Source organism: Alligator mississippiensis, chromosome 3 (assembly GCF_030867095.1).
Source record: "Alligator mississippiensis isolate rAllMis1 chromosome 3, rAllMis1, whole genome shotgun sequence".
In the NCBI taxonomy this organism is placed as follows: Eukaryota; Metazoa; Chordata; order Crocodylia; family Alligatoridae; genus Alligator; species Alligator mississippiensis.
Window position 1 is genome coordinate 112,077,228 of NC_081826.1, and position 72,089 is coordinate 112,149,316.

The 72,089-nt window shown below is 43.5% G+C and overlaps 1 long non-coding RNA gene across 1 annotated transcript; it reads left to right on the forward strand.

The window, feature by feature from the left end:
- Window positions 1–28,685: 28,685 nt before the first annotated feature.
- Window positions 28,686–55,591, forward strand: LOC109283897 (uncharacterized). The gene is made up of 3 exons (XR_002091219.2): window positions 28,686–28,736; window positions 28,899–28,972; window positions 54,675–55,591. It is a non-coding gene; the product is annotated as an uncharacterized LOC109283897 (long non-coding RNA).
- Window positions 55,592–72,089: the final 16,498 nt, after the last annotated feature.

Genomic DNA, 72,089 nt, shown 5'->3' on the forward strand with positions numbered 1-72,089 from the left:
TGCACATAAAAGGTTCTAAGTTGGCATCCTCTGGATGTGCAGTGCCTTGTTGTGTCATCTTTCAGATAATCAGTTCTTCGTAGCAGGAACCATAATGTACTTTATGTCTGATATGTATTGTCAGTTTATGGTTAACAAATACAAATGTATGAAATCTAATGCTGGTCAAAATTCATTGCTGTTTGGCAGCCTGCATGAAACTGATTGGTGTATCTGGTCCAATTCGTAGTTGAAAAATATCCAAGTTACAGAGACCACTATCACAAACGTCGAGTGAGTAAGGTAACTAGTAGGGTGAAAGTGCTAGACTTTAGGAAAGCTGACTTCAATGAACTCAGACGATTAGTCAAAGCCGCACTGCAGAGTAGGAGTTTTGAAGTGATGGGAGCCCAAGAAGGGTGGCTGTGCCTTAAGGAAGTGATCCTTCAGGCACAAAGCAAGACGATCCCAATGAGAGGGAAAAGAGGGAAAGGGGCCAGGAGGCTTCCTTGGCTGACCAGAGAAATCCAGGGCAGCCTAAGGGCCAAAAGGGGAGCACATAAAAAGTGGAAACAGGGTGAGATCACTAAACATGAATATACCTCCTCTGCTCGCACTTGTAGGTAGGCAGTTAGACAGACCAAAGCTACCATGGAGCTGAGGATGGCATCCCAAGTAAAGGACAACAAGAAATTGTTTTTTAGATATATAGGGAGTAAAAGGAAGGCCCAGGGACGAATAGGACCCCTGCTAAATGGGCAGAAACAATTGGTGATGGACAGGGGGAACAAGGCTGAACTCCTCAACGAGTTCTTTGCCTCAGTGTTCCTAAGCGAGGGGCACGACAAATCTCACACTGGGGTTGTAGAGAGGCAGCAGCAAGGTGCCAGACTTCCATGCGTAGACCCTGAGATGGTGCAGAGTCACTTGGAAGAACTGGATGCCTTTAAGTCAGCAGGCCCGGATGAGCTCCATCCAAGGGTGCTGAAGGCACTGGCCGACATCATAGCAGAGCCACTGGTGGGAATATTTGAACACTCGTGGCGCATGGGCCAAGTCCCGGAGGACTGGACAAGGGCCAATGTGGTCCCCATTTTCAAGAAGGGGAGGAAGGAGGACCCGGGCAACTATAGGCCAGTCAGTCTCACCTCCATCCTCGGCAAAATCTTTGAAAAAATTATCAAGGCTCGCATTTGCGAGAGCCCGGCAGGACAAATTATGCTGAGAGGAAACCAGCACGGGTTCGTAGCAGGCAGCTCGTGCCTGACTAATCTGGTCTCTTTTTATGACCAGGTTACAAAATGCCTGGACACAGGAGGAGGGGTGGATGTCGTATACTTAGACTTCAGGAAGGCCTTCGATACGGTATCCCACCCCATACTGGTGAACAAGTTAAGAGGCTGTGACTTGGATGACTACACAGTCCGGTGGGTGGCGAATTGGCTAGAGGGTCGCACCCAGAGAGTTGTGGTGGATGGGTCGGTTTCGACCTGGAAGGGTGTGGGCAGTGGGGTCCCGCAGGGCTCAGTCCTTGGACCGATACTCTTTAATGTCTTCATCAGCAACTTGGACAAAGGAGTGAAATGTACTCTGTCCAAGTTTGCAGATGACACAAAGCTATGGGGAGAAGTGGACACGCCGGAGGGCAGGGAACAGCTGCAAGCAGACCTGGACAGGTTGGACAAGTGGGCAGAAAACAACAGAATGCAGTTCAACAAGGAGAAATGCAAAGTGCTGCACCTAGGGAGGAAAAATGTCCGGCACACCTACAGCCTAGGGAATGACCTGCTGGGTGGCACGGAAGTGGAAAGGGATCTTGGAGTCCTAGTGGACTCCAAGATGAACATGAGCCGGCAGTGTGACGAAGCCATCAGAAAAGCTAATGGCACTTTATCGTGCATCAGCAGATGCATGATGAATAGATCCAAGGAGGCAATACTTCCCCTCTATCGGGCGCTGGTCAGACCGCAGTTGGAGTACTGCGTGCAATTCTGGGTGCCGCACTTCAAGAGGGATGCAGATAACCTGGAGAGGGTCCAGAGAAGGGCCACTTGTATGGTTAAGGGCCTGCAGACCAAGCCCTACGAGGAGAGACTAGAGAAACTGGACCTTTTCAGCCTCCGCAAGAGAAGGTTGAGAGGCGACCTTGTGGCTGCCTATAAGTTCATCACGGGGGCACAGAAGGGAATTGGCGAGGTTGTATTCACCAAGGTGCCCCCAGGGGTTACAAGAAATAATGGCCACAAGCTAGCAGAGAGCAGATTTAGATTGGACATTAGGAAGAACTTCTTCACAGTTAGAGTGGCCAAAGTCTGGAACGGGCTCCCAAGGCGGGTGGTGCTCTCCCCTACCCTGGGGGTCTTCAAAAGGAGGTTGGATAGGCATCTAGCTGGGGTCATCTGAACCCAGCACTCTTTCCTGCCTATGCAGGGGGTCGGACTCGATGATCTATTGAGGTCCCTTCTGACCCTAACATCTATGAATCTATGAATCTATGAATTAGAACCTCTGTTCAACAGAGAAGACAACAAGGTTCCTAGGACAGAATGGACCTTAAAAATGAACCACTCCTCACCACCATAAACCATCTTTTGAGGTCAGCATTGTGGGACCGCACACGTTGCCTATGGGTGCATAAAAATGTTTGCCGCACCTGACCTATGATCACATTACCTACTTTAAGCCACATAATCATAGATAGGGGCAGCATGAACAGGTGCTTGCCAGTTCTGGGACCCATGCCAGGAACATAGTATAAGAAAACTGAGGTGAGAGGATTGGCAGGTGGGATTGGAAAGGGCTAGTGTGTTCGGGGGGAGGGGGTGGTGGGGTTGGTTGGATTGGGATGGGTGCTGGCTGGCTGCCTGAGAGTAAGAGGATCAGGGGCTACAAATAGTCTGGTAGGGGTTGTGGGGGGAGGAGGGGTAGGAAGAATGCAGGCCTGGGCTGGAGCATGTGACTGGGCTTTCCCAACCCTGAGCCTGCACTCCAAAAGCACACAGACATTTCGTAGATTGAGTTAACCCCTTCCTAATCTAAGTTGGTTCACCTACTTGAATGAACTAACTGAGACCAGGACTTCCATTTTGGCCACGCTTAAAGCCCCCAAACATCTACACAGATCAGTATTTAGATCGACCTAACTCTAGCTAGGTCAATCTAAATGTAATGGGCATACATACCACATGTTATGTATGTTTCAAAAGAAGACGAAGGATAGTGTCTATGTTGTTTTCAATCTGGAATTATCCATTAAAAATAAATTCAAGTTAAACAAATGTTTGAACCACAGCAAAATGACATTAACCAGGAATAGGTGGTTAGGGTAGGAAGAGACATTGACTAGCAAGAATGGTCAGGACAAGACAAACTCTGCAGGAAGGCTATTCAATGATGCCTACCACAGATTTCCTGCTCCTACTTCTGATATGTTTGGTGTTAAACAATGTCAGAGAAAAGAAACAAGTAAATGAACCCCTGGCCTGAACCAGTACAGCAGTTCCTGTCTGCCTAATGCCATATAATGCCAAAGAGTACACACTATTTCTGCAATAGCATTGTTGAAGAAGATGTAAGTAAATTGAATAATTACATCTCTCATCTACCCCCCTTCATAACCAAGTAATTAAATATATGACCTACCATAATCCTCAGAACATCCTCTCTATAAACCTTTCTATACTTAGACTGAATCCATTCAAGAAATACCCATCTATAATGTATGGTTAATAATTGATTAATATATGTGTATATAACACACCTATTTTAAGGTTCACCTTGGTGACAGTGATACAAAAAAAATCCTTATTAGGTTGTCTCTCTTACCCAGAATTGATTTGTACTGTACCTAATGAACAAAATACAATTTTGTTTACAGACTGTGTCCTCTGTAAGTAGGACATTCTTGAGAACAACCTGTCTATTAAATGACATTGAGTCTAACTATTTATTTAAGATGCAAGATAAACTAAAAAATAATTTGATATAAGAGTAATGGTTTAGGACAATCACTCTCAAATTATCAATCACAGAACACTTGTGGCTGCTCTGAGCAAGGAAATCTGTACCCACAGTTTTGGCTCCTCCTCATTTTCTCTATCTTCTGCATGCATTCAGGCCGTTCATAGCAAATACATGGATAGCTGGATGCCAACATGCCTGCCATTGCTGTGGGCATGTAAGAGTGACAAGGGAGGAGGAGGAAAAATCAGAACAGATGGAGTCGAAGAGAACAGTAAAGAACAAAGATTCATTCAAACAGGATTAACACATTCAAAAAGGACAGAGCATGTAGTATGTTGCTGGACAGTTAAATCGACACGTGTTCCTAAAAGCGCCCTTCTTTGTTACCCACAGAAATTGCTGCCACAAGTATAATGGGAATGGCACGGAAGGTGGCACTGTGACTTATAATTGAAGAACAGTGACCCACAAAACTATAACTTCTGATATAGAATTCTTGTTTCTTGTTTTGTTTTGTTTTGTTTTGTTTTGAAGTTTGGCAAGCTCTGACAAATTAGTTGATGAAAATGCACTTGGCATAAGCTATATAGTTTATATACATATATATATAGTTTTATAATCCCTTTACATGTAGACTGTCTACCTCTTTCTATATCCCTTTAAGATCTTCCAAGTAACTATTATCAACACAGTCCCTGAATATCAGTGTGAATCTGCAAACTCAAGAAAAACAAAGGAAAACTCCATAATAGAACAACCTCATTGCATGCAGTTTTTTAAACCAGTGTTGCCTACAAAGCACCTACATCAAATACTGTTTCTGAGAACCATCATGTATTATGTCAGATTATGATCTGAAAGGAATGTACCTACAAAAATGTGGTTGCACCGCCACTAGTTGTCCCCAGGAAACGCCTGTGCCGCACATGTGCTGGTGCACAGCATGTAACCCCCTGGTAGTGTCCTAGGGGCCCCCCAGGGCTACTACTTTGATCCTGGCTAGCAGTGGAGTGCAGCTCCAGCCAGACAGGCTTCAGCTTCAGGCAGTGCATGCATGTCACGCATACACCGTGTGCACCACTCCGCATTTTTTCTCCATGGGTTTTTTTGCCCCCTGGATATCCTTGCAGCATGGAGAACAATGGAACATGCAGTATGTGCATCACAGTTGTGCCTGCAGCACCACATGCCACAGCTGTGCTCATCTGGACACAGCCAATGGCTCATCCAGACAAGCATGAACATATGCTTTGAGGCACCTCAGAGGCTTTTAGGCACTGCAAAATGCATGTGGTGCATGGGGGAAGGTTCTCCATGCTGTGCAGAGCCAAATTAGATACTGGAAAATCCTGCTATCTAAAAAAAAATATGTGTAAGAAAAAAGCAGCCTGGCCAGCCAGAGTCAGGCTCTGGCTGCCGGCCAGGCTCCGCGTGCCCAGATTGCTGCTGCTGCAGCCCTGGGAGGCCCCCAAAACTCCAGGTAAGGCTGCTGGGACCCCAGCCTCCCCTACCTCACCTGGAACAATTTGCCACTGCTACCTGTCCCTGAGGAAATGCATGTGCTTACTCATCTGGACATGCCCAATGTGTTTTTTCATTGTGGACATGCCCATAATTTCATTGTGAGTGCAATTGTGACACTGCCTACATCTCTTGCTGATTAGTGCCCACCATCCAAGTTAATTAGTGGTAATTATTCTCAGATTTCAGCATGTAATTCATTTTACAGACACCAAAAAGCAGGTGTAAAATCTGCTTGCAACTTATAACCTGACAAAAGGATCCAGGTCTCAATCTAAATGAAATGATGCTCCTGACCATTTGTCTTAGGCTAAAGAAATAAGCAGAAAATGTTAGCAAAATATAGCATAAGGAAAGTTATATCAAAGTTCTTCAGAAAAGCAAAAGAAAATCTAAAAATCTTTCTCCTGCTATGTAACATTAAATTCTGTTAACCTATTTGTCTGTGAAATTATCAGGAAAGTAGAAGCACACAAGCAGGTGTCACAAAAGAAACAAGGCACATTAGAAAGGACTATTTTGCTTTTGAATGGACACAGAAACAACTGATGGAAACAAACAAGCCCACAAACAAAGCAATAATTAGGGAAACAAAGAATACAAAGATGAACCTAGGAATCAGGGATCATCCTAAACAATAAATTAAGAAGTCCTTCACAACCATAAAAATAACCAGAGGTTCATTTGGTTTGGTAAAAAAAAATGTGTACAACCTCTGACTCCTATCTTGGAAGACACTGATTGGGTGTATGACTGCATGAAGTGCATTCTTCCCCTAGATAGTTATAGCCTTATCAGAGGCTACACATGGATGAAAACAAACAGAAAGCTGAAGGAACAAAAGCTCAATTAAGTAACAATCAAGGAAAAACTGTGTGCTGATATTACTAGTTTATGGGATTGGTAATCAAAATTTTACTAATTTCCCTTTATCAGAGGATGGAAAACCAGAAGATGTTTTCATCTATATAAGATCCATATAAAGCTCATTCACTGGCCCAGCACTGACTTTGACTTTAGTGTCTGCAGGTTTCAGTGGTAACACCTATCTCTAAAAAAAAAAAAGGCATTGCAGCAATGTGTTCCTTTTATTGGTTCATTGGTGTAAGTCCAGAAACACACACAGCTTTTATGATTATCCTTGTACTTGCTGTGTCTGATCTGGGGTGAGAGCAAAGGGGAGAAAACAAGAAGAAAGATTACAGGGGAAACATGATGGGAAGGTGGGAGTCTACAAAGAGGAAAAGGAACTCAAGGAGATACCATGTATAGGAGAAAGTTATCCTGTGTTACAAAAAGAGATAAAAAGCAGGGCAGGGCTCTACCTTACAGACTAATTCACTCAGAGGTGTGGGCTTCTGCCAGGCAACATTCTACTTAGTTGGTCCATCTACACGTGCCCCTGACTGCACACCTGGTACTAGCTTTACCAAATACTAAATGAAAAACAACAAGGATTGGACAGTTAAAGAAAGCAATACAACAAAACAGAAGTAGACACGATTGGAAAAAGATGGGTGAGCGGAAATATATGTCAAAACTAACAAGCCATATGCTAGGCTGAGATGCCACCAGCCAGGTGTCTTCTGAAATATCACGGTATTTCTCACCTGCACCTGATTTATGAGGAAGATTAGGGGAAAAGGCTCCCTTGAAAGATCCATTCCCTATCAAATTTAGACATGAGATAGTACCCGAAAGGAAACATCCATACTAAAAATAATAGCCCAAACTGAAATGGACAGTGGCAGAAAACCTCCACTGGTTTGGAGCTGGCTCTATGTCTGCCACTTTTCACTCAAGTGTAGAGTGTTACTAAGCACGTCTACATGAGACATTCACTGTAGAGCTGCTTAATTAGCTGTGCAGTACACATTAGAGGTGTGCAAAATGGGCCATATTTGATTCAGATTCGGATTAGGCCTGAATTGGGGACAATGATTTGATTCGTTGATTCAGATCACTGTCCTAATTCAATTTGGATAAATCCAAATCTGAAGATTCAATGCTGATTCAGAGAATCAGCAATTTGGCCACAGACACAGCTTTAAATGTTTTTTTCTACATACCTCAAGGTACCAGGCACGGCTTGTGAACACTGCGATGGTGGGGTAGATGAAGCGTCCCACAGGAGCGCACGGGGGGGCTTCCCCCCCATGCCCCTCTGGCTTGGCGATCAGCCATGGGGGGACCCCGGGTGCCCCCCCAGATCCAGGAGGCACCCATTGCTGAGCTGGGGGGGTAGGGGTGGGGTCCCCCACATGCTCTGCTGCAAACCTGGAAGTGGACCAGAAGTGCTTCTGGTCCACTTCCAGGTCTGCCACCCAGCACACTGGGGACCCCCCCCCCCACAGTCCCATGGGATGCTCCATCCGCCCCACCATCTCAGTGTTCACGAGCTGCCTGGTACCTTGAGGTATGTAGAAAAAAACATTTAAAGCTGTGTCCATGTCCAAACCATTGAATCTCTCCGAATCGATTCAGATTAGTTCCGATTCAATTTGGAGAGATTAAAGGGTCTACTGATCCAATTCAGATTCAGAGATTCAGCCGCCAAATCAGACTGAATCTCTGCCAGATCATATCAGTGACCAGTGCTTTTCACAGCCCCAGTACACATCTATACACATGCCCCTATTAGGGATCACAAAGCTAATGAATTCTGGAGCAGGCTAGTATATGTACATGTAAATAAAAGTACTAGCCTGCTACAGAGTTGTTTCATGTGCAGCAGCACACATGTAGGCACTGCCTGGCTGGCTGGCTGCGCATTGATTGCACGTGTAGATGTGCCCACTGAGGTGTGAAAGTGTGGGGTCTGCCTGCAATCTATTATAAACCAGCAAACCCTACTAGAGCACTGTAACCTGGCTCAAGTCAGAGAAGTCTTTACATTGCTCTAACGTGCTCTAGCCTCCAAGGTAGAAAAGGAAGAAAAGATGTCTTAGAGCCAACTGCACCTCTCCCTGACCGAGCTCAGGATTTAGCCCAGTGTCTAAAAATAGCGGTCATGAGGCGGTACATGTACTGGTTTCTATTTCCCTTTAAAAGACACAGGTTGAAAGTGTTTTATGAGCCAGGTGTATTAGTGGTCATATTTGTATGGGTCTGTTGAGTTTTAATCAATCAGGCTCATTTCAGAAGACTTTAATTTTGCTCTCATTAAGTATGTGTGAGTTCTGTGTGTGTGCAGGCGCATATATTTATCCCTGTCAGCATTCAGAAAATTACATGCCCCTAGTTAACATGTAGTACAGTACTATAAATTCTCATGAATATCACTTACCACAGAGGAAGGAGCCTATAATCCCCTACAATATAATGGATGTTTTCCCCTTTTCCAAAAAAATGACCTCTGCTAAATACAAGGGTGTTTCAGAAAGTAATAGCAATTTCAAAATAAAGCCATTTTGTGTGAAGTAATCATTTACTGGATCATATCGCTCCTCTGCATAGTCATAAGCGATGGGTGTATTTGACAATGCTGCCTGCCATCAGTGTTTCCCCATTGCTGCATAGTTTCTCACTCATTGCACATAGTGGTTTTATTCTGAAACTGCTGTAACCTTCTGAAATACCCTTGTGTATATATGTGTATAAATACATAAATATAGATATATATTTGGTTATCATCATAGATCATGCTTATAAAGCACATTTGACAAAAAGTAACCACCTTTCCTTTATATCAAAGAGGAACTAATGACATTAGATCTACCATTTCATACTATGTAGGGTCTTAAAACAACCCTAAAACATATTAGGACTGAGACACACCATGGCATGGCAGCATTCCAACATAAATCTCACATGATGTCATAACACAACAGCTCTGTCCCAGAGAACAATATTAGTGCATCTGGAGAATGTCAACTAATCATTTCATTAAAGGAAAAATACGGTGGCACTGAAAATAAGGCAGATTTCATGGCTTGTTTAATTTCTCTAAGTTTTCAAATTTTTTTTTTTCCTTTAGCAAACTGGGTTGCAGTAACTATACAGTAAGTAACTTATTTCACTACACAAAAAAACCATCCCAAGCAACTGTCTTTCCTTCCTTCCTTCTTCAGTACCACTTTGTAACCTTTAGTCCTTTCATTCCTACTTTGGGCTACAAGGGTATAAAACCTGTAATTAACAACTTCTTTATTGCCTCCGCAGTAGTAATTGCCATGTATAGCCTTGAGGTACTAAGAATAAAAAATCGTTTTCCTCCCCCCGCCCCCCATATTTAACTAGCACTCTGCAGTTATTATTAGGATCTTGCCAGCACTTCACCTTTCACAAGAACCTTGTGATAAAAGTGTAATCCCCACACAGTGACCTCTGCATGCAGCAATCAATACTTATGCTGTAATATTTCCCCTTCTTGCTGTTTCAGAGCAGCCTTTAAAAAAAAAACCCACCACACAAACACAGGCTGGGAAGAGATTAGATTATCAATTATCATGAAACTGTCTGCAACTTCAAAGGGCTGCAGAGCAGGGGAAACCATAGTTTATCAGGACTGTAAGCGTCCTGCAATTATCTCTCATGTCACCCAGATGTAGAGCAGTAGTTGGGGGAATAAACTCAGGTCTGTGGTGAGAGACTGGATTAGTGGAAAAATATAAAAGCAGCATTTTCTTTGGAACATGAATCATTAGTTTTGGGTCAGATATTGACAATAAGTAGGCTCTTGAATGTGTTAACCATGAGCAGCTCAATCCAATATACTCATGTATCTATGCAGCGTGAGCATTTTATCGATAAGCAGACACGGGATGCTTTCTTTTTCCCTGAAACTCCAATTTTTACGTAGGTCAACAGATTGTTAATAGTCTGTCAAAGAATGATGCATTGATAGTCAGTAAAACTGCAAGATGTTTGTCCTCAGTCATTCCCACAAGTATTATGCCTATGGTTTCACATAGGAAAACAGCTTTACAAGTCAAGTTAAACACAAAAGTTAGGAAGCAAAACTCCAGCTACTGACATCACTTCCTGATGCGACATGGCATTATTGTTTGGTCTTGTTTTCCAGTGGGATCAATGAGACTCCAGTTTGACCCACACTATCTTAAGACCAGGAACAATGGAAAATTAATGTAATGTTTATTAATACATAGAAAAGGCCCCTGGCCATGCAGAGAGCCAAATAAAAACAATTAAAGTAACATGTAGTCACAGGTCTAGTTAATGAGCAACCTTTTGTGTCAAGATATGATATACTGTAGCAAAATAAGTTCATAAAGGAGTTGTGCTCCGTGATAGTCCACCCAGTTTTACACTCCCCACCTAATATAAATGCCAAGAATTTACCCTTGAACATGACCACACAAGTACAAAATGTAACAGTAGCAAAGCTGGGCAATTCTAGTAGCTATAAACAAGAGTAGCTCTCCATGTTTAAAAGAAGGTTGAGGAAGCTGTTAACTACATGGTATATGAAAGAATCTCAAAGTGCTTCGCAACCTTTGTAAAACAAGCTATTATTATTATGTATATTGAAAGTCCCAATATACTTGGTGCTCCATAGAACTGTAGCAACATTTCTTACCCAAAGATCTTTTCATATGGAATAGAGAAAGAGACAAATGAGGATCAGGTGGGAGGACTCTATTTTTTTTTTACCAAGATTTCCTCTATTATGCAAAATTATGTTAGTTGTCAGTATACTGGGATCTTCGATCTCTATGGCACTACTCATAACCTCAGAAACCAAATAATTCCTAAGCATTACCCCTGGGGTTCTTCCTGGTATTAGTTGGTCAAAAAGTAGCAATGAGAAGAACCATGAATAACAACAGGTCGTAAATAGCAAGCTGGATTGAGCTATCAAGACATTGACCTTATTGTATTTTCATGAGGTCAGTAGGGAACTACATACTGAGGATAATTTTTTTATATACAAAATCTGTGTGTCTTTAAAAATAAATATTCTCCTAATGAGGATACAGTTAGGGGGAGAGTGGGAGGAACTAAAGCCATCCCCTATGAGTGAGCGTCTCCAACCTCTATAAGGTTGGTGTCTAGATCATGTACATGTCTTTTTGGGTAGCCTATGGAGCTGTAGGCCTGGAACAAAGCATTTTAAATAAATAAGTGGGGAAAACCTTCTATAGAGAATCATCTGAAGTCTCTTCCACTAGGGCTCCTGATGGTCCAGTAGAATTTTGAAGGGCCTAAAAGAAAGTATAAAATCAAAGTCAATAAAACTTTTGTGAAGAACCTGGAGTTCATTTTTCTACAGCTATCACTTTGTAACATTCTAAGTTCCTGTCTTTTTCGCTCCAAATAAAATAGGCTTTGGGTGAACCTAAGCTACCTGTCATAGGGTGCATCTACACGAGACATTTCCTGCAGAGCTGCCTAATTAACTCCACAGTAAACATCTCCATTTCTACACATGTGCCCCTCTGTTAGGGTGCGCAAAACTAATAAACTCCAAAAGTAATAAAACACAAAACTTAAAAAAAAACCCAGAGGACTTTTGTGTGCAGCAGCACACATGTAGATACTGCCTGGCTGGCTGGGGCATGAGGGTGCTTCAGTTTGGGGGCTGCCTTCCAGCTAGCCCCCCACTGAAGTACCCTCATGCCCCAACCAGCCCCTCCGCAGCACATTAAGCCAGTCGTAGCAGATCTGGGCTGCTACCAGCCAGGGCTGCTCTGACCAGGCTCAATGCACTATGCGTGAATAAACTCCAGAGCAATATACTCTGGAGTTTGTTGCTCCTGGGAGCACATTCAAATGGTATACCCAGAAGCAAAAAACTCCAGAGTAATAAGCTCCAGAGTTTATTCCTGTACATTATTTGCATGTGTAAATGCACCCATAAAGCAGAATCCACACTCTGTTAAACACTTGTATGTAATATAAATTTGTGTATAGTCAACATTTTCTGGACCAGCCAGTGATAAGGCAGGATACTATGGAAGTGATCTCTACAAGCAGGGGGAACTAAGTTATAGAATGATAGCTGGTGTGGGATCTGGTTCCTGAACACCTATTTAGTTTGTTTCTCTAGGCCTTCTTGCCTACCGTGGGAATTCAGGGCTTCACAGGAACTCCAGGTTGAGTGGTGTCTCTGTGAAGAGATAGTTCTTTCCTCCTGGTATTTGTATTATTTCCTCATCCTGATCCTAATACAAACTGGAATTTATTTGTCTCTGGCAACCCAAGGGAAAAAATAATCAAGTGTTCAGAACTAAGTATGAAATAAGTATATCCTATAGCCAGAACTACAAGTTTTTGCATTTTTTTTCTAAGACTTCTTGGTATATTAGTAAAACAATATGAAACATGCCAAGGTTAAAATGTATCTCTTGAAAATGTGGTTATAATGTGATACTGACCTAATCTTCAGTGAAGTCATGAGGCATGATGACATAGTTCCTGGGAAAAAAAGTGCAACTAATCAATTAAACCCATTTAGGAATTAACCAGAGCATCTTATTGTCAGATTAAACTTTAAAGATGGTCAAGTGTTTGCTAGTGTTAACACAATTTATATTCTGACTGTTTCATGTTTATTTAGGATAAAAAAGGGAAAAGAATGCTCTTTTGAACATTACTCCATGTGTTTCTGTCACAAAAAAGTCACTTACTTTCCCTCCCCACTCTAATAAGTAAAGGCCCTCACTGGGACAGCAAGGTATAGTTGATGCATATAGAACAGCATATACAATGTCTGCACTTCCTATTGCCCTTCATTTCACATGCATTTCCAGTCAGTGCTTTTTTTCTCTATCACGTAACCCAACATTTCAAATTTGTTTTACATGGATGTTCGTCTCTCTGCACTGTTTCTTAGAATGTGATTAAAGGGAAGGAAAGGGGTGGGTTGGGGGATGAGGGCATGGTATAATCAGAAAGGGCCAGACTGTTTCTGACAACCTTGAGATGGCCACAACACAGCACAAGAGTTCTGGGATGGACACTGCCTCAAGAGCCACATCTCCCCTCCCAGCTTCCTGGTGTGTGGGAGGCATGTATATTCTCTGCAGTCTCATACACAGAGGGATTGGGCTGTGGGCCAGTTTCCCTGCCCCCATGTGTATGATGTGAATTTCTGGGAGTGCAAAAAGAAAGCTACTCCTGCACTTGCCTGAGAAAAAAGACTATTAACTTGCCTGGTCCTTGCATGTAATTCAGGAAGGGAAAGTTTTCTTTTACCTTATTCCACTGTCTACCTGCACTTTACACTAGACATTGTGGTCTAGTATTACTCTGGCAACCAAGTCTAGAAATACATTAATAAAATCCTTGCAACACTACAGAACAAAAATACTTCAATAGTACATAAGTATATTATTTTAGTGCCCAATGGCCATGATCAGGATTATGAAGTCTCTGGAACAGGCATCTGTTTATTATACATCTATACAGTATATATCTTACCAGCACTACAACAATACAAAAATACAAATAAATGCACTGTACAAGCACAAAAAAAGAGACAACCTGAAGAGTTTACCTCTCTGAGTAAGAACCAAGTAAAGTTTCCAAGTCCACATGTTTCCCTCATTAACAGATTGCATGAGCTGCAGCCTTGGTAGTGAAATGATCAGCCAACTAGAAGTTTATTGAAATAAAAAACCTGAGCCAGAAACATATAAATGTTTTCACCATTTCTCAGCAAATGGAACAACAACATAGGCAATTTTTTTTTAAGTTAAATTCTAGGGCTAGATTTTCAACTGGCAAAATCCATTTGAAAGCAATGGAGTTATGCTAGTATACATCAACTAAGTATCTGGCCACAGCCTTTTGCGCAGGCACCTAATGTATACCTGGTTAAGCATAGAAAATACTTAAAAAGTATTTAGAAGCTTTGTCAGTATAGCTAGATACAGACATTCAAAAAGCCCAAGGCTGAATCAGTCTAAGTTATGCAATTTTCTGTAAGCAGTGTCGTTTAGATTGGTATTAAACTGAACACACATTTGCCCTTTGGTGGGGCGAGGGGCACAGAGGTTGCCTATCTTAGACCAGGTTCCACCATTTTTAAACCAGTCTATATATGCTGAACTTCTGTTCTGTTATGGGTTTAGACTGGTTTCCGATCACTTATCTTAGTAAACATGTAATGTCTGTACTTGGCCTTTATGTCTTGTCTTGCTCTGTAGTATTCATAGATTCATAGATTATAGAGCCGGAAGGGACCCAATGGTTCATCGTGTCCAACCCCCTGCCCCTGGCAGGAAAGAGGACCGAGGTCAGATGACCCCTGCCAGGTGATTGTCAAGCCTCCTCTTGAAGACCTCCAAGTTAAGTGATAGTACCACCTCTCTTGGAAGCCCATTCCAGACTCTGGCCACCCTTACTGTAAAAAATTTCTTCCTAATGTCTTACCTATATCTATTCTCCATTAGTTTGCACCCATTATTCCTAGTTACTCCCTGGGGCACTCTGGTAAGCAGCACATCCCCAATTCTCTGCTGTCCTCCCCTAATAAACTTATAGGTGGCTACAAGGTCACCCCTCAGCCGTCTATTGCAAAGGCTGAAGAGATCCAGATCTCTCAACCTCTCCTCGTAGGATCTTTCTCAGAGACCACTAATCATATGAGTGGTCTTCCTCTGAACCCTCTCCAGATTCTCCGTGTCCCTCTTGAAGTGCAGCACCCAAAACTGGACACAGTACTCCAACTGCAGCCTGACTGATGCTGAATAGAGGGGGAGCATCACCTCCATCAATCTGTTGGTCATGCATTTGCTAATACACGACAAGGTGAGATTGGCTTTGTTGATGGCCTTGTTACACTGCTGGCTCATGTTCATCGTGGAGTCACCTATGACTCCAACATCTCTCTCAGCCTCTGAGCTGCTGAGGAGGTCGTCCCCCAACCTGTAGGTGTGCTGGGGATTCCTCCTTCCTAGGTGGAGTACCTTACATTTATCTTTGTTGAATTTCATCCTATTTCATTCCGCCTATTGATCTAACCTGTCCGAGTTGGCCTGTATCTGCTCCCTGCCCTCCAGTGTATTAACTTTGCCCCATAACTTGGTATCATCTACGAACTTGAAGAGGGTGCTTTCCACACCCTCGTCCAAATCACTGATGAAGATATTAAATAACACCGTTCCAAGGACCAAACCCTGTGGGACCCCACTGCCCACCTCCTTCCAGGCCGAGAACAACCCAACCACCACCACTCTCTGGGTGCGGTCCCTAAGCCAGTTAGCCACCCACCTGACTGTCTAGGCATCCACTCCATAGCCCATTAGCTTCTCTATGAGAATAGGATGTAAAACTGTATTGAAGGCCTTCCTAAAATCCAGGTAGGTGACATCAGCCTCAGCTCCTATGTCAAGGCAGTGTGTGACCTGGTCATAAAAGGCTATAAGGTTTGTCAGGCAGGATCTACCTGTGACGAACCTGTGCTGGTTTCCTTTTAGCATCGTTTCCCCTGCTGGGCCTTCACAAATGCGCTCTTTGATGATTTTTTTCCAGTATTTTCCCAGGGATAGAGGTAAGACTGACTGGCCTAAAGTTACCCGGCTCATCCCTTCTTCCCTTCTTAAAAATGGGCACCACGTTGGCCTTTTTCCAGTCCTCAGGCACCTGGCTAGAGCACCATGAGAGCTCAAACAGCTGTGGCAGTGACTCAGCAATGACACTGGCCAATTCCTTCAGCACCCATGGATGGAGGTCATCTGGGCCAGCTGATACCCATCGAGAACCTTCCAAGTGCTCTTTAACTAAGGCAGCACTAACCTCTGGTGGTCTGGTGCCTTTTGGACATCTGTCTATGCTCAAGGTGGGGGAATTGCCTTGGTCAGTATTAAGGAATACTGAAGCAAAGAACTCATTGAAGATCTCTGCCTTTTTCTCTGCGTCAACCACTCCATATTAGTAAAATGTGTGTGGTATTAAGCATTGTATTGTGAGCTGAGCCATATTTTGAATTTATATATAAACTTAGGATTGATAAAAATACAAATGTATTTGATAAATGGCATAAATGTCACCAAAAACACCCTAAGACAGGGGTGGACAAAATACAACCCATGGCCCAGATCTGGCCCACCAAGCTCTTTCATACAGCCTGCAGTGCCCACCAACATGTTGTACCCCACCCAGCCTTTCCTCCCAAAAGGGTGGGAGCAAGGCGCTCACATGTACACACAGCCCCAAACATACCCTATTGCCTCGTGGATGGAAGGGCCCAGCCAGCCAGCATGCAGTTTCTGTGTGGGGAGCAGCAGTTGCTGCTGTAGCTGCTGCAACCCCCAGGGATCTGTTCTACTTCCTTGGTCTCCTGCTGGCTCCAGGCAGCAGGTAGGGAAGCAGCAGGGGCAGAGCTGCAGCTGGGCAGGAGCTTGGAGCATGGAGCATGGGACTGGGGCTGGCAGCAGCATGGAGCATGCACCCAGGGGTCAGCAGCAGTGCAAAGCTTGGGTGGGCAGCGTGTGGGCATGAGGGAGGGTGGGGGTTGAGGGGACCCCCCCCCCCAACCAGCGCTGCACATTGTAGCAAGGGGCACAACCTCCACCAGGCAGTCCATATTGCTGGCTCTCCCTACCACTCATGCACAGCCCCTGCACTCCCACAGCATGGGAGGGAAGCACCAGGCACTGGAGCTGGCTGCCTTTCCCACCGGGGCTGCACAGCGAAGGAGATAAACCTCAGGTGCTGAAGCTGACTACTTTCCCCACCCCACAAGGGAAGGTGCCTAGGGCTTTCCTCCCCTGCAGCACAGCCCTAATGGGGAAGGCAGCCGACTCCAATGCCTGAAGCTTCTCTCCTGTACTGCACAGCCCTGGCAGGAAAGGCAGCTGGCTCTAGCATTTGGAGCTTCCCTCTCTGCTGTGTGAGTGCAGGGGCTACATGTGAGTGGCAGAGAGGGCCAGCAATACAGACAGCCCAGGGGAGGTTGCACCCCTCGCTGCAATGTGCAGCACTGGCCAGAGCTGCATCCCACTGGGCACCTGCATCTTGAGAACCCTGCCTGCTGCTGCTGTGCCATGGAGGGAGTTGAGGGGGGTCCCCACACCCCTGCACTCTCCCTCACACACCCACAACCTTCCCCCACAACCCCCATATATACACAACTCCCAATATACCCTATGCCCCCCACACACAGCCACACCCCCTCACAACCTCCTCACACACGCATCCACATCCTGCCACACCCCCTACATACTCCCAGACCCAACCATACATACACACGCACACACCACACCACACCACACCCAAACCCCACCATACACCCCTCAGAATATACAAAACTAGGATTTATTTTTGAGTTATGTAGTCACCTCTATATACAGTATGCAAACACAAATCATGACACAAATATTTTTTGTAATAAAATTAAAATATGTTATAGTAGATGTTTGACTTTTAGTGTATGATTTAGGTTTTTTTCTGTTTCTAAGATGGCAATGCCCCTTCCAAAAGGAGTAATTCCAGGGGCCAAGGGGAGGGACTTCTGGTGGAAAAGGTCAGGGTGTAGGGGTGGGACTTCTGGTCCCAAGATGGCTACAAGGGGACAGGGCAACTGTCAAGGCTCAGGACTACCCATGAGGCCCTCAACAGATCACCAAAACTCATTAAGAGGCCCTCCACCCGAAATAATTGCCCGCCCCTGCCCTAAAAAGTCCCTGATAACAAATAACTAACTTTAATTAACATTAACAGTTCTTCTATTTGTAGCTTAGATATTTTCTGTTTGCTGGAGCAAGAACTGAGAAAGGTTGTTAAGATTTGGCCCATAAATATATTCTGGAATATCTTGCTCCTTACAATCCTTGTTAACCCCTGATCTAAGAGTAATTTTAAGATCACAAGACTTAGCTTTAAGATTCTAGGCTTTTGCACTAGGTTAAAGTCCCCTGGATTCTCCTCATGCTGCCCAACTATTGTTGAGCACAGTACAACACATCACTCCTGAGGAATAAGAAACAGATGTCTTGTAAGGAGCAAGATATCCCAGATAAGATTTATGGGCCACATCTTAACTACAGATAAACTTTTCTTAAGTCACATTAACCAAAGTTAGTTATTTGATATCAGTGATTTTTTAGGATCTTTTTTGGTGACATTTATGCCATTTACTAAATAAAACAGGTATTTCTATCACTCCTAAGCATATATATAAGCTTTATATCACATAATACAGTAATCTTAAAAATATCCTTGTTGGGGTTTTGGGGGGAAATTGGCCTTGGGAGTATATCTTCAAGTCTTCATTGAATATTCCTTTCCCAGTTATTCAGATACCTGTTTTGATTATTTCCAGAAATTATCTTTACAAATTAAATGCAATTTTATAAATGTTATGGCATATTTTCTTTTGGAGTAAAATGGTGAAGCTCCATTGACTTAATAGATTTTAAAGCTAGAAGGGGGATCATTAGGTCATTCAGTCTGATCTCCTGTGTAACATAAGTTATAGAATACCCCTGCATTGATCTCAATACCTTGTGTAGGACTGCACTGTTTTTGTATGATCAGAAGCTGCTGATTCAGTTTGTAGTAGCAAAATCTGCAGTTCCCAGCAAAAATTATTTTATTAAACATTAACAAAAAATAATAAGCAAAATATCTAAAATCTTTTTGAGGGAGTAGATGATGTGGATCTATGTATAAAAAATATTAGAAGGTAACACAGGTTCATAGATGCATGCAAAAGATAACCACAGTAAATCCAGTTCTTTTTCAGTAGTTGTTTTATCTATCCATCATTTTGAGAGATGTACATGGCCCCTATATCTACAGCATCCAAGTGCCTTATGAATTCTCTGTGAAGTAGGATAGCGTGTAAGGAACAGGTGAGTACATAAGGAACAGAGACACTCACATGGGATTTTCAAAAGTTCCTATGTAATAGGGCTGTGCAAAATGGCACTGTTCCATTTCAACTTGTGTTTCAACATTTCGAAGGAACAGCATTTTGTTTCAAATTTTGTTTCAATTCAAAACGGCTGTTCTGTTTTGTTTTGTCAAAACAGTTTCACTGTTTCGATGCTGTTTTAACATTTCGCCCATAGGCTATAATGGTGAATTTTGAAACAGTCTATAACTTTGTCATTTCTGGCCTTATTTGGATGAAACTTGTAGAAATAGTATCCCCTTCTGAGGGCATGAAGCCTGCCAAGCTTCAAGGAGATAGGTGCAGGAGTTTCGGGGAAACTGCATCTCAAATCTTGAAAGCAAAACTCATGTCACGTGTACATGTTAAGCCACAGCAAGGTCAAAACTGCAGGGGTGGTGGCCCCTGGTGAGGCCACAAATCCTGCCAAGTTTCAAGGAGATAGGTGCAGGGGCTTGGGGGAAACTGTACCTCAAGCTGTGGACAAGCAAAACTTGTGACATGGGTGACACTGTGTGTGTTAAGGCGCAGCAGGGTGAAAGCTGCGGGCCTGATAGCCCCTGCTGAGGCCACGAAGTCTGCCAGCTGTGGAGGAGATCGGTGCAGGGCTTCTGGGGCCCTGCACCTCTGGCTGCTGACAGGCAAAACTCGTGACATGGGTGCTTGTGCAACTGACTGAGCTTGAAACGAGTCAAAACAGCGTCAAAATTAAACTGCCGGTGAAATTTCGCACAGCCCTACTATGTAACTGCTTGACTTCCTCCCACCTTATGCGATTTGCCCAGGGGTCACACACAGTTTTAAGGGCCGTTTTGTTTTTGGGACTCTATTTGTTTTCAGGTTTCCAGTGTGCAATACATGTAAGAGCTCTCAACATAAGATTTCTCTTGACTGAATTTATAAAGCACCCCAAAAAACAGTATTTATTTGGCCAGAATCATTTATACAAGCTTCATTGCTCTATTTCTGCATATATTTGTGTAAAGCTCTCTACATTAGCAACGTAGCAACAAACATCATAATTACTGCAGAATTAAGCACAGTGAGTACAGAACAATGAGGCAATAATGTTTATGAGCAGAAAATGCTAGGTTGTAGCAGACTGATATATTTACACCTGTTCACTAAAATGTCACATTTACATATATCTATTTTTTAATTATATTTATTGTACAGTAGTTTTCAGGGTAGTTTACACTGCACGGATCTAGAGTAATGGCTAGGTGCTTTAAATATAAATGGAAAGAATAAATTGAATAACTAAAGTGTGATTTTTGTGATGGGAGGTAAAATGAATAATAGTTTCTCTCTATAATAAGCATTATCTTCACAATTTCAGAATTTTGATAAAAGGAACCTGTCTTACCTAATGAGCATTAAAGCTCTATGAACTGGCTTGTTAGAGCTCATTAGACTTAGTCCCACATTCAAGTCCTGGGTTCACATCCTGGCTTCATAGACCTCAGCTGAAAAACTCCCCATCAATGAGACAAGCATTACATCAAAAAGATTAAAGACTTGGGCTTGACTCTATATTGCACACAATTTCACAGAGCCGTTTGCAAAGCAGTTGTGTAAATTAAGTATAAAAAGCTTCCACTCTAAAGGGGCATGTCCACATATGTATTTGATCTGAGATAAGTTAACTTGCAAGTAAACTACTTGTGAGTAAACGCTCCCAGGCAGACATCTACATCTGCAGGAACACAGCGGCAGATTTGCTGCTCTTAGCACCAAACTGCTGCTGCTTCCTGTGGCCCTGCAATGGGCCCCTGCCACCACTGTGGGGAGCTTCAGGCTCCAGCTGCAGCTGCCAGGAGCCAGCAGCCCTCTTGAAAAGGCAGCCCCATTCTCTGCTCCCTGGCCAGCCACTTCCCTGGCCAGGAGCAGTGTGCCCAGTGCAGGGACAAGCATTTGGCAGTTCTCACCTTGCCGCCTCTGCCTCCCTGCACTGGACCTACTCCAGTCTGCCCATGGCAGTGATGACCAGCATCCCAGGCTCCTGTTGGCCATGCACTGGCCCCAGTGGCCCACTGTATTGGCCACCAGCTGGCCCATAGCTGTCTGGGCCCTCCTGGCTCCCCCAAGCACAGCCACCACCTGTCCAGCCACAGCTCTCCATCCCAGGGCTGCTGCCGCTGCGCACCTACCACCTGAGCCCCATCCAGCTGGCCAGACCGTGGCAGGGATGCCAATGATGGGCTGCTGCATGTAACTGCTGGGCTCACTCTCACCCTCCTGGGACTCCAGCCCTCCTGCTTCTGGGCTCACCAGGCCAGCCAGGACTGGTGGCTGCACATCATCCAGCAGACCTGGGATGATGAGCAGTGCCTGGAGGCATTCTGCATGACTCAGGCCACCTTCCAGGACTTCCTGGGGCAGCTCCAGCCACACCTGGAGTGTCAGGACACCACCGTGCAGCTGTCCCTCCCCACACCCAGCTGGCCCTCACCCTTATAAAACTAGCCACATTGGCCAGCCCCCAGTACATTGGCCATCTCTTCGGTGTGGGCAAGGCCACTGCCAGGGTGTCACTCCTGGAGGTGTGCAGCACCCCCCAGAGCATGCTGTGGCACACAGTGTTCCATGTGCACAACCCTCTGGTGGGGTGGCTGGGTTCCATGCCCTGGGATTCCCCCAGTGCATCAGGGACCTGGACAGGACCCAAATCCCCATCACCTGCCCCCCCCATGGTGACCGGCCCTACTGTAGCCAGAGGGACTTTCACTCCATGGTGCTCCAGGCCATTGTGGACCACCATGGGGCCTTCAGGCACATGAGTGCCAGCTGGGTGGGCAGTGCCCATGACTCCCATGCATTTTGGAACTCCGCCCTGCCAGCCCTCATGCAGAGTGGCTGCTTTGGGCCAGGGGTGCCGGACCTGCAGCTGGGCACCATGGTGGTCCCACCCCTCCTCATTGGGGACCCCACCTACATGCTCCTTCCCTGGCTCTTTCAGCCCTACACCAGCCAGCTGGACCCCTGCCAGTCCCACTTTAATCACACACCCTGGTGGAGTGCACCTTCAGCCACCTCAAGGGATCCTGGCACACCCTCACCACCTGCCTCGAGTTCACCAAGGACAACTTCCCCCAGGTCATCATCACAGCCTGCAGGCTGCATAACATCTGCAAGGCCTGGGGGGGAGAAGACATGGCAGGAAGAGGCTACCTACCAGCGGGAGCACTACCTGTGGTGGCAGCAGCAGCAACAGTGGCAGGCCACCCTCAACGAGGCCACAAGTGAGCCACACACCTGCCCCCAAGGGCCAAGGCACCAGGTGCAAGAGGCGCTGGCTGACCACCTCCTCCTGCACTCCCCACTGTAGCCCACCTGAACTCCCACCCACCCCCATCACCAGGTTCACTGCAGACACATCTCAGAAGAACAAGTTTTTATTCCCCTCACATCAAACATACCCACCCCACTCCTGCCTCCCTTCCCAACAAACAGGGCTCCCCTCCTCTCCAATAACAGAGCCCCTCCACCATCCACCCCACCCAACACTAAACCACCCTCTTCCCTGTGCAAACTATTTACAAAGTGCTTTGTGTGCTGTCCCACAGTCAAAGGCCATGGAGTGGGAGCACCTAGGGAGCAGGCAGCCAGCCAGCCCCTAGCCTCTGCTGTTCCCACACAGATGTGTATGCTGCAGTGAGCCCAGCAGGTGGGGAGCTCCCCCAGGGATGATGGTGGCCAGTGGTCCCCCTGTGTGGATGGCTACCCTTCTGGCAGCTGGTGTCCAGGTCCAGCATACAGTCCTGGCCCCACTGCAAGCACTCTGTCTCCACACCCACATGGAGCCAGGCAAGCAGGGGGCCTGGATGGTGGGGAACCCAAGGTGGGGTCTGGGGCAGGGGCTCCTGGCTGATGCAGGGGGAACAGGACCTCCTCCCAGGCCCATGGGGAGGGGGGGGTGCTGCTGCTGTGTGGCAGGTGGCTACCAAGGGGCCAAGTGTCACAAAAGTGATCACCAGGGACAGAACAGTGTCCAGCACCCGGCAGCCATTGCCCATGGCCTGCACTGCCCTGGCCAGGACTACAGTCTGTTCCCACAGGGCCTCCACCCACTCGTGCTCCAGGGCCAGGAGCTGCACCCAGAATTCCCAGTCCGCCTTGTCCCACATGTCCTCATGGGCCACGAACTCCACCCACCAGGCCCGTGTGTCCACAAGCTTGTCCTCCAACACCATCACCAGCTGGTCCAGGAGGATGGTGAAGTCCTGGGTCCACCTCTGGCAGAGCCAGTGCATCTAAAGGACCCCCAGCTATGAGTGGGAGCAACCCTGAGCCCTCATCCCAGCTGCCAACGGTGGCCTCTCCCCCATGTGCAGCTGCAGGACCTGCAGAGCCATGATAGAGAACCTGTTTGTGACAGTTTGCAATATTTTCTGATAAGATGCTCTGTATTAGAGGCCATAAGCTGCCTGGCCTCAGATTGAGGGTTGGGCATACACGGGTGCCCAGGACCATGGTAAATCAGCTGGGCAAGCCTGGACCCAGGCAGCCACCAGCTGATCCCCCATCCCTATTCACTCCCCAGGGGTTGGCTGGGTGCTGGCTGCCTCCCCCAGCCCATTTCCAGGGCAGGACAGGCCAGGCACCTGGCAGCACCCACTGCTGTGGCTCCAGACCCCATTGCCCTCTCCCTCCTACTGCAGGCCAGCCACTCTCCTGTGTTGTTGCCAAGCCCATGGCACCCAGGCTCAGGTGGTGCAGGGTTTCTGGATGACTGGGATGCAGAGCTGCCCATGCCTCTGCTCTCCCTGCAAGGGGCCTCTCTGGGCAGGTGTCCCAGGGCCAGCACTTAAGCCCCAAGTGTGATCCTGCTGCACATGCCACAGGCAGTGCAGGAGGAGCTGTTTGCATGGACTGAGAGGTATCTGACCCCTGCTGCTGCTGATGGCCATGGTGCTCCAGGTGCACCTGCACACCTGGAATGGGACTCTGAGATTTGATGGTGTGGGGGACAATCCTGGGCTGCCCTCCAACCTCTGCTGCCACCTGGAGGGCTACCTGTGGCTATGGTACATGTTCCTGCCCCCCCAGCTGAGGAGGACATCACTGCTGGCATTGACACATTCCTTGGTATGTGAGAGGCCCATTCCTGCCTAGTCACAGGGGCATGGGCTGCTCAATAAAGTTGTGCACTGCTTCCCACCTCCCTGAATGCTGGGGGGTGGGGCAAACCTGGCGCCAGGGGAGTGCAGCTGGGCTGAGCAGGGAGGGGTGGCAGGCATGGGGGCTGAGGGCTGGTGGCCAGGGCCAGGGTCAAGCTAGAATGAAGAGGGCCCTTCCCACAGTGTGGAGCTTACTATGTGGTTGGGGGTTGGCATGGCAGGCCACAGGAAGTGGCAGCAGTTTGGTGCTAAGAGCAGCAAATCTGCTGCTGCGTTCCTGCAGATGTAGATGTCTGCCTGGGAGCATTTACTCACAAGTAGTTTACTTGCAAGTTTACTGATCTCAGATCAAATACATATGTAGACACGCTCTTTTAGAATGGAAGCTTTTTATACTTAATTTGCACAACTGCTTTGCAAATGGCTATGTGAAATTGTCCTTGGACAGTGGGGCATGATGTGTGGGAACCCAGCCTGAGGAGGAGCTGGCCCTGTTGTTGGCCAGTGGTGATGTGGCCAGCCACGTATTATGGCTGGGGTTGGGGCTGAGGCTGTGGAGCTATCACGGTAGGCACTGGCCCAGGCTCCCCAAGCTGCTGGTGGAGACTGCAGGCAGGGAGCTCAGTGGGACAGACTACTGGAGGCCTGAGGGGCCTTCCCTCAGTGACACATCACCACAGATGCCAGGCCTGGGCTGGGTCTCAGACAGGCCACCTGTGCTGCTGTACACAGCATGGCTGCATCCTGGATCCTGGGGCACAAGGATCACTGTCAGTTGCCGCATAAAGGTCATGGACTTGTGGGCACTCCCCAACTGGTGATTGTGGTCAGTGATGGCCACCCACTGTGCCCACAAGGCCTTGACCTTTATGTGGCATTACCATGCTGACTGGTTGTGCTCATGCTCCCATATCTGGCCTGACAGCCCCTCATAGACGTAGGCATTGGAGCACCCACCCCATGTGAACTGGGGCTGCATCTTTGCCTCAGCCCACAGCACCACAAAATTACCAGTCTCCTCCTACAACCAGTTGGGGCCCCAGGTGGCAGGTACAGGCATCAGCAATGATGAGGCCATTGGGGCTCCTGTGCTAGAACTCCAAGCCTCCACGCAGCTGTCCCTGTATTGCCGAGCCTGGGCAGCTGCCTGCAGCACCCAGCACAGGGGCACAACATGGGACTGAGAGCCACATAGCAAGGCTGTGCCCCACAGTACCTGCAGGCTCCAAGCAGGCTGCTGGGGGATGGACTGAAGGCAGCTGGAGCTGTCCCCAGTGGCCAGGAGCTGCCTGCAGGCCTGGATGGCATGGGCCTGGCAGCTTCACGGCACTGCGGTGCCAGGTAGGGGCACTGGATTGCAGCCTGCCCAGGAAGACACAGGGGCTTGGAGTGGCCTCAGGCTCCCTGTGTGGGGCCAGGGCTCATAATATGTGCAGGTTTTTAAGAGCCTGAGACTGGGGCAGGCATGGAGGTGGCCCAGCCCTGGGGCAGGAGAAGCTCCCAGGCCAGAGCCCTGGGGCTAGCCCCCTAGTGGTAAGGCTGACCAGGAGGCGATTTTCTCCCAGTTGGCATCTATATGTGTGTTAATACATAGTAACTAATCATGAATAAATTTGCTACTTGCATTTGCAGGTAGCAAATTTACTCACAAGTAGCATCATTTACTGTTCAGTAAGCATGTGCACGTGTAGACACATGCACTTTACTGAGCAGTACTGTGCATTAAAGCATCTCATATAGACACGCCCAGGTAGTAGTACTGTACGCCCACTTTACAATGATATGAATGGCTTTATAAAGTGCAGAGCAACACAAGAACAGACATTTTTCCATAAAAAGGGGTAGGGAAAACATACAACTGGCTGTATTTGCTACTCACTGTATCAGTGTTTAGATTTTGCTCACAGCAGTATGCTGATGATGTGATTTTTGTTCAGGGGAAAAGAATGTGATTGGGGAGGGAATTTTATCCCAGACCCTGAGCATAGAGAGGATATTGGCTTTACTCTTAGTGTTGGATCCTGCCTAGTATGCCTACAGAATAGAAAGTCCCTGAACTTTCTTCTTTATTCATCCACCACCACAAGAAAAGCCTAGATATAGTTCTAAACTTTCTGTTTACATTTGTAACAACACCGTCTACGTGCTTTACCAACTTTGGTAGCACCTGCCATGAATACATAATACCTAATATATTGAGACATTTACTTTGTCACAACAAATCAAGAGGGGGTGTGGGGGGAGAGCTTTATTCTTACAGTTTTTTCTTCTAAAAATATGATACTGATGTATATTTATAAGTTAAAAATCCTTTTTTTTTTTAAAGCAAGGAATGAAATCAGCATTGGGGCTATTTTCATTCTAGGCCATGTTGGTGTGAACATTATCAATTGATCTAGGATTTAAGTGACCTGTCTGGAATGCTTGACAAACAAATTTTTCTCATGAATTATACATATTACTGAAAAACATACTTAATGGGAGACTGGAAAGAGGGCAGGTATTTCCATCACCTAGGGGTGAAAGCCCTGCAAATTAACAACAAGACGGTTCATTGAAGCAGGTAATGGATTGGTCTGTGAAAACAAGAAATCTTTGTGGGAATGAGTGTGATTATTCATATAGTCTGTTTGCTAATTATTGCTAGTATGAACATTATTTCCAAGTGCTTTTAAGAACCTTGAAAATGATGTGACTTGTCAGCATTATAGTGAAACACTGTAGCAGACACCACACACTGAAGCAGAGTGTATTCATTGTTTGGGAAAGTTTTTGTTAAACTGTAAAATCAAAAAATATATTGTTTCTATGGATTTCCATACCCCGGAAGTATTGTGTCTTCTTAGGAAAGCAGGGAGAATCTTTCAAACGCTGAAGATGGTCTGAACAGCATGACTACCTAAATGTTCATGAAGCAGGGAAAATCAGTTCCTTCTGAATAGGGCACAAAAAGAAATGTTCTGAATTATGTATTTATTCTATAGCCACTTCCCTTTTTCCTTTGTATCAGTTAAAAAGTCTGGAGATTTAGATTCTGATGGCAACTTTGATATTCAATACTTCTGTATCTTGCAAGGTTCTGCTCCTCTCAGTTTTCTTACCATTATTTACAAAACCAAACCTAGCATCCCACTGCTATCCTGTCTTGCTTTCAGTCATTACTTTCAGCCATTCTAATAATGTGTAGGGCCCTTCTTTGAGCGTGGTCAATGATTATTCTCTGTTTCCAGTATTTTTTGGATTTTGCCAGAACATAAGTTAACTAGCTGCCTTTAAATTATCCAGCACCATGCTATTTTTCCATAAAACAAACTCAGTGTCACCTGGATTTAGTTGCATCCCAGAGATACTTTCATAGATTCATAATTTTAAAGCCAGAAGGGACTCTAATCCAACTCCTGTACAACACCAGCCATGGAATGTGACTGATGATTCCTATAAACAGCCCATATTTCTGGTTGAGCTATAGCAATCTTGATTTAAAGACTTCAAGAAATAGAGCATCCATCACATCCTTAAAGATATGGACAAATAACAAATTATAACACGTTAAAAGGAGACGCAGCTTTACCGCACATCAGATTCTCCATGGTATCTGACCATGTGCCCGCTCTTACCCTGCAGTAAGTGAATGCTGGACCACAGTAACTTAGCCCTATCTCACTGAAAAGTATAGTACCATAATTTAGATCTCACTTACTCTGAGGTAAGGGCAGGCACACTGACAGTTACCACAGAGCAGGTGCTGCACAGTAAGTGCTTGCCCCCTTTTAACATGGTATAATTGTAGTTTGTCCATACCCTAAGTAAGTTGATTAATATCCGTCACAAAAATCTGCCTCATTTCTATTCTGAATGTGTCTAGCTTCAGTTTCCAGCCATTGGACTTCTTCAGCACTTCTACTTCTCTAGCTGCCTTATTCCTCAAAGAGGTGATTTCTAAAATGCAATTTCCTCTGAGGGCTTTATAAGAAGAGTTTTACAAGCTTCCAAATTTCTGCATTTTCTGCTCATTTGTTCATAGTCACACAAAGGAAATCTCAAATTTATTTTGTCAATGGCCTTTTTATCATGGGTTGCAAAACAAGTGTCTGCCAGGGTTCCAGCCTGCCACTGGCCTTTTAGATCATATTGAGTATTTTCATTGTAATTCTCAGTTTGTAGTCATTCATTTACAAAGCTTACTTGATCTGGGCTAATAATCTTACAGATCATATCCTACAGGCTGTCTGCAAGAATTTTTGCCAGCAGTTTTACAAGCCCAATTAATAAGTGACAGGGGTCTAACTTCCTACAGACTTGAAGAATTATACATAGAATCCTGTCCCACCTTCCTCTCCTTCCTGAATATGGTAAATATTTTTAATATAAATTTACTGTATATCTAGATCATATCTTTATTATAGCTCTGAATCTTTTTAATGTAAATTCAGCCTTCATCTCTACCATCTGGAAGCTAATAAAGATTGGATTTTCACAGCCAAAACTTCATGTCCTTGCTTGTGTATTTTCAGCTGTCTGGAAAATACAGAAGTCTTCGGCTATCCCTCAATATGAGGATGATGTCTGCCGGGGAGTGGGATTATTGGTGAGTTTTAAGATGGTGGAAGAATCCAATCTGTGCCATGACTGAGCTGAGAGAAGAGAACTTGCTTCGGGAGGTGTGTCAGCCATCCACACATAGTGGCCAGCCCAGCGGAGTTGATGTTTTATGGGCTTTGCCTCAACGTTGGTTATGTTAGCTGCAGAGACGATGTTGGCATTGGTGTAGTGGTCTTACCATCTGATTCAAAGGATCTTCCTGAGGCAATACTGATGAAACCATTCCAGGCACTTAAGATGGCTTCGATATGTCACCCATGTCTCACACCCATAGAGGAGCATGGGGATAACCACTGCATTGTAGACCAGGATCTAAGTTTCCATGTGCAGATCTCAGTCAGTAAAGACATAGTGAAGCAACTTTTTGATGGATACATTAGAAGAACAGCTGTCACCATGACTAAATCTCTCCTTTATGTGCTTACTGTGCCAGATACCTTCCCTAATCTGGAAGCCAAGGGCTAGTTGGAGATGTTTGTTGCCTTTTTGGGCTGAACATATTGTATAAACCATTGACCATCGCATCTTCTATGAAGGTTATGTCCAGTCTAAGAGGGAGATTAAGGCCTGTTCTCTCTCTGAAATGAGCAGAGCATCCGAGCCATTATGAAGGCAGTCAGAAGAGATATCAGAGGATCTCTTATTTCAGAGACTGATAATAGATTGTTGAACAAGGGCAGGAAAAATATTCTACTAAGGTTCCAAGCAACTTGTCTCCAACAACAAGCAGACAACCTGCCCGTAGTTTAGGTCACTGGGTCTGGTTCTTGCAATTGCACTCATCCCAAAACCAGTGACTTAAACCAAAAAGCCTAGTGAAGGAGTAGAAAGGAGACCATATTAACAAAGGATGAGAAAGCATCTGATCAAAATGCTGTGTGAATGTTGCATATGGTATGTCCAAGCCTAGGACAAGGACGGTAAGAGAGGTATGATTTATAATGCACACAAGCTGATTTTATTTATATGGTGGACAACCATCCTCAGGAGAGGCCAGAAAATCTCTTCCTGAACCATCTGCCTTACAATGTTCCCAGCCTGGCAGACTGCTTCCACTATCACAGGCATTATTCATCCAGTGTCCAAGTAATAATGAGTCTTTTTAAAACCAAACTGTGTAACATAGACCCAACCCTTTCCATTAGGTTCACTGATTTGACACTGGGTTCTGACCCTCAATGCTCACAACCACAGAAACAAAGCATAGAAAGAGATAAATAATACAAGGAAGACTGTGCATGGTTGACAGATTACAAATTTCAGTGGTATGGCAGAGTACATATGATCATTTTCCATCAGCAATAGGTTGTGTTCCAATCTAATCCATTTCTAATTATTAACAGATCATGATACATCCGGGTGTGATTCACTCAGTATGTGAATTCTTACTGTTCAATTCAAGAGTAACCAGCTAACCATCTGCATTGACCTATAACCATAGCATTTCAACATCACTTTTTAGAAAATAAATAGTTGCTAAATCCCTGAAGCAAAGGGAAATCAAAGCTGATGGACAATTCCATGAGAACCTCAGTGGTAGGCCAGATGGCAAGCATATAATTCATTATCCAAAATAAGATGGGAAAAAACATGAATTACAGTAAACTCTATATTACAAAGATTACTATAGTAAATAGGAAGATCAATTCCAGCTAGTCTTACAGTGGGGAAAAAACATTGCATTTGATTTTTATGAGCTGATATACATCTCTTTTGTATGTAAAGATACAAAACTTGAGATATTTTATATTCCACTGCTGTCCCTCTCTGCTTCTTTTGCAGCCTTTCTCTTTTTCATTGTGCCACAATCTGTTCCTGTTTTCACCCTATTTTTCCATTGGATTTTTTAATCTCTTCTACTTTCTCCGCAATCTCTCCTTGGCAGAATACTAACTCAGCCCTACAAAGCTACAATGTCAGAGCAGGCTTGAAATTAGGCAAAATGAGTTCCCTCTTTCTTAGACTGAAGTAATAAGTAATGGATTACATATGAATTTTACAATGCTTTTACGAGTACTGTTGTTCGTCCTTCATGGGCAAAAACAACTGCATCCAGCAAGGGGAGGGGAGGAGAGGGAAGAAGAGAGAAAAGAAGTGGGAAAGAAAAAGGGAAGGAGAAAAGAAAAAAAGAGAAAGAAGGAAAAGGAGAAAAAAAGGGAAAGGGAAGAGAACAAAGGGAGGTGGAGGCTAGGTCACATGAGTATGTGGATGACTTATAAGTCCTATCTTTGATTTGAACAATCTGAATGACATGATTATAAATAGCATTGTTTTTAGAAAACTAAATCAAAACTCCACATCTGAAAATTTTTCAGTTTGGGAGATGAGGGAGAGCTGAGATAGTCAAAATCTAAGCCCACAATAGGATATTGTATAAAGGCCTTATTTACAATAAGCCAAACCACAACTTCAGGTCTCAATCTCACAGACTTGCATTTGAGACGAATCATAGCAAAATAGGGCTAGAAGGGACCAGCAGAGGTCAGCTAGTCAAATCCCTTCCTTAAGGCAGGATCATTTCTATCTAAACCATCCCAGACATTTATTTGTCTAACCTGCACTTAACAACTTCCAGTGATGGAGATTCCACATTTCTAGTAATCGGTTCCAGTGCTTAAGCATCCTCATAGTAAGAAAAGTCTTCCTAATATCCAACCTTAATTTCCCTTCTTGCAGTTTAAACCCATTACTTCTTGTCCTGTCCCCAGTGGACATAGAGAACAATTGATCACCATCCTCTTTATAACAACCCTCTTTATACTTGAGGACTGCTATCTATACCCCCACCCCCAGTCCCAGTCTTTTCTTCACTAAACTAATAATTGCAGTTCTTCCAACCTTTCCTCATATATCCTGTTTCCTAGACCTGTAATCAATTTTGTTGGTCTCCTCTGGACTTCCTAGAATTTTTCCACAACTTTCTTGAAGTATAGTGAACAAAACTGAACCCAGTGTTCTCACCCATACTGAGTGGAAAGGAAAACTTGCTGATTACTAATACTTGATCCCATATTTCATTTTTTCTCATACCCTCCCATTCTTCATCTAAAACAAGCTTCCAAATCAGATTTTGAATTTCAAGTCAGAAATATCTGGCAAACAATCTCTATCATTTCTGTCATGTTGAAGTATAGGCAGGAACAGAAGCAGGGAGCGTAGAGATGTACATGTTGCCACAAAAAGGAGTGGTAATGGTTTTTATTAGTAATAACAAAGAAGGAAGACAGAAATTCAGTAGGAGTCCCAGAGGCAACAAGATTTACAATTATCTAATTTCTCCTGAATGAGATTTGATTTCACCAGCCAATCTTCTGAGCTGTTTGGAACAATTTTTAATTTATTTAAATTATATGTAAGTTTCTTCAACCCTCACAGATAATCTAAAAATACTTTAGACCATTCCTACATGACAAACAAACTGTATCCTGCAGCAGCATGCCCAACATGCTGAACATGCACATGCTTAGATTACTGTTGAGATGGACAGTAGAGCCACTCTATATGCCTAAAGCCTTGATTCTCCACTTCATTCAAGTAGTGCTAAAATAAAGTTGAAAGAAAAAGATTGCAGAAAGACAAAATGAATTTTTCTGATTCAGGATATGTTGCATAGGAACAGCTTTAATTAATGGCCTCAAACTCTTTAAGGTCTTTCTGCCTTGGCATTAGACAAGCTCCCACATCCATCGCATACCTTTCCATTTTGTTCTGCCCATGTGCTGCTATGTCTTCGACTGGGCCTCTGTTTCACTTTACACTGCAGAGAAGAGGTGGGGTAGCTGCAAAAAGAGCTAGATACATGGCTACAGTGTTTGTCAACAAAGGATTCCTCTTCACATATAGAATTCTCCATTAGCTGCCTCCAGATGATTTGATACCACTTTGCATTGTTGTTATGGTTCCAGGTGGTATTCATGGATTAAAGAACTCAGCCAAAAAATGTAACTGTCCTATACAGTAGTGAATTCCTCTTTTCTCCTTAATGCTCACTAACAGCATAGTGGGATGAGGGGTCATAATCTGATAGCAGCATAAAGAGTTTTTATTGTAGGACAACCTATACATTTGTAATCCACCAAGAGCATTCATAATGTTAAAGGTATGGGTCACCTGAACCACATAAGTTTTACCAGTGGCATTTTATATAATATATGGCAGGTAGTACACAAGAGTTTAGTTTCCAAAACTAAACTCAGTCTGTTTATAGAACTGGTCCAACTGCAGGCACCATTCTAGCCTTATGCACACAGACTGGCTTCCTCAGACCTTCTCCAAACTGTTCCCTATTGCCACTTATTCCTGTGTCTATGAAAGTTGCAATAAGCCAGTTCAATATAAGCCTTTTTGAAATATCAGGATGAGCTTTTCTCAGAAGGTCATCAGGAGACATGGCACAGGTAGCATGAAGAACAAAAGGATACATTTGCTAATTATGGAAGACTTTCAGCTGACCGATGAAAAGAATTCTTGCTTCCATGACTGGTGACCTCTTCAGCAGCCTCAGAATCCTATCAGCCACTATAGGGAAATGGTTTCTCTGGACTACAGCCAGCCTATTGTTATAGAGTGGACCCATTTAAATGGAGAAACATCAAGGTTAATGACTGTTAATGGTTTTTGTCATTGTTTGCCCCTCAGGTAGGTGCATCACTGCTTGAGTAGTCCACATCATGTTGGAGGCTACAATGCAAAAAATGAAGGGCACAGGCAGTTTACAATTATAATGTCAATTGCAAAACAGAATGAATTTTTCAGATTGATTTGGACATACACTAAACCAGGGGTTGGCAACATTTTTTGGCATCAGATTGGAATCACCCAGCTCAGGTCAAAGGTAAGCCAGTGCTAAACCCAGCCATTGGTAAAGTACCCAGCCACCCAGTCACAGCACAGCATAGCACAACATGGGCAAAGTCTAAGCCACTGAAGGCCAGATCCAATGGCTCTGCATTCTGTATCCAGCCTATGTATTGCCAAGCCCTGCACTAATTTATAGAATTGTGGAAAAATAGGGCTGAAAGGGGCACAGGACATCATCTGGTCCAACCCCCTACTCAAGGCAAGAGTATCTGTCTAAACCATCCTGTTTGTCTAATGTACATTTAAAACTTCCAGTGACAGATTCCATTGTCCCACACCACCTCTTTCATCTCTTTTCTTAGAGCAGAGGAGGGAAGTGTTTTAGAACCCATGCTGTTAAAGGGGTTGATTGTTAACTCTTTAAGTCATGTGCTCAAGAGATCTCAGGTAAAGGGTTACACTCCCCACTACAAAAGAAAGGAAAAACCCCCACAGTCTGTACCAATTTGACCATAGAATAAAATTCCTTCCTCACCCCAAATATGGTAATTAGTCATACCCTTAGCCTCTGGCTTTGGTCCCAGCAAGAGCATTGGCACACCCCAGTTGAAATTCTGGCATCTGGGGTGGCCAGGTGCTAAGGCACATGGTTGATGTCCCAAGGTTACAAGTTTGAAGCTACAGCAGAAGTGCTCATGATGCAGCCTGTCAGATTCCAACAAACCTGTGAATTCTGTTAAATACCTTGTCACAAGGATATAGGAAAGGAAGCTGAAGTCCCTGGCCTTGGCGGGAGCTAACGCCCAAGGCCTCTGAGGAAGGTTTAAAAACATCCTGACTTGTGTAACAGGAATGGGGTGTGGAAACAACCAGCAAAGCCCAGAAGCACGGGAAATACCCATAGTAGAACATAGACATAGCTATGCCTAGATCATTCCCAACCAGCAGCTGTCCAACCTCTCCTTAAACACCTCCAAAGATGAAGAGTCTACTACAACTTCCCTAGACAGTCTATCCCACTGCCTTGCTAATCTCACAGTGAAGAAGTTTTTTCTGGATATCCAATCTAAGCTTTCTTTACTGAAAACTTACAGCCATTGGTCATCTTCCTCCCTGCAGCAAGAAAGAAAAGGTGCTTTCCCTTTTCTTTATGGCAGCCCTTCGAGTGTCTGAAGGTTGCTATCATATCCCCTCTTAAGCACCATTTCTGTAAGCTAAACATTCCTAGCTACTTCAGCCTCTCCTCATATGACTTGCCATTTATCATCTTTGTCACCTGCCTCTGGACCCTCTCCAACTTCTCCACATCCTTTTTAAAATGTGGAGCCCAGACCTGCACATAGTACTCCAGTTGAGACCTAAATATCACCTCCCATGTCCTGCACTTAATGCTTCTATTGATGCAGCCCAAAACCACATTCAGTTTGTGTGTAGTTGCATCACGCTCATATTGAGTGAAAGACTCCAAAGTCCTTTTCCATAGTTCTGCCATCCAGACAGGTGCCAACCATTTTCATAGGTTCATAGGTTCATAGACATAGGGTCGGAAAGGACCTGAGCAGATCATCACGTCTGACTCCCTGCCCTGGGCAAGAATGAATACTGGGCTCATATGACCCCTGGTAAGTTTAAGCTCATATGACCCCCAGCTAGGTAATTATCAAGCTTCCTTTTAAAGACCCCTAAGGTAGGAGCCAGCACCACTTCCCTTGAAAGCTGGTTCCAGATCCTAGCCACCCTGACTGTGAAGTAGTGCCTCCTGATGTCTATCCTGAACCTACTCTCGATCAACTTGTGCTTTTTACAATCAACTTGCAATTGTACATTTGTGCTTTTGATTATGCCTCCCAAAATGTAGCACATTGCCTTTGTCTATGTTGAATGTCATCCTGTTAGCTCTAGCCCAACTTTTCAATCTATTCAGGTCCTCTCAATTGCGCTCACATCCTCCAACATGTTTACAATACTTCCCAATGTAATGTCCTCTGCAGACTTCCTCAAGAAGCTTGCTATGCCAACATCCAAACTGTTAATAAACACATTAAACAGCACCAGGTCCAGGACAGACCCCCTGTAGGACCCCACCCAAAACTTCCTGCCATTCTGACATAGGCCCATTAATAATTACCCTTTGCTTATGGCTATTGAGGCAGTTCTCTATCCATCTTGTAGTAGTTTTATCTAGCCCATCTTTCTCCAATTTGGTTATAAGAAGGTCATGATGGACATTGTAAAAAGCCTTGCTGAATTCCAAGTACACTATATCTACAGCATTCCCTTCATCCAGCCAATTAGTTATTTTGTCAAAGAAGGAGATCAAGGGTTTTTTTTAATAATTTGTTTTTCATAAATCCATGCTGATTGCTTGTGATCACCCTTTCCTCCTCCACATGCTTGCAAATGGCCTTCCGTAAGATATGCTTCAGTAACTTCCTAGGTATTGAGCTGAGGCTAACCAGTCTGTAGTATCCCGGGTCCTCTTTTTTGCCTTTTTAAAAAAGAAGCACTATATTGGCCATTTTCCAGTACTCTTGTCCCTGGCCTGTCTCCCACAGCTCCATAAAGATCATTGCCAAGGGCTCCGAGCTCTCCGCAGCCAGTTCCTTCAGTATCCTGGTACGAAGTTCATCTAACCCTGCTGACTTGAATTCATTCAGACCCAAAAAAAGCTTTCTGACCATCTCTTCTGTTATGTCCTCTCTTAGCTTGCCCCCTTCCTTATCCAGATAATCCTTATTAGGTGTCTGTCTGCAGTTTAATATTTTTGTGAAGACTGAGGCAAAGCAGCTGTTGAGTAGCTCTGTCTACTTTGTATCTTCAGTTAGGAGTTCCCCCTGGCTTGTTACCAGAGGACTCACAGCTTCCTTGGTCCTTCTTTTCTGGTTAACATATTTATAGATCCTCTTCTTGTTGTCCTCAACCTCCTTTGCCAGCTGCAGCTCATCCTTTATCTTTCCCTTTCTGATTTTGTCCCCACAGGTCCTTGCCTTTATCCTTCAATCTATCCTCCCATGACGCCATGCTTAATAACTCAAGTCAGATGAAATTGACCTTTTTGAAAAGTAGCATGCTAATTTTGTTCACCTCATGAATTCTATCATATTGTGAATGTTTCCTCCCAAATTATCTATCACCTTCACATCCTCCACTTATTTTTCTCTGTTGATCAGGACAAAATCCAAGACAGATGATCCCCTAATCGTATCCTCCAATTTCTACAACAGAAAGTTGTCCTCCAAACAAGTTAGAAACCAGCTTGACATTTTGTTTGGTTGCACTGTTCTTCCAGCAGATGTCCAGAAAATTGAAGTCTTCCATCAGTACCTTCCCATAGCTTTTGAAGAGATTTGTCACCTGCTTAAAGAGTGCCTCATCCACCTCCTCTTCCTGATTAGGTGACCTATAATAAATCCCAACCAGTATATCGGTGCTGCATCTTTTACCTTTCATCTTCACCCAAATGTATTCTGCTTTTCTGTCTTCTTCCTTCTGAATCAGGGAACAAGTATGTGTGCTTTTGACATACAAGGCAATACCACCACCTTTTCTACCAACCTTGTCCTGCAGAAACATAGTGTAACCCTCGATGTTGACATTCCAGTCATAAGCGCTTATCAGTCTTACCAGGTCTCTGTGATGCCATTCAGATGATAGTTCTTTTCACAGGCTGCAGCTTCCAGCTTATCTTGTTTATTCCCTATAAACAAGATAAGCTGGATATCATAATATCATATATCATAAAATCATTATATCATAAAATTGAGTGACTGGGTGTCAGGCTGTGGCCTTGATGCCAGGTTCCTGGCCTGTGTGGCACAGCTCCTCATCCCAGTCTGCCACCTCCCTATCAGAAGAGAAAAGAATTAGGAGATCCTGGATTGTGAACTCCTGGCCATCTGTGTAGCCTTCAGGAAATAGCAGCATTACCTAGATGTAGTGCAGCACAAGATACAGGTGTTCACAGACCACAAGAACTTAGCATACTTCCATAAGGCGAAAGGTCTCAATCAAAGGAAACTGCATTGGGCGCTGTTTTTCTCCAATCTCAACTTCCAAATTAACATACTAGCCCACGTCCAGAAATGGAAAAGCAGACATCCTATCCTGAAAGGCAGGATATAATACTGGCCCAGTGCAGGTGCCAGCAGAACCCAGCCCTATTCTGAAGCTGCAAAATGCCACTAGTGCCACACAACCAACAGACTTGCTAACCTTGCTCCAAGCTGCCACCCAAAAGAAAATCTTCCCTGAGGAGCAGACCACCCTCTATCAACAACCCCATCAGGTATGGAAAGATGTCATATTCCTTTTGAGATAGGATCTATGTACCTCCAGGTCTGGCCAGACTGACCGTGCTCTGTGTGAGCCATGACTCACTGTTAGCAGGTTTTCAGGAAACAGAGAAAACCAGCTGATTGGTTGCATGATACTTCTGGTGGCCATGCCTGCATGAGACAGTCCAAGACTTTGTCCACTCCTGCAACCTTTGCACTTGCACTAAAAGACCCATGCAGAGTGTGAGCTCCTCCAGACTCTTTCTGTTTGAATTTAACAGATACTCCATAATCCTGATAGTGATAGATCAGTTAACCAGAATGGCCCACTTTATCCCATGCACAGGTCTTCCCTCAACCAAAGACACTGCCCAATTATGGTTGGACCATGTGGTTCACCTCCATGGTCTCATGGACCATGTAAACTCTGACCTCAGGCCCCAGTTTGTTTCACAATTTTGGTGCGAAGCCCTGCACCTGTTGGGAGTTCATGCCCAGCCCTCATCCACATACCACTCACAAACCAAATGCCAAGCTAAGAGAACAAAGTAGATCATAGAGCAATACTTCTAGTGCTACCTCAGTTTCGAGCAGAACAACTGGTCCCGCTCGCAGAGTTCACCTACAACAAGTCAATGAATGCCTTGACTGCATAGACATCATTGTTTGCCAATTATGGGTTCCACCCCCAGCTATACCCTGCCCTACCCATCACTCTGATACCTGCAGTTATAGACTGGGTCCAACATGTGCAGGGGTCCAAAAGGAGCTAAAAGCCCATCTGGAAAAGACAAAGAAGCATACAAGTGATATGCGGACCAACATCAGCAGCAAGGACCTGCTTACTTAATAGGACAAAACGTATGGCTGTCAACAGGACACCTCTGTACCCACCAGCCCTCACAGAAACCAGATCATAGGTACTCAGGCCCCTTCTGTATTGCCCAACAAATTAATATGATCACCTTGGAATTGCAGCTTCCCCCAACACTGAAAATCCATCTGGTATTTCACACGTCCTTGTTTAAGCCCTACATGGGGAAACTTGCTTCCCCACTGATCTCAACCTCCTCCACCACCCATAATGGTTCACAGCCAAGAAGATGACTTAGTTAAGGGGATTCTGGACTCAAGGTGGAGATGACGAAAACTGCACTATCTAGTAGACTGGGAGGGTTATGGATCAGAGGAATACACATGAAAGCCTGTGGAAAACATCCACACCCCTGACCTAATGCAAAAATTCTGAGGACCAACTGGAAAAGCTGAAACCAAAGCCCCCTAGAAGGGGTCGGGGGCGGCTAAAAATCAGGCTACAGCCTAGAGCTTTGGCCTAGATGGTATAGCTGCTCAGTGCAGCCACAGATATTGCAGAGGCAGACAATTGAATCAGACTCAAAAAAGTATTATACAGAATCATGTAGGATAGGTCCATCAGTGAGATTTACCATATTTTCTCACATTCAATGTGCCCCCAGAATAAGATAAGCACCTTGTTTTGAAATGCAGAATGAAGAAAAAAAATATTTGTCCTTGTAAGTAACTGAGTAACAGGGGCTAGGGAGCCAAGCTTGCTCATTGCTCTGCTCCCTGTAGATAGCATGCAGACTTTACTTTTGCTTTTGCGCGGTGCAGAAAATGCCATTCCCATATTTCCTCACATATAACATACCCTCCAATTTCCTACAGCCAGTTTTTGGGAAAAAATGGTATGTGAAAGTAAGGTAAATCATAGTATGGCTAAAGCCTCCAAATTAGGACTTTCTAGGTCTCTACATGCTGGAAATTGTTGGGTGTCTCGTACTGTATAAATACTCTCCCCTATAGCATCCAATCTCTAACACTGTAAGAGACTGGATGCTGGGCTACATAAAGCTGTGGTCTGACCCAGTAAGTCCTCTCTTAGGTTCTTATGTAACACAAGTGTGAGCCATTTATGTGCATGAATTAAAGCTGATCAAGAATTGGCTGATACTCTTCCATCAGAAATGCAGGTTCATTGAAACTGAAACTTCTGGCAGAAACTTAAAGGTTTTGATGAAACCACTGGGATGTTTCCTTAGACAAACACCTTAGCAATTTGGAAAGATAAACGCCCATCTCAGAATAGCTAGTAATTCAGTGGCTTGAACTTTCACCTGAGATGTGAAGGGAGAAATCTCACTCTGGGTTTCATGAAAAAATTCACAAGGTGTCATTTTAATTCAGATGCAGAATGGAAACAAATGTCAAAGTTTCAAAATGCCCGTGAAACAGTGTTCTCGTCTTTCAAGCAGCACAAGTATGCAAGTTTTTTTTTTCTTTTTTCTTCTATTTCTTTACTCTAAAGTGGATGGTGAAAGCTTCTTTGCACCATGACAGTTTGGTCTTATTTTTTAAGTGCAGCAGTCAGGAACAAGAATGCAATGCTGCATCATTAAAAAAAACAAAAACTATATCATGGCATATCTGCTATAAATATAATGCATATGCACTCAAGATATGCTCAATTAAATAAGGGCTGTTAATCAACATAGACCAAAAATTATTCAAATGGAGAGCATGGAATGGAAAAACCGATTCCCCCATGTTCAGGGCACGTGGAGATTACATTTGGATCAATTTATATGCCAGATTTTGGAATTGGATTTTTTTGTTTCCTGATTACAAGAATAGATATTGTGCTTTCTATGTAATATTCTTGCCTCTTCTTGAATCACTTGCTTGGTCTTTCCAATTCTTTGAGCTGCACTTCTCCAAGATAGCATATGTGAATATGCCTGTGTGTGCATGTAGAACACCTAATAGCATATGTGGATTGCTGTGATACCTTTAGACCAGTTAGATTGTATATCTATTTTACCACCCATTTTATATGTGTGATTCTATGAAATTCCACAGCTCGCTAACCTTAACTCAAATATGCAGTCATTTAACCCAGTAGAAGGACACTTCATGCTTTTATTACATTCAAATTAATTTAGCATAAGCTCACATTTCATCAGCTGAAACCCAATATCTGACTCTCATCATTGGGACACCTACTGTCACCATCGAAGCAGTTTTAGGAGTTGTATGTGGTAAGAGTACCTCCTAGTTCCTTCTCATTATAGACTCCATCTGAAATCCCTTGCCTACCTTCATTCCCAGGTGTGGAGATCTGAAGTATGACTTTAAAGCTATTGGAAAAGATTTTTTTGTTGTTGTTAACAAGATCCTTTTCTCTAATATTTTTCCAAAGTGAACAATTATGAATTGTAATAACTGTATTCCAAGAAAGCTATATTCTGTCAAAATGGAGCACTCTCCCCCAGGGCCACATTAGGAGGTTTTTCTGTCTAGGAATGCAGATGTTCCAAGGCATGTTCTGAGTAATGTTTTTAATCGGCAGATATACAGATATTCAGAGTGCTTAGGCTAATTATGTAATAAGGGAATCACTCCTAAAATTTTATAAACGTTAATATAGACATTTAACTTCAATTTCTTTGAAAGTTGAACAGGAAATGAGAATTCTACTGGTACTAGTACCAAATGCTCATTTTTATACTGAGGTTTTAAAATGTAGGGTATTGCAGATCTAATGCTGTATTCAAGCTGCAAATTACTCTCTTTGGCATTGAAATATTGCTGCAATTAAACCTGCAGTAAAGTATTAGAAGGCAAAAAAAGAAGAAAAAATCCTTTGACTGCTTTTACACAAAACTCTGTGGATCTTCAGAGTACCAGAAATCTTTAAAGATGGACCATTGAATCCTAAGCTATCAGTTTCCATACATAGATACACACATTTCAATAGTTCTCACTATCTTTCATTTCTAACTATGATTTAAGTGGCTCCACATGAAAGCTAACACTGTGTGACCTATCTGAGGCAGCTTCTTTAATGCTGGTTGTAACGTACACCTCAGCCCTGTGCTTATTCATTTGTCTAGGTGTATGTCTCTGTTTCTACATTTATATAACCCAATGAACCATTCATTTCAATGAGAGTCTTGTTTCAGGTATTTGGTAAACAAGCCAAATTTGTTTTCAGTTAAAGTATCTGGGGAGGAAGGACAATTGGCAAACAACTTAGACCAAATACATGCACATACACACACTTTCTCTTTCCCCTGCCCTCTCCTTCTCCCTCCCTTTGACTCCCTTCCACTCCCTAAGTGCCCACATATGTTCCTGTGCAGGTGAGGAAAACTCTCACAGGAACTCAGTACCATCAGAAACCTAACTACCTTCCAAGTGCAAAACACACTTCTCCAATCTTGCCTCTTCTAACATAAACACACAGCAGCATGTAAATGTTAAGGAAAAAGCCCTCTCGAGACAAAATATTACACATTGCTCACACAATTCTCCCTCTGGATGAGAGAGAGAATGAACCACACATGACAGATGTTCGTCACATCGCTTAATGCACAACTGGAGGGCTCTCAGATAATACAGTGATGAGGGTGGAATAAGAACCTATATGGAACAAAACAGAGCACAGGAGGATTAATTCATCACTGGGAGCATTTGGCTATTTTAGTAAACCCCAGGAAACCCCATAATCTTCCACAGGAACATGTGTTGTTCAAAATGCAGAAAAAGAGGAGGGGAAAAAGACCAAAAACAAAATAAACAAGCAAGCAAAATAAACTAGTTTTCAATGTTGTAACTTGTCTTGCCTGGGCAGGGGTAAGTCCCTTTCCAGCATGTCAAAGGAGGTGCCGCTGGGCAAGTCCAATGTGATCCAAAGCAAATGGCTCTGCTGTGACAGAACGGTTGTGCCAACAGGAGGCAGCGAGGATCGAAGAGGGGGTGGGATTCCCAGTGATGCACTACTTCTTGAAGAGGCTGGCCAGCGCAAATGAGAGTCCTCTCTCTCCTCCAGCTGTACCAGCTTGGACGGGGAGGGATAGTGACAAATGGAATACCAAGAGCACGGTCCACAGACACAGAGGAAGTGGTGCTGTCCCAGGAAGTATTCACTGACCCACTCCCATTCCTTGTATTTCTAGTACCAGCCCACTTCCAATTCCTTTTCTTACAAATTTCTGAAAACTCCCTGTAAGGAACTGCTCAACTCTCAATGAAGCCAACGCTTAATGTTTCTGAAAGGCAAACCATGGGAATTATGGATTAAGTGGTCTCATGTTAAAACCTTATTTTTTAAAATCTTGCTTAACAAATGTTTTATGCTGCTACTTGTGATTGCATGACATGGGAAAGATGCATGAAAATCAACAAGGATGGAAAACCCATAGCAAAGATTCAAGTCTTAGATATCCCTAGCAAAGGTTTGAGCCATGAGACCATAACCACCATCACAGCCTCCATGGTTTAGGACAACTTTTTCAAGCTAAAAGCATCCCTTGATAGGCTCAAGGCACCCCTTGGAAAATACCAGCTCTTAGTTTTCACTTGTTTTTGTACTACAAACAAATAATAGAGCACGTCTCCTGATGCTAAGAACTCAGAAAGACCACAACAGGTCAGACGCTAAGAATTCCTATTTGAAATCTCTGGATTTATCTTGGCTAGGGACAGAAGTTACACATACACTGGTTTACATGATCAGAAACTGGCTAAAACTGTAACAGAACAGAAGCTCAGTGTATGTAAACCAGTTTCAAAATAGCTGAAACTGGTTTAAGATAAACCTGGTTGAATGTAGTATCACACTTCACTGATTTGGGTCAAACCAGTTTATGAAATTTCTGTCCCAGACCCCTTCCTGGTTGACATTAAATCAGAGTCCCCCAGCATCCCAGCATGTTTTCCAGCCCTGGGCCAGTCTGTCTGCTCCAGCGAGCTGGGCTGGCCCCACCCCTCTGCTCCCTTGCTGGAGCAGTAAGGGCTGACTGACAAGGGAGTAGGTGGGGAGGGGCAAGCCCGGCTGGGGATGCAGCCCAATCTATAGGTGGGGGCTAAGGGTGACTGTCCCCCCCTCCACCAGACAAACCCAAGCTGGGGTCTGGGGCCAGGGTGGGGGGTTAAACAGCCCCTCCTCAAACTTACTGCTGGCTGCAACTGTGAACTATAAATCCCATAGGCACCTGGAAGCTTCTGGCCTGAGCCACTGCAGGCTTGTGGCTGCATTTCCTGAATCAAAGGTAAATGTCTGTTCCCTTCTGTTTCAATTATTCTCTGCAGTTTAGACTAACTTGCAAAGACTGAATTAATTCAGCCTCAGACTTTTTGTCTGTCTGTACCATGTGAATCATGTTTGCGTGCCTAACTGCACCGACATTGTGTGGCACTTCGTGGTACCTTCGAAAGGATCTCAAGGCACCCCAGGTTGCTGCATCACCCTGGTTGAGAATCACGACCTAGATGATTAGTTATGTCTACACTGCAGTCCAAGGTGTGATTGTGGTATATAAACAAAGCTAATTCACCTATGTTAAAGTAGCTGACTGAGTAATTATGCAGGGTCCAAAGTAAAATTTTATATTTATATGCCAACCAGGTTGCCATTACATCTCCTTGAACTTCTGCACAACTGCACTAAACTTTATTTTTCAAAGCACAGGAAATATGAAAATAAGATCCTGGTCTCCCTCAAGGGTGGGGCATTTCTAAGTGTAGTGGCTGCCCTTATAAAATGACCTCGGTATCATCATGCAGCATGCTACAGTACTAGCATGGATTGTTAATTTAACTTTTAGTAATTTCTCCTCAGCTGTTAGCAGTATTTTTTCCTGTGGTTACCATCCCTTGATGGATGTTAAACTATTCTCTGCTCCCTATTGGTTCTTGTGACACTACAGTTTGTAACTGTGATAGCTGAAATACAAATACAAGTGGGTATGTACTTTTATCAGGTACAATATCATTGTATTTATCAGGTAGGACTCTATTGTGGCGTTATAGCTAGAGCCTTGGGTTGCATCAGGAGCACTGGGAGCTCCCAGATGTGCAGGCAAGCTAACTCCTGCAGGGTGATGATGTTAAGGGACTGTCATTATGACCAACTCCTGCATGGAACACAAATGGATTAATATCCTTTGCACTCTTAATTTCACGGTGTTCTCACACTGTGACCATTCCTATTGGATCCGTGAGCACTGATGGCCAGATTCTCCATTGCCCTGAGCTTTGCATACTCAAACCACTGTTAAATCAGAAGGTTGGAGCTTTGCATTACTTTTCACTACTACAAGTGACTGCTCCACAGGCAAGGAAGAGAGCACCTGGTCATGGGGCTGTTTTCAGAATAATGGCTATGTAGTGATGGATCCAAGCAATCCAGCATTTATTGCATCTCAACATATTAAGCATTTGTCATTATTCCTGTCTATAGATTTTTACCAACACAGCAAGAGAGGCTAGACTACAGAATGCAAAATTCAGTTTCAGGGGAAAATGTACCCACTGAGGTTTGCTGTTTCAGGTCCTGCACTATTACTTTTATTGAATCCCTGATCACCCCAAAAAGAGCCCCACTACATAGTGCCTTGCATGGGTAGTCTTCTGAAGATCTGCACCCTAACAAGGATGGAGTCTCCTCCAAGCTCCCAGAGAGAAGTTCCATCTTTCACTGCTTCAAAGGACAGTCTTCCTGGATCCACTGCTGTTCCTGAATAAACTGGGTGACTGTGCTGGCCTGAATGTCTTTTACTGTCTTACACTGTCCGAGGAATTTTGACCTCAACTCTGTGAGGAACTTGACTCAGTTTTCAATGGCACTGGCTGTCCCAGCCTCGACAAGTCCTGTGTACTCTTCATGGACCAAACAAGCCAATGATCTGAGATTTACCAAGGTCCTTGTACCAAAACAGTTGAGTTCCTACTCAGTGGAGGCTTTTTGGTTCATGGACTTTTTTGTATTGAGAAATCAGGTTCTACCTTTTAAAAATGTAGAATAGTAACAATTTACACAGTGCCTTTCAGCTGAGGATCTCATGGTTTTCCAAACATCAGGTAAGACTCATTGCATCCTGAAGAGACAGATAAGTATTTTAATCCCTATTTTACAGATTAGTAGATAAATTAAACCACCATGGTTAAGTAACTCAGCTAAGGTTACAAAGTCAGTCAGTCTATCACAGCCAGAAACAGAAGCCAGGAGTCTTTGATTTTATTCTTCTAGGATAGCCAGCACTCAAGCCAGATTTGCTTAAATTTGGCCAACAGTATTGTGAAAGACATTGTATATAGGTCCAAGCAGAGATTTAGGTTTACAGTAGGAATGTTTTATCTCTGTGTGACATTATTAGATACTGTCTTTTATTATTTCATCAATAAGGCAAACAGTGCAGTCTTCTTAAATTATTGTCCATATGTAGCAGTGGCAGCAAACACCAATACGGGAGTTGCACTTACTAAAATTGCAATTCATCAGAACCTAATGAAAATCATATTATATTTCTTGACTATGAAACAGAGTAAAAGGACAAAATTTGTTCAGGTTTACATCCTCAGGCAAGTTCTCCTACACAATTCTAGATCGCTGTTCCATGTCTACCTCACTAAATTAGCATGAAATGCCACAAACTTCAAACGACAGTGTCAATTGTCTTTAGCTCTTTCTTTTATCAACAAGTAAGTCTTTATAGATTTCATATGTTGGCAAAGCCAAAGGCATGGTCAGTGTAGAAATGCTTACAGATGGCAGAATTCATGTCTTTTAAAAAAAGAATCAAAGGAAGGCTAAGAATATACAAACCCTGGTGGTTAATACATGTAGGTAAACAAATAAACTAACATGTTGCTTATAACATATGACTGAATGTATCGGTATGACTGATTGACTGTATACCATCAGCCTTTTTTTGTTTTGAAACAGTCCATTTAAGGGCCACCTCAGAGAAGCACTCACTAGATAAGGGCCTGTCAATATTCTTGCTATCAACTCCAGTTTTTAGGGATTTATAACTTGTTGGTAAAACTGTTCTAAGGTGAAACTTGGCAGGCAAATTCTCAGCCTGACAGTGGTGTTTTTATTACATTATTTTAAAATGAAATGGCTTTTTTTAACCAAAGGAAGGTGCAAGATGCATCTAAGTGAACTAGTTTCACGAGTTTTTCTTTGGCTGCTATAACTCAGCACAAAGACGATTTGTTTTTTCTAAAATTTTGTGTGTATGAATTAAGGAAAATGTGCTGGACAGACAGCACTAGAGACTAGAGTCCTCTGCACACAAAAGAAGTACAGAACAGGTAGTATCTGGGCAAATTTTGAAGGCCCACTCCAGCAATGCTGAGGATGCTGCTGATCATAAAAAGTGAAATGATATGGTTTTAAAAAATCCATTTAATTTATGCAAATAAAATCAAATTGAACTCACATGTAACTGTGCAGTACAGCAGGTTTTTTTAAGATGCCTCTGAACAAAGTACATAGGAGTTTATTAAGAAAGAGTAGGGACAGACAGAGATAGACAGAAAAGAGGCGCAAGAGCAACATCGAAGACTAATTACAACCAAGGTACAAGCACCTACACCAGTGAAGCACTTTAATGCAATTCCTAAGAAAGGGATGGTGTATGAAGCCAGGCTTATCAGGATGAGACTCAGGGAGAGTCATTCCACCACTGTTATAAGGATTGCAACAATCTTAATCTATTATTTTACAACATGAGAGCCATTTTATAAACTACTAAAAGTAATCTTCATTCATAATTATTTTGAATAGTTATTAGTAACTAATAATAATAATAGTAATGGTCTTGAATTCTTATCTCAGCAGCAATTTCAGCTGCCTAATTTTTCAAAAGTGGCCAATAATTCTGGATGCTTCTTTTCCTAAGTGACTTACAGCGCCTTAACCTGATTTTTCCAGGTCAGGGTTCAGCACTTTCTCAAAATCAACAGTTGACTCAAGTTGGACACAGAAATTAAGGCCCCCACAATCATGAATCTCTTCTGAAAATAAGGGTCAAATGGTGGCTCCAATGCAAAGTAGGCATCTAACTCTAGGAAGACAAAGGTTGGGATGATGGTGATGAAAGAAAAGAACCTTTTTGACAAATAATGATGATGAAATATTTGGTATGTTTGAAATGAAAGTTACAGAAGAAAAGAAACACTTTATGTCAGTTTCTTCTGGTTCTACTGTACGAGAATAGATGCATCACATACGTGAGCTTTTTGTGAACTAAGCTGACGCTCATGTTTTACAAAAGTCCTCAACTGGAAACTACTAAGGAGATATGCTCAACTGGGACATTCACTAGTCTTGTTCTGATCCTGTCATCAATCAAAACCAGAGCAAAAGAGACATAGCCAATGGCTATTCACTGTCTGCTAGAACCCTGTCTCTTAATTATATACATAAGAAACATGCCTTGTAAAAAAACCTCAGAAAATGCAAAAGTGGGGGGCGGGGTATGCATGAACCCTGCTTGACACTCTATTGCAATCAGGTCATGTCTATGTGGCACTTCATTATGACATGTAGACCTGCGTCAGATTGTTGGCTGTTTTCAAGGTCTTATTCTAACCACAATGACCTTTCTCTGTTGTTCTGCCTTTCTGTCTGCAATGGGATAACTTTTGAATGCCATCTCCAATCAAATTCCTAAATTCCTAGCTTTTGAAGGCAAAATCTCATTGTATTAGATTAAATCTTAATGGAGCCACAATGAAGACCCATGGAGACCCATGTATCTGGGTAGCAGATCAAGAAACTTCAACAAGGCTGAAACAATTGGTGACAGATAGGGGGGACAAGGCTGAACTCCTCAACGAGTTCTTTGCCTCAGTGTTCCTAAGTGAGGGGCACGACAAGTCTCTCACTGGGGTTGTAGAGAGGCAGCAGCAAGGCGCCAGACTTCCATACGTAGATCCTGAGGTGGTGCAGAGTCACTTGGAAGAACTGGATGCCTTTAAGTCGGCAGGCCCAGATGGGCTCCATCCGAGGGTGCTGAAGGCACTGGCCGACATCATTGCAGAGCCACTGGCGGGAATATTCGAATGCTCGTGGCGCACGGGCCAAGTCCCAGAAGACTGGAAAAGGGCTAACGTGGTCCCCATTTTCAAAAAGGGGAGGAAGGAGGACCCGGGCAACTATAGGCCAGTCAGTCTCACCTCCATCCTTGGTAAAGTCTTTGAAAAAATTATCAAGGCTCACATTTGTGAGAGCCCAGCAGGGCAAATTATGCTGAGGGGAAACCAGCATGGGTTTATGGCGGGCAGATCATGCCAGACCAACCTAGTCTCTTTCTATGACCAGGTTATGAAACGCCTGGACACAGGAGGAGGGGTGGATGTTGTATACTTAGACTTCAGGAAGGCCTTTGATACGGTATCCCACCCCATACTGGTGAACAAGTTAAGAGGCTGTGATGTGGATGACTGCACAGTCCGGTGGGTGGCGAATTGGCTAGAGGGTCGCACCCAAAGAGTCGTGGTAGATGAGTCGGTCTTGACCTGGAAAGGTGTGGGCAGTGGGGTCCCGCAGGGCTCAGTCCCTGGACCGATACTCTTTAATGTCTTCATCAGCGACTTGGACAAAGGAGTGAAATGTACTCTGTCCAAGTTTGCAGATGACACAAAGCTATGGGGAGAAGTGGACACGCCGGAGGGCAGGGAACAGCTGCAGGCAGACCTGGATAGGTTGCACAAGTGGGCAGAAAACAACAGGATGCAGTTCAACAAGGAGAAATGCAAAGTGCTGCACCTAGGGAGGAAAAATGTCCAGCACACCTACAGCCTAGGAAATGACCTGCTGGGTGGCACGGAAGTGGAAAGGGATCTTGGAGTCCTAGTGGACTCCAAGATGAACATGAGTCGGCAGTGTGACGAAGCCATCAGAAAAGCCAATGGCACTTTATCGTGCATCAGCAGATGAATGATGAATAGGTCCAAGGAGGTGATACTTCCCCTCTATAGGGCGTTGGTCAGACCGCAGTTGGAGTACTGCGTGCAATTCTGGGCGCCACACTTCAAGAAGGATGCGGATAACCTGGAGAGGGTCCAGAGAAGGGCAACTCGTATGGTCAAGGGCCTGCAGACCAAGCCCTACGAGGAGAGACTAGAGAAACTGGACCTTTTCAGCCTCCGCAAGAGAAGGTTGAGAGGCGACCTTGTGGCTGCCTTTAAGTTCATCACGGGGGCACAGAAGGGAATTGATGAGGATTTATTCACCAAGGCGCCCCCGGGGGTTACAAGAAACAATGGCCACAAGCTAGCAGAGAGCAGATTTAGACTGGACATTAGGAAGAACTTCTTCACAGTTCGAGTGGCCAAGGTCTGGAACGGGCTCCCAAGGGAGGTGGTGCTCTCCCCTACCCTGGGGGTCTTCAAGAGGAGGTTAGACGAGCATCTAGCTGGGGTCATCTAGACCCAGCACTCTTTCCTGCTTATGCAGGGGGTCGGACTTGATGATCTATTGAGGTCCCTTCCGACCCTAACATCTATGAATCTATGAATCAAGCTCTGTAACCAAGGAAACACTTGATCAAACACTTGATGGCAGCCATTAACATCTTCCAGCGTAACACAACTCCTCCCCTGTTTCTCAGCTTTGCCCATCCTCCCCAGTAGGGGTGTACGAAGCTTCGGTCACTGATTTGATTCAGAAAAGATTCGGCCCAATTTGAAGGCCAAATCACCAAATCCAAATTGAATCAGGAAACCAAAAAAACCCTCCAAATTGATTTGAAAAAGATTCAGAGATTCTAAAGACAGTCTTTCGGGGAAGAAAAACTGAGAAGAGGGAATGGGGGAAGACTGACATCTGTAGCTGGCCAGTGGCTGTGATCTTTTCTTGAGTCTCCTTCCAATCACAGTGCTCTGGGGGAGGGATGTAGAAACAGCACATAAGCTTCTATCTGCAGTCTTTCTGTCCCTTTTGTGAGCTGTTTCTGCCTGAGCAAAAGAGGGGCAGGTGGCTGGCCCAGAAACAGGTGGGCAGGCAGAGATCTAACCAGCACCGGGAAAGTCCCCTGTTACAGGCTATCATCCCTGCTGTTTTCATCCTGCTCTGCTTTAAAACACAGAAGTGACATGAGTTTTGCTTTCAAGAACTTGAGGTGCAGTTTCCCAGAAACCCCTGATCCTATCTCCTTGAAACTTTGCAGGCTTCACACCCTCAGAAGGGGCTATCTGTTTTCATCCAAATCTGACAAAAATGACAAGGTTATAGGTATTTCAGTGATTCCCCTTTATAGTCTATGGCCAAATTGCCGAATCTCTCTGAATGAGCACCGGATCTTCTGAAGCCAATTCAGGACAGTGCCCCAAATCACTGTCCTCCGAATCAGCCAAATCTGAATCGAGTGCTTCCCTATTCACACAGGCCTACTCCCAATGCATAATAAAAATGCTAACACTCTAAAAGACTTAAATCCATGACACAACTAAAAGGAAATGAGAGTGGGGAGCCATTAAAAAAGCCTGGCATGCAGTGTGGAGAAGAATATGGTGGAGCTGCTGGTGTTTGACAGGGGTTAATGAAGAGCTTACAGAGCCCCTGCCATAGTGGAAAAGGGGGATAAAAGGTACATAGAGTTCTTGGCTGGTAGAGTATGGCAAATTGGAAATAATGATGCGGAGGAGGAGAATATGGGGACACAAAGAGATCTTGCCATAGTATAGAAGTAGGGAGTAGGTGACACTGATTGCCCCTGACACGGACTGAAGAAACACAAAACTGCAGAACAACAGGTAGACCTTTGCATGGAAGAGGTGCAGGAAATACTTCAAATAGAGTAGGATAGGGGTGGTACTCAGAAAGTTTGTTGTAGGGAGGAGTGAACGGATTCCCTGATGTGTGCAATGAGTTCAGCCTACAAAACCTACAGGTTGTGTATGTGATATGTTCATTTATTATGGCACTGCTGGAGTAATGATGTAAAACTTAAAAAAATAGCCAATGAACCTGCAAAATTTTGCTCTAATCTTGTTTTCAAACATTATAATCTACAGATTTTATCTACTTTGACAGAAAAGCACCCAAATAAGAAACCTTGTCAAATTTTAGGAGACAGCTTGTGACACTCTTATTATCAGTTCTTTTTATTGTGATAGTGCCTGGGGACCAGACTACAGAAGTAACACTTTTATAGCATATGGAGTAATACTGAAGTAGAACTGATGTGCATAAGAAGATAATCTGGCTCAGTGAACCTAATCCTCCCTCTCACTTAAACCAGGATAAATCAGGAGTTATTCCACTGAAGTCAACAAATTTTGGCAGGTATAAAAAAAAGTTGGAATAAGGTGAGAATCAGGACCTTCATTTAAGAAGAAATAGCACCATCTTACTTATTTGTTGCTAAAGAAATTCTCTACTATTTGCACTTATATACTGTATTGCCCACACATGCCAAAAATGTAGCTTGCAAGTTTTCAGAGACTTGGTCTGATGTGCATGAGGTAAGAGTTTTCTGCAACAATAAAATGCACTAAAATGTCTACTGCATTAAGTACTGAAACAAAATGAATTGTCTTTCAAAAGCCACACAGGAGCCATGTTATCTAGGTTAATAGGTTAAGACATGTTGATTCCCTGCCCACCTGTATTCAGCATGGTTTAACTGTTTTATTTTTATCATATGTGAGCAGTCAGAGTAAAAACCTCCTTTCCTTCATTTCAAATGGCATTTCTCCAAGATGATGATACATCAAAATGAGTATTTGCCCAATTCAGAATTGTGTTTTCTTGCATGGTAGCAGAATGCAGTATAATAGATCCTCACTACGGTACTTCTCTGCTAACAAGCAGACTTCATAGCAAAGGAAACTGAAACCATGCACTTTCTAGTGCCGCTGAAGTATATTTCCCCTCTCTCCACTCTCTTTACTATTTATGTCGATTATCCTCCCTTTTTGAGTGCATAATTTCTTCAGACATTAATAGGAGCTCTGTTCATGTAAGTCGTGAGGGTAATCAGACCTTAAACAAGCTCTTACTTTTTCAGCCAAATCCCTTGGTTCAACAAAAACTGCATTCCATTTCAACATGTTAAAATATTCTTTATTATCTCACAATACTCTGTTCCATAAGAATACTATATTCTATAAAGAGTTCTACAGTTTACCATTATTATTCTGCTGTAATATACAGAAGGATCTTTTGCATACACATGATATTAAGTTATATGCTGCATAAATATATATTGATCAAAGAAAGATATAGCAGAAATCATACTGTGGCAAATGTACATGATAATGTAAACCACCTCTCAAACATATGCACAATTGCACACACATACACACAAACACACACACAAGTAGTCCTATTGACTTTATTGATTTTGATTTTAAAAAAGAAACTTGTTTAAGTTAGGGCTGTCAATTAATCACAGTTAAGATGCACGATTAACGCATTAATCGGGTCTTGCGTTAATTTTTTTAACGCGTTAATTGCGTGCATGGTTTTGGAGCCTGTGCCCAGGCTCTGCTCCACCACCTCTGGGCCACCCAGTGGGGCAGCGGTGTCAGCACAGAGGACCACAGGGCAGCCCAAGCATGGGCTCTGGGTGGCTGCAACAGGAGCAGGGTGCAGGGTGCATGCACACAGACACACACAAACAGCCTACACACTGTGTGTAGAGCAGCGCCACAGTGGTAAGTCTGTGAAGGCGGAGGAGAGGGGTGAAGGAAAGGGAAGGGGTAGGGGGGCAGATTGAGGCCCCCATGGAGAAGGAGGGAGTGGAACAGGAGCAGGGGCTGGGTGAATGGGGCCCTGGGGCCAGGACATGTCATGAGATGGAGCCATAGGCAGCTCATCCAGGGGTGCTGGGGGGGTGTGGCTCCCCACCACTGTGTGCACCCCTAAGGGAGGAATGGAGGGCATGTGCCCCCCAGATTTGTCGATGGGATGAGGGTGGGCTGCCCACTGCGGGCTGAGACTCTGCACCCTGCTGCCTTTGCCCCAGGACCTGCATTGGTCATGCCATATGTCCCCTGCTTGCCCTGCCATGGGAGGCACAACATGGCATTGCGTGGCTCCTAAGGCAAAGGCATTGGGGCACAGAGCCCCAGCTAGCAGTGGGCAGCCTGCCCATACACAACTCTGGGGAGCACATGCCTCCCCCAGAGGTGCACGCAGCGGCAGGGAGCACCCCACACACACATGCACCCCTGAACAAGCCTCCCACAGCTCTTTCCCTTGTCCCACCCCCACCCTGCCCCAGCCCCACTCCTTCCCTCACTGTGGGGGCCTTGATCTGTCCCCACTTCTTCCCTCTCCCCCCACCATTCCCCCTCCACAGACTTACCTGCTCGTCGCTCTGTGTGTATGTGTGTGTGTGTGTGTGTGTGTGTGTGTGTGTGTGTGTGTGTGCCCCTCACTCCCAAGCCACGCCCCCCCCAGCCCTGCTGCTGCCTTCACCCCTGACCCACAGTTCCCTGCATCCTGCCAGGTCATGTGGGGACCGCCCCCCCCCCCAGGCTCCAAATCCCACACGCATACCCATAGCCTCCCACACTTTCACAAATTCCCCACCACAAACCCCACCCCAACCATACAAAGTACCTGCATAATTTTGAGTTCTCTGCACATGGTTTTGAATATTTAGCTGTGATTAAAATGGCAATTAATTGTGACTATTTTTTTTAATTGTGCAACTAATCACGATCAAATGTTTTCATTGTCTGACAGCCCTAGTTTAAATATAAAGTGATTTCAGTGCAACTATTTGTGTCACTGCCTAGGTGAAATTTACTGAACTGGACTCTCTGTTTTCACCTTTAACTTTTCAGACCTAAATGATCAGAAGCCCACCTGCACATGAGATCATATTTCCCAACACATGGCAGATGATACTAGTTCATGTGATCAATCTGGAATTGGAATTGGAATTTGAGACAAGGAAGCAGGAGATCTTGATTCTATTCCTAGCCAATTTCTCCATCAGTAAAATAGAAACAATATTACCCACCCACTTACATACATGGGTGTTGTGAGTCATAATATATTACTGCTTGTTGATGCTTTGAGTTTATCTAATGGAAGCCACCATAACAGTTCAAAGAATTGGCACTGAGCAAAATAGTGGTGCTCAGCACTTCTATAGCCAGGAGTCCCCTCAAGTTTTATTAAACTTTTGCCTAAGTAAGAAACAAGAGTTGACTTTTTTATTCAAAGTAGACCATGCAAAATGCTATTTGCAAAGTGTTTAAAATCAAAATGTACACTCTTACAGCTTTACAGGTCTCCTAGGAAAATGGAGGGGTCCCTGCAAAGGGATTTTTCATTAACAAGGACTAAGTACAGATAGTCACAAAGTCTGAGGCAGAATCAATCCAATCTGTGCAGGTGTCTCTAAGCTGCATCAATTGGATCAGGAGCCAACGGAACATGTATTTGCCCTTCGTTGGGGGTGGGTGAACATATATTTGCCCTTGCACTAGCCAAGGACAGAAAGTGGGCAGTGTTCCCGCATGCTTCCCCACATACCATAGATTGCTGAGGGCAGCCAAGCACAGCCATGCAAAGGCCATCCCTGATTGGCTACCAACACATGCCCCAATCCTCCACTGTCAGCCAAGGAGACAGGGAGAGCCAACACAGAATCTCTCCCCAGCCCCACCTGACAGGCACAGGCAGGATGCAGGGCTGGGGAGCAGAGGTTTTGCTTTCAGCTCCGTGACAGCCTTGAGGCAGGACAGGAAGGGGAGGGGAGGGATAGGACAGGGCAGGGCTGGCCCAGTGCTCAGCTGGAGTAGACAAGCACCAGCCAAGGCTAGCCCACCCACCTGCAAGGGGAGGCCAGCAGGGGAGCCACAAAGGCTTTTGGGATAGCAGGGGACTGTGACCTAACTTGAGTCAGGGGCAGGATCTAGGACAGAAGTTTGATTGAATGGTATAACTTAAACCAATTAAATCTGATACTACATTCATCCTGCTCTATCGTGGACAAGGTTCTGCCATTTTTAAACCAGCCAATGTGCACTGAACTTCTGTTTTGTTACAGGTTTAGACTGGTTTCCAGCACCCTAAACCAAAAATAGTGTCATGTCTGCACCTGGCCAAGGACTTCTGTCCAATGTTTCATAGTGAATTATTGGGTTGGGTTAGGGGTTGCTTTTCTGCCACATGAAAGTACTGTAGAAGTTCTGCTTGATTGAGTCTTCATATGTTTTGAGGTTATGTTCAAGGGGATCATGAGAAGACTTATTTTCTCAAGGCTATGTGAGAGACAGGGCACAGAACAGAGTGGTGTTGCAAGCTGACTATCTACCACAGATAATAGAATCAAGCATTAAACAGAAGCAATATAGGCAGATGTACTTTTGATCCTGTACCAATGGCCCAACCACATTTCCATTAACATGGGTCTAGCCTTTCCTCCTCCATTACCAGCACAGTCACAGAGTATCTGCCTATTTAAGAACTTCCAATACCCCTCACCAACAGTCAGAAGTCACTGTGACTAGCATTCATCACATAGTCCAGCACTGTAGGAAGTGTGCTGCTGAAGGCAAACAAATGCTGCTGGCCTAAGATAGTGCAAGCTACCAGTTTTTTCTCCCATAAAATGTCAGAAGGTAGGGCTATAATCACCACACAAGCTTTTAGGTAAAATACAAATTGGGTAGGAGGAGCAAATATCTAGTGAAGCCCTCCATTACCTTGGATTGCTTAGAGAATCCAAGGTAGTGGATTCAGTTCATTGAGACACTTAACTGAACCAAAGTTAATAGCTTTAGAGTTTCCACTTTCAATAGTCTGGCTAAAGGTCAGGTGGCTAGTTTCTATGTACAGTTAAGTGTTTTGAGAAAGTTAGTTCACAGGATGTTTTCATATAATTTTGCTGTGGTAAGATGCTGGTGTGTTGCATGCTTTTATATGCATTTTACATTGGGAAGTTGGTTTTTGGACTTCTTTTTTGTAGTAACTCTGGGTTGCTGTATGTTCTCTTACATTTTGCTGTAAGTGTCCTTCTAATTCTAGAAGCAGGACTGGAAGTCTTCAAACTGTAAGTAGAGGAAATTATTTTAGTTTGAGAGTTGTGCTTGACAGGGAAGTCTTGGCAAATGTAAAATAAGCTCTCTTCCCATGTCTTGTGAATTGAGAACCCTGCTATTGCATCTGGGTTTTATATAAACGAGTAACAACTGTATTTGGCTGGCGTGATTCTTATGAGTGAGTTGGTACACCTCCATTTTTCTGTTTATCTCCCTTTATTTCCATATTTATACGTTAAATGCATAGTATGCCACAAAAACTTAGTTTATCGTATGAAACATCTGTGATACCTGATGTGGAGAAAGTAGGTTTATCAGCTGCTGCTCTTGCAGTATTATTTTTATTGGCAATATTATTTTATGAAGCTTTCTTTTGCTAATCTTCAGTCCCATAACTCTGTGATGAGTTCACAGCCTGCACAGACCACAGCCAGCAATATTCTAGTTAGATGTTAAAACCGTGGGAAGAGTTTCCAACTGGAACCTAGCCATGAAGCATATCTACCGCTAACCTTTCACAATAGGTGCACACACCTGATAACATTTGGAATTTATATCCCACATCTGTTGGCAGAGCTCAGGGACAGGATAGGTTCACTTCTTCATGAATATTTGAGGTATTTCTATATAGTCATAGTGACTTAGATCCATTGCTAGCACTTTCCCATTCTCTGTATATTTCCTCTGGTTTGTTCCTCTGCTAGGGTACCCAAGCCTTTGACAATTTGACTCCTTCTATACCACAAGCATTAGCTGTTGTAGTCTTCTCCATTCTACTGATTTTTCTGTTCTCTACCATCCCTCAACTGTTCTAATAGCCACTATCCCAAAAGCAAATGTTATATAAACAGAACTTTTTGTTTCTAGATCCAGCTGCCCCCAAACTTGGGAAAGTTCAGATTCAAAAACAAATTTTGCAACTGACCTCTAATTCCATACAACCCTCAATGGAAATGAACTCCCCAGTGTCAGGGAGATTTTGGATTTGAAACAGGAAACATCTACATGCAGCCTTTAGCTCAGAGGTGGGCAAAGTATGGCCCAAAGCCAGATGCAGCCCACTACTTGATTGTGTCCAGCCTGTGGGCAGGTGGTCACCAACTCATGGGATTTGTCCATGTGGTGCCAGGCAGGCAGGCAGGATAGCTTCCATTGATATCAGTGGGACCAGATGAGATCCATCCAAGGGTGCTGAAAGAATTAGCCAGTGTCATAGCAGAGCCACTGCCATGACTGTTTGAGCACTTGTGGCGCTCAGGTGAGGTTCCACAGGACTGGAAAAAGGCCACTGTGGTCCCTATTTTCAAGAAGGGGAGGAAGGAGGATCTGGGTAACTATAGACTGGTTAATTTCACCTCTATCCTTGGGAATGCTCTTGAAAAAATTATCAAGAATCACATTTGTAGGAGTCCAGCAGGTAATATAATGCTGAAAGACAACCAGCATGCATCCATAGCAGGTTGATCCTGCCTGACTAACCTTGTTTCTTTCTATGACCAGGTCAGTAAAAGCTTAGATACAGGAGTTGAGGTAGATGTCATCTACTTGGACTTTAAGAAGGCCTTCAACACAGTATCCCATCCTTTTCTTATAAACAAATTAAACGACTGTGCCATAGATGATTACACAGTCATGTGGGTGGCAAACTGGCTTAAGGGTCGTACCCAGAGAGTGGTGGTGGACAGGTCAGTATCGACCTCAAAAGATGTGGGCAGCGGGGTCCCCCAAGACTTGGTCCTAGAGCCGGTACTGTTCAATATCTTCATCAGCGACCTGGATGAGGGTGTGGAAAGCACTCTGTCCAAAGATAGCATGTGTAGATATAAAAGACAAAAAAAAAAAAAAAAATCAAACCCTACCAAAACAAGGTGTTCCACCCCACATCCTTTTCTGTGAGAAGGTGATGAGACAACAACTACATATAACAGGTGTCATGAAAGCAACTCATATACTAACTACTGTTACGAGCTCAGTATAAGTACTACTAATTGCCCATCAAGAATGATAGATTTCAGGGGGTGTTTACATAGCCCCGCCTTGCCCACCACTCACCCTTTGGGGCTGGCCATATAAAGACTCCCTCTGCCGCTGCTGCCTCCTCCTCCAGCCTTCATTGCTCCCCCCCCCAACCATCTCCACCTCGCAGCAGGGCTTCTCCCCACCTCCCCTCCCTGCTCCCCTCTCTGCCAGCTGTTGTTGGGGCCCCCTTCCTACTCCCCTTTCTCCCTCCCTCCCCACCACCTGGCCCCTACAACAGCTGCCACCATGACTCCCCCTTCGCCTCCCCCTATTCCACTCCCCTCCTTGCCTGCCTTCCCACCGCCTCCCCTTCCCTGCTGGCTGTTCTGGGGGGCATCGGGAATGGGCAGCAGGGGGGCACTACCACCGTAACCCCCCTGCTTCACCCTCAGGCAGGGAGGCATGGGGAAGCCCCACTTCTTGGGTAACTGAGGCATGTTCACTGCCACCACAAACTTCTCTGGCAGCAGCTCAAATTTGGGCCCATGCCCACACAGCCAGTTGCTGCCCACCCTCTCAGCAGCACACACACAGTTGGCCAAAAGCATTACGGACAAATAGACACACAGACAGACTAATCCCTTTATTATATTAGAATACTGAACAGAACCAAACCATGCCCAAGCTTTATGTACCAGACCAATGTCTATTAATTTATAAGGCAAATAAATTGTTACTTGTAACTAGGGCTGTCAAACAATTTAAAAATTTGATTGTGATTAGTTGTGCAATTGAAAAAATGAGTCTCAATTCATCATGATTTTAATCCCAGAGCTAAAAACTAAAAATACACAGAAAAAACTCAAAATTATGCAAAATTATGCAGGTACTTTGTATGGTTGAGATGGGGTGTGGGGAGGCAGAATTTGTGAAGGTGTGGGGGGATTGGAACCTGGAGGGGGGGCCCGCACACACCCTGGCAGGTTGAGGTGTACTATGGGTCAGGAGTGAGGGGCAGATGCGCACACACATACATACACATACACACATGCACACACATGCACACACACACACACACACAATGCCCAACAAGTAAGTCTGTGGAGGGTGAGGGATGATGGGAGAGGGAAGGGGTGGGGGATAGGGCTGTGCAAAATTTCACCAGCTGTTTCATTTTGACACTGCTTCAACTTGTTTTGAGCTTGAAACAGCAAAATCTAAATGAAACGAAGGGTTTCAAAATAGTCTTGAAATGAAACGAGGGCAGTCAAAACATTTTGAAAGTTTCTAAATGTTTTGAGTTTCGAAGCTCAAGCTGGGCTTGCTTGCAGGGAAACAGAAAGTAAGGAGAGGGAGGGGGAAGAGGGGGGAAGGACTGCTCTCATATTGACTGTGTAGCTGGCCAGTGACTGTGATCCTTCCCTGAGGTTCCTTCCAATCCCAGTGCTCTGGGGGAGGGATGGAAAAACAGCATAAAAGGCAGCATTGTTTGAATTGGCCTGCTTTCTGGGAGTCCCAGTGCCTTGGGGTGGCCCAGTGCCCAGTGCCTTGGGGTCTGACAGTTACTGAGCTATCTTTCAGCAGCTCAAAAGCATTAGACAACAAAGGCTACTACTAACATTGATTTGATTTCCTACTTGCTAGCCTAGCAAGTGGGATTCCACAATACCTTTTACTTTCTTTCTAGACCCTTTTATTTTATTATTATATTCAGCTATTCTTTTCACTTTCATAATTATATTGGATATTAACTATAGAATTGATATTGGAAGGCAGATACATTTATATATTTTTATTTCTATACATTTATATCTTGTGGCATATTACACTATAGAATTTATATAGGAAGGCAGAAACATGTATATATTTTTATAAAAACAAAACACTATGAAACACACCATGAAGCATGGTGGAAAGGCAGCTGATGCAGTTTCCCAAAAATCCTTGCACCTATTTCCTGGAAAGCTGGCAAGCTTCATGGCGTCAGCAGGGGCTACCATGCCTGTAGTTTTCATCCCGCTGTGCCTTAATGCATACACGTGACATGAGATTTGCTTTTAAGATTTTGGGGTGCAGTTTCCCAGAAACCCCTGCACCTATCTCCTTAAACTCTGGCAGACTTCATGGTCTCAGAAGGGGCTACCACCCTTGCAAGTTTCATCCAAATCAGGCAAGAAATGACAAAGTTATAGGCAGTTTCATGCTTCCCCAGTATAACCTATGGGCAAAATGTCGAAACAGCGTTGAAACAGCTAAACTGTTTTTTTTTAAATGAAACGGAACAGTGGTTTCAAAACAAAACACTGTCCCATTGAAACGTCTAAATGGAAGCTGAAACGAAATGGTACTGTTTTGCACAGCCCCAGTGGGGGGCGGGGGGGCGGCATATTGAGGCCCCCGCAGTGAGGGAGGCTCTGCACCCTGATGCCTTTGCCTGTGAATAATGCAACACTATGTTGTGCCTCCCACCGTGGGGAAGGCAGGAGACACATGGCATGGTCAGTGTGTGGCCCCTGGGGCAAAGGCAGTCGGGCACAGTGTCCCAGCCCACAGTAGGCATCCTGCCTCCACCCCACAGACAAATCCAGGGGGTATGTGCCCCCTATGCCTTTCCCAGGGGTGCATGCAGTAGCAGGAAGCCACGCCCCTCCTTTCCCCTGGACAAGCTGCCCGTGGCTCATCCCATGACCTGGCCCAGCCCTGGGGCTCCATTCACGCATCCATCCCCTGCCCCACTCCCTCGCTCACTGTGGGAGCCTCAATCTGCCTCTCCACCACTGCCCTCTCCCCCTCCCGCTCCCACTCCACAGACTTACCAGTGCAGTGTGCTCTACACGCAGCATGCAGGCTGCGGCTGCTCATGTGTGTCTATGTGCACTCCCCCACCCCCTCCTGCTGCAGTTGCCTGGAACCTGCACCTGGGCTGCCCTGTGGTTGGTCCTCTGCATTCCCACCACTGCCCCACTGGGAGGTCCAGAGGCGGTGGAGCAGAGCCCAGGCATGGCCTCCAAAGCCATATGTGTGATTAATGTGTTAAAAAAAATTAATGCAAGAACCAATTAACACATTAATCACATGCATTAACTGCGATTAACTGACAGTCCTACTTGTAACATTTTCATCACCTTGCTCAGGGTGACATTAGTTGTGGCATTCAAAAATGAGCACAATTTTTCTCCTGCTAATGAATGATTCTGGTTACATTGCATCTTTCTGTAGATTTAGAAATAGGTGAAGTTAAACCAAAATGAGAGATTTGCATGACTTAGAATTCTAAACTGAAAATATTTAGTGAAGCAGAAATGCTGCAAAATCTGGACAATGCTGGATGTGACACTCTGGAACCTGTGTAATTTCCTCCATCCTCCACACAGTCTTCTATGCAAGTTAAACAAGAAGATTATGTTGTAAAATAATATAAATCAATATTTGCTAGGTCAAAATACCCACATAAACATTACATGCTTGCTCTCCAAAGGAGGCATCGTTTCCCTACAATTCATCTAGATACTTAGGGCTAGATACTTAAACCTCTTTCACTGTCTGCTGCTCCTAGGAATTTCCCTTCCCCCTCCAATTTCACAACTCTACTCTCAGCTCTTAACATTCACTGCACTTGTTTCCCTCTTCAGACCTAATGAAGAATATCTTACATTTGAAAGCTTGTCTAACTTTATTCCAACCATGCAGTTGGCCAAAAAAAGATATCACCCCCAAAAAATCCTTGCCTCTGATGTAATTTGTGGACCATCAAAGCTACGGTGTTAAATACAAGCTCAATTAAGTGACTCACCATGGCAGGAGTGTCTGTGTCAGGTTTTGAGCCCAGGTCTCCACAGTTCAGTGCCCTAGACCATCTTACAAACTTAATTCAACTTGGGTCCCTATTGCCCCTCTGTATTACCTCTCTATGGCCATGTCTATATGACACACTGACTGTGTAGTTGTTACTGCGCAGTTATTTAGTATTTGCATATACAAGTACTAAATGATTGCACAGTAACCAGAATTACTGCACAGTAGCATCCCCAAATGACTTTTTGGATGACACTGACTGCACAGTAGCTTGTTACTACTGTGCAGTAGCATCACGTCACACTGCATGCCATGTGACACTACTGTGCAGTAGTAATGAGTTGTTGTGCAATAGTAATGAGCTACTGCGCAGTCAGTGTCTCATGTATATGCGGCCAGTGTCACCAAATCTATACCTATACTTTGAAGCTGAACATATTATTATATACTCGTATAATAACACAACTAGAAAAGGGTAGACTGACTCCAGTTCCCCTTTACTTTCATCTGTGGAAATCAACTTTAACTCCACTGAGGTCAATGGATGTACATTGCTATAAATGGGAATAGCGGGAATAGAATCAGACCTCTTCAGTTTAGAAATGCCTGTGCTTCCTGACACAGAGGTACTGAATCCAGCAACCTTGCTGAGGTATTTGGTTACCTCCTTTACTCTCTGTACTAGCATGTTATGGTATTTTGAGTGGCAGCTCTCTAAGAAGATACAGTGAAGTTCAGGAGAGACATTACATTGAAATCTATCAGCTGGACCTTTTATGCCCATGCAGTGGTTTTAAAAATTCCTAAAGTGGCAGAACCCTTTTATATCACTTCTTCTGCTACAGAAACCCCAATCTCTGGCTCCACTAGCTGTGTGAGCTGATGTGAAACCAGGTGGTCTGGTCAGGCAATGGCGCACACTGCCTCCTGGTCCACTGCACCATTATCCCCAGTCTCTTTGCAAAATGCCTGATGACCTATTGAAGAGCACAAGGTTCTGCAGAACAGAGTTTGAAAACCATTGTAATAATTCTTAACCAGGATGCTGCAGCACCCAGGGGTGCCATGAGATCCTTTTAAGGATGCCATGCAATATTAACATGGTTAGGTGCTCAAACACCTACACATGATTCAAAGGTGAACTCAAATATTTCAAATAGGAATCCATAGTGTCAGACAACATAACATTTGGATGCTTATCTTGCTGGAGTCATCTGACCCCAACTGACTTCCTGCCCCTTGGGCAGGGGGCTTGACCCAATGATCTTGTGAGGTCCCTTCCAGCCCTAGTGTCTGTGAAATCTATTGTAGTCTTTTTGAGCTCATTGCTACAAAATAATTGCTTTATTATTTTTCCAAATTGAAAAAAATGAGTAAAAGCTAATAGGCAGCATATTCTGAGGTGTGCCTTAAGTCTAAAAATGTTGAGAGGCACTGTGTTAGAGAATCTTGCTGTGGGATTGGGATCCAGGGGTAGCGGTTTTTTAGTTTTGCTTGTACGGACTTCTAGTTGTGAGAGAGTGAAATGAATTTAGAAGTCATAAAAATTGTAATGTGTCTAATTGACAGCCTTGAGTGCTACAATTCTCTATTAATAGATTGGTGCAGTACAATACAGACAGCAATAGTGCAAGCTTCTCTGCAGATGTGCTGACTCTTCTGTAAAAGCATGATCTCTAAGGCTGAGAGAGTGGTGCCGTACCTATACGCATTCAATTCTGTGAATTCCTACTGAAACTTCAAAGAAAGGGAGCCAGCAAGAACTAGCTGTGGTGATCCCTCTCTCCCTCCTCCCCCTGATAGCCCACATTAAGACCACCCAATTCTTCCCACACTGCATTTGTCATTGATTTTAGCCCACATGTCAGGCTTTTGCTCATATTAAGCTTTGCTAGTATGACAGTGAACATATGCTGTGAATGTGCAGTAATTGTCCTTTAGCTCCTTGTTGGCTGGATTTATTGCCTAAATAATCATGCTGCAACAGAGGAAAAAGTAAATAAAATGTTTATGATCATGACAACTTTTTCTTTCTTCTTTAAATATTGCTAAGGTTGAATGATCTAAATGGCCAAAAATGACATAAAAATGTACATGTGTTTACCTTGGGTTTTGTCCCATTTGATATGGTTTTCACCAAAAGCTTTCTTCTGAGCCAAAAATCACATCACACAAGCCAAACCAGATAACAGACACACACACTTCTGAGGTCATCTTTGCTTGAATTATTGAACAGGTTTCTAAACTTCTTCATCTAGGCAGACATCTGAACTATAGCTTGCCAGTATCATCTCTTTCTTCCAACAAATACAATACACCCAAACACATACATTACAACCATATAAACCACATTAAATAAATCATATTGTTTTTAAATATTTCCTTCTTTGTTCTGCAAAATAAAAATAAACAATGAATGAATAGTTATTCTGTTTTCTATGACAAAGAACTCTCCTGTGCCATGTAAGATAATCTAAACTTTAGACTCCAGTCACTAACCATAAAGGAAATATCATCTCCATTTTAAATTTTTAATTTTTTAATAAAACACATGTCCCCATAAGACCTATTAAAATAAATATAAGAGTTTTGCATTTGCAAACCTATTATGCCCTGTAATGCCAGAAATTCACTTAAAAATATATTTGACAAGAGATAAACCTGTGAAAATTATGTATTCCCAGTGCATTTGGTCACATGATGCAACAGAAAATGGACTTACAGATTTGCTGGTTGAACCAAATCAGAGATATATATTTGTTTGGGGTAAACTGCTCCATTTGGGAGGTTTTAATCTTAAACTCTTTTGATATTTTCACATTTTAAAACCAAAAATCAAATAATTGGGTTTTGCAAAGGTTGAAATGAAGCACTTTGACTTCTGATTTTTTTTTTTTTCCTCTTACTGAATCTGTTCACTAAAATCAAGCCATGTTTGTAAAAGGTTTGGTTTCCCTAAAACTGCATTTTGCAACTAATATTCTCCACCCCCAAAAAAATCACTGAGCTCTAATTATAAGGGACTTCTCATTAGGTTAAAACAAAGCAAGCAATCCTGGCTGAAAAGCATGCCTACTGAGCTTGTTACTTATCTAAGAGTGGCGGGCAATCAGAAGTTCTCAGGTCTGGGCTCTGCGTGTTAATAAATAACCACCCATACCAAACCTTGGAACACATTACACAGGGAGGGAAATACTGGGCCCTTACAGTTATTTGTGTGTCTAACAAGAAATTGCATTTGAGTGTCCTACTATATTTTAGTATTATCCAACTACTTTATAAAAGTCTTCTGCCTTCTTCTTTGAGTAGAGAGCTAGTGTGAACATTTTCACCCTTTGCTAGTCTTCTATGTACCTGCAACTGACCCTCCTCCCATTACAAAAAATATAAAAGACTTAGACAACAGGATTAAAATAAAATACTAAAGAATATATAGAATGTCACACCTGCTGCACTTGTGAGTTATTGGTCTCTTAAACTTCTATAACCCAACACTGTCAGTGATATCCTTTATTTACCCTTAAGGCGCTTGGCAGCTGCTAAATGGCTGTCTATGGCAGTTTGGTAGAAACAATAATAATACATTATAAATCAATGAAAATGAAGTTTTTGCCGTGATAATCTGATATAGATTTGCTAACATTTGTATGAAATTCAATTCTGTTTGATTGCATCAGCATATGTTTCATTTCTTCCAGCACTATTGATTTTGAAGGTTCTTATCCATATGTCTAAATTATTTCTGTTACATCTTTGCATTACTGTTTGGAAATAACCTGGATCAACTGAAGCCATTTATTCAATTTCAAGCCTTTTTTTTTTTTAATCTGGTTAGCCAAGTAATGTAATCCATGCTGTATTTTCGATAGACAAAAGTATCCTGAAAAACATTTCCTGTATCATAGCAATATCTACTAATGTTCCTCTGTAATTAAAGCTGTGTCATTAGTTCCAATACAATCTACTGAAACATAAAGTCTAATTTTAAGATATAAGCACAGTAGTTCTACCAACCAGTATGGCTACAGAGTTGTATAACCCAATCTTTATAAGCTCAAACAGGTATCTGGGAATGGAGATGGAACAACTGCTTAACTAACTTCCTCTTGTAGCATTCAGTTACATAGCATCGTATTCAGATAACTGTTTTGTGCATATAGTAGGTTTTGCATGCATGATGATTTAACTATTAAGAATACTTTGATAGCTACTTTTACCCTATTTTGGCAAAGTATTTTATACATTTCAACAAAGGAAGCCTCATAAAATCCCAATGAAGTAGAGACATGATTATTATTCCATTACATAGCTGTGGAAATTGAGGTGCAAAATTTTCTAAAGTTGAACACATAAACCCAATGTTTGTAAGCAAACATAGCCACTGTTTGAGATCTGATAAAGTTGTGGTATTTTCTGTATACATTTGGTATTGTGATTGTCTGTTACCATCCTCTAAGGTATAGCTTGTCTGCCTTCAGATATACCTTTGTCTCCACGGTAGCAATACACGGACACCCAGAACATCCTACAGAAGACAGCTCATTCTAAAAAGTGAAGCCATGATGGTCAACTTTCCTGACTAAAAGATCCTATATAAGTGTGTATACAGAACATGCTAATAAAGGAAAACCTGAGTTGCATTTCCCTGCAACTTTAATACAATCATATTATTAAAGTGCAGCTGCATAGGGAAGAATTATTTCATTTGCTGGCTCAAAAGCAGCATACCCCAATGTAGTCTGCTTAACTTACTAATACCTACAGTTCTTCCTGCACTTTCCTTCTTTTCTTCTATGGCCACATACAGACATTACACTTTTACCAGTTACCAGCCTATACCCATAACAAAACAGAAGTTTGGCGCACACAGACTGGCTCAAAAATGGTGAAACCCAGTCTAAGATTGCTCCTCCCTCCCCCCCCACCAAAGGACAAACGTTTGTTTTGTTTGCTACCAAACTAAATTATGCCACTTGCAGAAAATGGGTAGTTTAGATCTATTCCACCCTGGGCTTTTTGAACGTCTGTATCTAGCCTACAAGACAAGGTCCAAAATATTAGAAAACAAACAAGGATCTAATCTTCTGGGCAGTGAGGCTACTTATCACTCTGTAGAATCAGGCTGTATGTGGTTTAAAGTTTTCTACATAAGAATTAATGTAATTGACCTAGGTATAATTCCTAAGTAAAGGCCATCTTCTCTTGAAGATTTAAATATGGCTTCCCATCACCAATACAATACACCTATGTTGAGAGTTGGTACCAGGCATTTTCTAATACTGAAAAGAAACTATTGTTACTCATTTTCCTTTTAGCTGAAAAAGTCACTTCAAAAAACAACTTATTGAATTAACTTTAAGCTAAACAAAAATGGAAAAGTGAAGTACTTATCAATGGTACATATGTATCAAAGTATATATCAATGGTACTTAATAATGCTAATTTTACTGAAATTTCTGTGATATCCAAAAACAGCATATTTGCTTAAAACCAAGTGTTATTTTTAGTTCTAAGTTTCCTAATTGTTCAAGCAAAGCCCTAAGTATTATTATGAGGGCCTCTTGAATTACTAATCATGACTAAATTATTCTACTAACTTATCTAGTTTTTTATTCCCCAATTATATGAAAATCAGTCCAAATTTCTGAAGGTGTTTGTGATTCATAAATGTTTGTTACACAGCTTGGATGAGGAAACTTCAACCAGCATGGAGGAGTTTTCATCCATTCACTCCTGCAGTCAGTTACCCAAGTCACATAGTATTTCTATTGCCTATGACTGGATATCTGAAAAAAATTAAATCAAAAGTTAACTAAGGAAAAAGAACTATGAATAACAAAAAATGGTTAGGGATTTTTTTTCCTTTGAGCACCAGTATTCTTACATGCAAGCAGGTGTATCTATTAGGGCTGTGCGAAACCGCACCATTCTGTTTCACCTTGAGTTTGGATGGTTCAAGGGAACAGTGTTTCGTCTCAAATTTCATTTCAAGTCGAAACAGCTGTTCTGTTCTGTCAAAACAGAAAGGCTGTTTTGACACTGTTCCGAGTTTTCCTGGGGATGGCTTCCACCCCTGGCGCGATCAAGCGCGGGGGTCGGGGAAGCAACCCGGCTGGGCTGCCACCCGCCCCCAGCATGATCAAGCATGGGACACTGGGAATCAGCATAGCTGGGCTGCCTCCCGCCCCCAGCGTGGTCAAGCACAGAGGACGGGGAAGGAGCCCCACTGGGCTGCCTCCCACCCCCTGCTGGATCTTGTGCTGGGGATGGGAAGTCAGCCCAGCTGGACTGACTTCCCATCCCCAGCCTATGGTCGAAACGTTTCGACTTTCAAAATGTTTTGACCAGCCTTGTTTTGTTTCAAGGCTATTTTGATGGCCTTTGTTTCATTCCAATTTTGCTGTTTCAACATTGAAATTGGTCGAAACAGTGTTGGAATGAAACAGCCGGCAAAACTTCGCACAGCCCTAGTGTCTATTATTATAGGGCTCTGCCATGCAAGACGGGCATGCCTGCCACCTACTGCAGGTCCTCTCATTGAAATTGATGATTGAGGGTGCTGACTACATGCCAGGAAGGCAGAACACCATGCAGGATAGTGCCCTATCAAAACAATCATTCCCAACTACTTAAGTATTCAAAACCTCATTTTTAGACAGTTTTACTTCTAGGTTCTCAGTGTTGCAATGTTTAGAGGAAAATTTGTTCAGAATAACTTTTTTTTTAACTTTTTCCTTTTTAGTGGGAGCAAGGCCACTGTTCCTGGGTTCCATAAAATCCTGGTTTGCAAAATCTAAGCTTTGGACTGCATTTGAGTAACAGCATCCCTTCAGTGTGAAAGTCAGGCTGCATCCTAAACTGGAACCATTGTAGCTATGTCCACACAGTACTGAGGGTGAGCCAGCTGTCAGTGCTGATTAGCCTGCCTGAATTGGCACACAGAAAAGACCAAAGGCCACAGGAGGCTTCAGGACACTGCTCTGGAGCATGGTAAATGCGCGATGTAGTCATGGCTTTAATATGCACTTTTTGAACAATAACTGTCAACAGGGGGAGCAGGTGATTAGTTTTCTTTCTTGCGTTTTTCCTGACCTGTGATTGATCAAATGACATTTCTTACTATGGCAACTGTTGGCTAGTCTATCTTCACTATGTACATAGGTCTGATTCTGTTCTTATTTATATTAGCTTTGCACCAACAATATTTCCACTGACTTCATCTGAGTTACTTTTGAGCTGAAGCCAAAAAGAATCAACCCAGCATTCTGTAGTGTGGGAATTACTTACACATGCTAGATACTGAATAGATCTTGCTTTAATCAGAGTAACAAAGCAAATATACTATACATTACCATGCAGATATGGTCACCAAATGTGTATAGGCAGCCTATTTCTTCAAATACTAGCGGTCTCTGATTCTCCACTCTTGAGTGCAGCTTAGGTGGAGTGGAAAAGGGCCTGCAGGATCCTGGCTTCCTGATTCAGAGCTGTTCAGTCAATGTACTTTAGAGAGGCGGAGAACCCCGCACCATAAGAGGACTTCTTCTTTAGCATTCCTTATACTTTTGTTAAAACAAGCCGCTATGCTTTGTGATATATGAGCCTGTATGAGATGCAAAATGGCACTAACAGACAGAAGAATTCTCAGCCAACAGATAGTCATGAAACACATAAACAGTCAATTAATCTACTTGCATGGGTCAGGCTCAATCATATGGGCAAGTCTGAAGAACTTGTCCCTATATTTCTATATCATTAATTCAGGAGCCACCACTGGCTTTTAAACCTGCCCATGTTTAAGCATCTATGCTTTTTCTATTTAATATATTATAAAAATGCTTTTATGAAGTTGTTATACCTTTGCCATGAACCTTTATTATACAAACTGTAGGACACTGTAATTCAGTTTATTGAGGTTCAGGACACTATAATTTAGGTTATTAGGATCACACCTCCACTTCGAAGTCACTCTCAATTTAGAGACATGAAGGAACTGATTAAATTTCATTCCATTTCTCAACAGAGGCAATCCTGCAAAACAAAAAGCAAAATTTTCCTTTGGGACCCACATCACAAGCCACTGCAGATCTGTGGGCCTAGCTTTTTTTAGTGCCTATTTGGTACTCAGGCTGTGCAATGATGTCCCAACAATGTCAATGCAAATTCCATGCCTGGAATGAGCACAGTATTGGAGACTGAAGGATCTACACTGCAAACAGAACAGGGGTCTGCAGTGTGGATCAGCAAGAAAGATATTGTCTGGAATATAAAGCAGCATTTATTAACAAGTCCAAATCATTCCCCTTTACCTGCTAGGCTATTAATAGGTTATAGTTCCATGGTGGCAGTGCTCAGCAGAACAAACAAAATGGTAAATGTTGTCCTGAAAGATGATGGGGAAAAAAGCCCAGGAGTAATGCAAATTTTGCTATACTATTGTTTGTTCTTAGGACCACATTCTAACCTGGACACAAAATAGAGATTCATCCATCCACAATAGCATAAGATTTCAGTCAAGAAAAAAAAAGCAATAATATCATCCTTTAAATATATCTTTTTGGTTTGCTGCTTGTTGTAACAAAATAATAACACATAAAGGCCACTAGTTCTATTACTTCACTATTCTATCGGTTTTACATTTTAGCTGTTACCCGAAAAACTGTCATGGTTGGTTATAGCTACTTTAAAGGAATGCATTTATCAAGCTCCTTACACCTAGGACACTTTTTCTCAACCTCTACTTTTTTTTTCCTATTTCTCACATTCACTTTCTTACTTTCTTTGCTGCCTCTTTCTCCTTTTTCAATCTTTCTCATCTAGCCTTTCCATTGTTATTCACCCTGTTTATTGCTTCAAGCAACCCTGACATACTGGACATCATCTGAAACTACAAACGACAGGATGCAATAAGCTAGAGAATAGCAGTAATCTGAGGAAAGTTCTTCATTCACTCTTGCTCCTAACTCTCTGTCTTCTTATCCTACATAGAAAATAAAAAAATCAATACCACCTCACAGGGCTTGATAAAAGTGCTGGACGAGTACAGCAGGCATGCTGGATATAGTAAATTAAAGTGATCAAAATTTTCCAGTCGACTCTGCCTATAGCCTACATAAACTAACAACCCTGTCTGCACAGTGTCTGTCATTCTGGAAGCTTTATTTTATCTGTGTCTCTGATTATCTAGAGAATGAATACATATACTATCTGTGTGTGCACATTTATCTGCATGCATGTGTGCATGTGAAATAGATGGGAGGTGTGTATATATATATGTACCAACATATTTTATTTATGCGTATCTCTGTAGATTAGTAGCAGTTTGGGAGATTGTATACATATTTGGATACACACAAAAATAAAGGTGAAAATAAGCATGCATGCATTACATTGTTTTCAGCTACACAACAGTCAATATCACAATACATGTTTTATTTTAAATGTTCATTATCC